At 43.7% G+C, this 72,089-nt stretch overlaps 3 protein-coding genes and 1 pseudogene across 8 annotated transcripts; all 4 read right to left on the bottom strand.

Annotated features, from left to right (window-relative positions):
• Positions 1 to 7,083: 7,083 nt before the first annotated feature.
• On the bottom strand, positions 7,084 to 8,250 carry LOC147641592 (uncharacterized). The gene is made up of 2 exons (XM_086814665.1): positions 7,953 to 8,250; positions 7,084 to 7,847 (listed from the first exon to the last, which is right to left on the bottom strand). The coding sequence occupies exons 1-2, from the start codon at positions 7,995 to 7,997 to the stop codon at positions 7,425 to 7,427; spliced, it is 468 nt and encodes a 155-aa protein (XP_086670791.1). The 5' UTR covers positions 7,998 to 8,250; the 3' UTR covers positions 7,084 to 7,424.
• Positions 8,251 to 8,267: 17 nt separating this feature from the next.
• LOC147641593 (uncharacterized) lies at positions 8,268 to 10,316 on the bottom strand. Its single transcript, XM_086814555.1, has 2 exons — positions 8,676 to 10,316; positions 8,268 to 8,565 (listed from the first exon to the last, which is right to left on the bottom strand). Exons 1-2 carry the CDS (start codon positions 10,172 to 10,174, stop codon positions 8,283 to 8,285), a joined length of 1,782 nt encoding a protein of 593 aa, XP_086670681.1. The 5' UTR covers positions 10,175 to 10,316; the 3' UTR covers positions 8,268 to 8,282.
• Positions 10,317 to 13,737: 3,421 nt separating this feature from the next.
• On the bottom strand, positions 13,738 to 15,497 carry LOC147641594 (uncharacterized; annotated as a pseudogene). Its single transcript, XR_015264998.1, has 2 exons — positions 15,204 to 15,497; positions 13,738 to 15,104 (listed from the first exon to the last, which is right to left on the bottom strand). The product of XR_015264998.1 is annotated as an uncharacterized LOC147641594 (transcript).
• Positions 15,498 to 15,738: 241 nt separating this feature from the next.
• Positions 15,739 to 55,371, bottom strand: LOC147641595 (putative UDP-3-O-acylglucosamine N-acyltransferase 2, mitochondrial). Of its 5 annotated transcripts, none has more exons than XM_086792466.1 (10): positions 55,089 to 55,371; positions 29,916 to 30,108; positions 25,623 to 25,699; positions 22,810 to 22,859; positions 22,654 to 22,718; positions 22,387 to 22,438; positions 22,228 to 22,298; positions 22,074 to 22,140; positions 21,838 to 21,909; positions 15,739 to 15,871 (listed from the first exon to the last, which is right to left on the bottom strand). In XM_086792466.1, the coding sequence occupies exons 1-10, from the start codon at positions 55,273 to 55,275 to the stop codon at positions 15,848 to 15,850; spliced, it is 858 nt and encodes a 285-aa protein (XP_086648592.1). In that variant the 5' UTR covers positions 55,276 to 55,371; the 3' UTR covers positions 15,739 to 15,847. The 5 variants fall into 5 exon arrangements, with proteins under 5 accessions (XP_086648592.1, XP_086648519.1, XP_086648443.1 ...); XM_086792393.1 differs by lacking the exon at positions 15,739 to 15,871 and adding an exon at positions 21,260 to 21,738; XM_086792317.1 differs by lacking the exon at positions 15,739 to 15,871 and adding an exon at positions 21,260 to 21,728 and having other exon boundaries at positions 55,089 to 55,368.
• Between the last annotated feature and the right edge of the window lie 16,718 nt (positions 55,372 to 72,089).

A 72,089-nucleotide genomic window follows, 5' to 3' on the forward strand; every position in this document is an offset into this window, starting at 1 on the left:
CATTATTTCATATGTATTTATCATTATAATCTATCTAGTCACATAAAAATCTCCTTTCAAGTTCCTAAAGATAAATTCCTTGATTAGTTGTGGCCATTGACTCTATTAGTTTGACAAGATCTATCCAAATCAATTACCCTTTTCTTTTGGGATTTTTGATTAGTTAATCTTTTCTACGAGGGAAAGGAGCTATTTCTTAAGATTGGGTTTTTTAGGGGATAAACAGTTATCTATACATTTTTCAAAAGGACTACTTGAGCAGGGTTGGTGGACAAAGGTAGACCAAGGATTCTTCTATAGTTTATTTGTAGCACCTACTTTTATTGGATAAAGAAATAATTACAAAATTATATCAAAGAGCCAACTTGATCTTAGAGTAGTGGGATGGTAGGGGTTAGGGCACCTTCAACTCATTGATTGGGCTTGAGAGTGTAGATTCAACCTTTTCCTACTCAAGGATTCTCATTAAAGATTCCATCAACACATGGAGTGCAATAAATTCATACCTTTGGAAAGCTTGGACTCAATTATGCAAGATTTCCTAGGAGTGTTAATCATTACTTAAGGTTTATCCACTCTTAAGGACAAATCTATAGGACTTCATAAACATCCAAGGACAACTACAAGCAATTCTAACAATACTTCCATGAATAATAAAACACCTCCTATACTTATGAAAGAATCCCAAACACTTGAGAACCCCCATCCCTCAATGGGAAAAACCTTGGGTGATATTTGTCAGAGCCAAGCACTTATGCAAATTTAAACACACTTATTAAGAAGCATTAAGACTCATATGGAAGTAAAACAAGAATCTCTTTACTTGGAAAATAGAATCAATCTCCTTATTTTAATGACTTCTAATCATTTCTTATGCATTGAGTTTACTTATACAAATTTAAACACACTTATTAAGAAGCATTAAGACTCATATGGAAGTAAAACAAGAATCTCTTTACTTGGAAAATAGAATCAATCTCCTTATTTTAATGACTTCTAATCATTTATTATGCATTGAGTTTACTTAAAGAGAATTAATGCTATTATACGTTATGGGAAACATGATCCATATTTTTATTTAAACATTGCATTAGTTTAATTAATCTTACGTCGCATAACTCAAAAACCCTATTCAAATCATAAAGCTTCAAAAAATGCATTCTTCTATGAATGAGGGAAGCAATCTTCCAACCTAGGTCAGAACACTTATTGAACTTACCATCTTTGTTGTATGGGGAGAAAGTAAGCTTCCAAGGATGAAAGGAGTCAACCCCTAATCTTTCAATCATTACTTTATGGGGAGAAACTAAGGTTCCAAGGATAAAAGGAGTCAACACAAGTTGCACAAGGTTAGAGATCTTGACAAGCATTGACCCAAGGAATGAGTACTCATTTTTCAACATATATACTTCCATATATGAAACCTAATGAACAAGCTGCTCTTGAAAAGGAAAGAGATCTAATCATGCTAACTTCTTAAGCATGGTCAATGTACATTCACTCTATCAACACATTAGCAGTCAACTAAAAAACATGCCAGCACACTAATGTGGCTCTTGAATAACACCATCTTCATGAGGTAAATCTCATCTTTGTTGAAGATTTCATACCACAAAAGGGAGGAATCCAACCACTTTAAATGAGAAAGAACATAATATACTATGCTTCTCACATGAAAAAAAAAAGAGTGCTGAGGTTCTTGGTCCCACTCTTGCTCCTTCACTAGAGATGCACCTAAAAAAAGGTAGTTGAATGCCTTCTTAATAAAATTAAGGACGTTGTTGATAGGCCAATTGGTGAGTCCGAATCTTCAAGAACCATGTGATGGTGGCTCCTATTTCCAAGATTTCTATTGTTCCTTCACTCACATCTACATTTTATTGGTTCATTTCTTTCCAAAGGCTCACAGGCAAAAAAGAGCAGTCAACTCCTAGAAACTGTCCATTTGTGACATGAAAATCGAGGGGATCTGTAGAAGACATGGGTATGTTATCTGCCATTGTGAAAACAACCTCTAGATCCATGCTGTCACACACATTTCGCCAGTCTTTGAGAGCGATCTACTATCGTTTCATTGCTTCCATTGAAAGTGGCCTAGCCAGAAGGAAAGCATGCTCGCTAGGGTTTGTAGTGTCTTCATATCCCAACAAAAGTAGAGATTTGTGATTAAACTCTCTCTCTCAGTCTAATGAAATGCATTAGTAAAAGCTCTCTTACCTTGTCCGTGCACAGAAAGCCACCTCGTTGTGCTATTTTAGCACAGGCATCCATGTCTACAAGCTTGCCCTTGGGTATCTCTCTTAGATTCCAATGCTTCTTGTCTCGTCTGTCTTGTGAGCAACAGATCTCTCCATCCTTCTTGATAATGTACGCCATGACGACGCACATGAGCGCGCTGCCACTGAGCTTGGAGATTTGGTCTATGGGACCCTCCATGGGCATGGTAAGGTTGTGGACAAAAACACTGCCGACATGGAGAGGGTGCCCGCATTGAGGCTCAATAGCCTCCCCTCGTACGAGAACCACAGCACTTGTCTCTGGGCAACTCTGAAGATATGTTGAGCCAGTAGCACCAAGCATAGACTATCACATGCACTCTGCACTACTGTAGTGCATGGTGACAAGATGGCTCATCATCATCAATGCAACTTTGTATACTATTAGTACCCTTTAGGATGATAATTGTTGTACGCCATGACCCCATTGTAATCCTCAGTCCAGGATATGTCAGAAATGAGCTACGTAGGTCATTCCTCAGCCATAGTGAGTCCATCAATTAGTCAAGTCCCTTAACCCACTTGAAGAGATTCATTCATGCATGTAGAGTCAGTAGAACCTTAGGGTTTGCATTCGAAAGCACTCTGCATATTGCATATCATTCATCCATTGCATATAGACCATTGCAAAAGCCTTGAAATAACATCTAGTGTTTTTAGGATATTTATTAGCATTTATCTGGCACTTTTTCCATAATTTCCAGCATTTAATACCATTAATTATCATGGACAAGTCGTGTAGCAAATTAGCTACAACCGACCAACCCTAGCACTCATATAAATAGGCTTTGCTTTTGCATCATTCATTCAATCATATCATAATTCAGCAGTCAAGCATCAAGCGTTGGAGCCTTCATCCTAAGGAGCATCAACAATTGAACATTCAGCATCTAGAGCACTTTAGCCCTCAACGTTTCATCCTTCAGCAAATCAGCTACAACCGACCAGCCCTAGCACTCATATAAGCATCATTCATTCAATCATATCATAATTCAGCAGTCAAGCATCAAGCGTTGGAGCCTTCAGCCTAAGGAGCATCAACGATTGAACATTCAGCATCTAGAGCACTTCAGCCCTCAGCATTTTCAGCCAGCGTTTCATCCTTCGGCAGCTAGGAGCATCAACGCATGTGCATTCAGCCTTCATCAACAAAACGCATCAGCATACAGCATTCAGCCCATCAGGAGACCTAGCGTTTTCTGCATAGGAATAATTTTCAGCATACATATCATCATCGTTTTGCTATAGCACTTTGGTGAAGGTAACCCACATTCATTCATTCATTTTCAGCATTCATACATAGCTTAGAACAGTCCCAAACAGCTCATACCTCAGCCTCATTTGCAGCCTTCCCTCATTCCATTGGGGAGTGCATAGACTCGAGATTGGTCGTCATTAGTGCTTCTACAGCCGTGTACAATTCAGCCCGACTCTTGGTCCTCCGAGATCTTGCATTTAGCTTATCGTCAATCCAAACTTAGTCTCCTCAAAGTAATAAAGCAAATACTATTCCGGCAACGGGATAGGGGGCCCTTCAGTGGGTAATTCAAGACCCCTTACTGTGTACAGTTTCTCTAAATCTCTTAAAGTTTGAAGTCATAAAATTGGATTGCTAAACTCGCGAAACTCGGGATACAGAAGGTGGTGTGAGACTTGTGTGACAAGATCCTTAATTACGAATACTTCCGCAGCAGGTTACATTGGTATCAGATTCAACTTGTCCACACAGACAGCATCCTAGCGTGAGGGCATCCTTGGGGATGGTCAAATTGCGTTCCGGCACGACCACCGACTTCAGCATCATGTCTACAAAGGAGAGTACACATCAACCGAAAGACGTCTCCCGCGAAGGAGACCTTGCTCTTCTGACTACCGCAGATACCATAGCTCCACTCAGAGCTCAGAACCAACTTCTTATGGAGCGTCTCCAACTCTTGGAGGCAACACCCGCTTGACCTCCTCCTCCCAACAACCCCCGACTACATCTCCCTCTTCTTCCAAATGGAACAGCAAAGAAGAGAAGACGAGGTTTGACGGAGAGAAGAAAAAGCTGAAGCTGAAGCAAGAAAGCAACAAGAAAAAGCAGATAGATGGGACTATGAGGAAACCCAACGCAAGATCGAAGAAGATGTCGCGGCGTCAGGCTGAATTCGCCACTCGGGAGCACCAACGAAAGCTTGATCGAGAACGTATGTTACTTGAGCACCAAAGGAAAAAGGAGGCCATGCATCTAAGATATCAGCACCTCTCTTCAGTTTCCCAGCCATAGGTGCCACCAGCCAGCAACCTACGACATCGACTACCATCATAGGATCCTAGTTCCATGTGCTCCCATGACAAAAGAAGACAACTCACAAAAAAGAAGAAGAGAGAACACGGCAACTCGATAACTCAACATCATTCAACAGGAGCCAAGATACCCATTAGAGTGTCTTGATAAAGATGCTATAGCTTCATGAACATCGCCATCGACATACAGCTTCTCGAAGAACAAACACTTTCCATGCACATTGCCTTCATGTCCCTCTGGGATTCCCCCCTTGCCACTTACTAACACCATTGTTTTACTAACCCCTCCTGAATAATATCACCTACCACTTGGATACTGGTCATTAAGTAGTCCATGGTAGTCTTCTCATTCATGTATTGTGTTTCCTTTAGCTAGGATTATAGATCCTCAAGATAGATAGAGTCCACGTAGCAGCTCCTCACCTTATGGGTGAGGAAGTCACTTGGTGGCAGCATTGGTTTAGTCTTCATACAGACTAGACCATAGGTGTCACAGCTTTTAGTTGGGATACATTTGTCCATGACCTAAAGACCAGATTTCTCCCTGACCAACCTGGCAGATGAGTTCTATGAACTCAGACAGAACGGGTCACCTCTGCTTCAGTTTTCCGGAAAGGTGATAACTTTAGCACAACAGTTAGGATTATCTGAGCAGGCCGAGATGGATCAATTCATTCGTGGATTAGATCCTAATATCCGATTCACAGTTCGTAACTTTGAACCCAGCACTTGTGACCGGGCTTTGACTTTGGCTCCAAATGAAGAAATGAAGATGAACGGAGACAAGCCTGAGCAGTCGTCGCAGTCTAGTACCAAACCCTAGCAGCAAAAATCTGCTGGGCAGCCAGGGAAAGGTAATGCATCTTCTAAAGATGCTAAGAAGGACGACAGTAATAGCTCTAGTTCAAGGAGTAAGAAGGATAAGGAATCCAAGCCTAAGAAAATCCCTGAGGAAAAGGCTAAAGCAAGCATCACTAGAGGTTATCTTTCTCCGGAGGAGCAAAAGAAATACCAATCAGAAACCATATGCTTTTTCTATCATACCATCAGGCCTGGTAAGAAGGATTGCTGTGAAGCAAGCCTCCAAAGCCCCTTCTACCACAATTGCCATAGCATCTCCAGCTCCTCCAGCCCCGCCTACTACCACAAATGCAGTTCAGCTTTTACCTTCTATGCATCCTATGTCATCCGTGGTATTTGATGCTAAGCAAGAGGGTGAGAGCGATGCTGCACAGAAAAGCCTCATCCGAGCTTATGGCTCTGCCAAGGCCAACAGTTCGTAGTCCTATTCGACATGGGTAGTTCTGAGGACGCCATCTCTCCCCAATTGGCTAACAAGATGAGCTGCACATTAGTGCCATATCCTTTGAATGTGGACAGGTTCACATCTGGTCTCCGCACCCACATATCTCAGAAGGCACAACAATTTGCCTTTGAAGTTCAAAAGGCCTCATTCCGACGAGATTTCATTGTCTCGCCTCTTCTAGGGTGTGACATGATCTTGGGAATCCACTGGTTTCATCAATATGAGCCTATTTCTCGATTGGGAGCAGGACACTTTTACTATCTATAAAGGTTTTCCTTAGCCCATCATGATTCGTGGGGATAGAAGCATTCTTGGCATCCCATTGTTTTCGCACCTCTAGGCTCGACGAGCTATCCGCAAGGGAGCGGAAGGGGAACTACTTTATATTCGTGCTCAGACAGCCTCTACCTCATCGGTAGCAGCTATCTCATCTTCAATCCCACAATTAGCAGACCTCCTATCTAGACATCAGGATATTATGCTTAGAGACGATCTCCCGCCCAGTCTCCCACCATCACATCTTGAGGACCATCATATCGATTTGGTCCCTGGATCAAAACCTCCTAGTAGGTTCCCCTATCGTCTTTCCAAGACTTCAGAGGGCGAGCTAGAAAGACAGTCTGAGCTCCTCCAAGCCAGATTCGTACAGCCTTCTTCCTCACCATTTGCTGCACCCATCCTATTTGTCCAAAAGAAGGACAAGTCCGTATACTTTTGTGTAGACTACAAGGCATTGAATAAACTCACCATTAAGAATAAGTTTCCTATGCCAAGGATTGAGTACATTTTGAAGCGTTTAGATAGTACAAATTTTTTGCTAAGATAGACCTCAAGAGTGGTTACCATCAGGTTTGCATTTTCGAAGCTGACATTCCAAAAAACAGCTTTCCGAACAGAGCGTGGTCACTACGAGTTCGTAGTCATGCCTTTTGGACAACCCGCAACCTTCAATAAAATGATGTCCAGGATTTTCGCAGTCCTCATTGGTAAGTGTTTCTTCCTCTTTCTTGACGACATACTTGTATTCTCAACCACTACAGAGTGCATGAGAAAGATGTGGAGAAAGTCTTGCAACTTTTGCGAGATAATGGACTCTACATAAACGCCAAAAAGTATATCTTCGGCATTAAAGAGGTTCAATACTTGGGCTATATCAAGGTGGTAAGATACGTAGTGTACGGTACGCTATCAGTACGTACGGAACATACTTCTGTACGGAACAAATTTTAAGGTACGTAAACAGTACGTACCATTTGTAAACAATCCTAGAAACCTGAATATTTTGTAGACATAGCAACCAAAATACTTAAAATAAAGAGACTGAACCTCATTACTTAAAGTTTAAATCAATTATCAGTTACCAAGCCCATTACACAATACCTCATGTTAACAGTCATAGTGATATAAGCAAGAACCATGAAAGTCATAGATAATAAAAGAGAGTACAAATATCATGTCTACAGCTGCGAGCACATGTCCTGGTCCACAAGTGCAAAAAGCAAAACAATGAAACACTACAGTTGTCTAGACTCTAGAGTCTAGACGCAAGAGTCTCAAATCTCATCATCGAATGAAGATGATGAGTCTTCTGAAGAGAGCATGCCTCCATCATTGATACCATTGCCCTCTTCATCAAACTCTGGCTCAGCAGCAACAAGCTCCAGTGCATCCTCATCATGTGCCTCGGGAATCTGAGTGTGAATGAGTTCGACAGCCTCATTTGCACGCCTCTGCTGGGTGCGACGAACTGGAAGCTTTCCCCTGCGAATGCTCTCTCGTCTCGCAGAGCCTGGATCTAGAGCTGCCGGGCGTAGAGGAATGCTGAGAGATCGTGCACGTGAGCGGGTCACACAACGATCCACGCTCTCAAGCTCTCTATGTAAAGCTCTCAAAATCTCCTCTTGCTCATCTCTAATCTGCCGATCCACAAGCTCCAGGCTAGGTTCATCTACCATTTTGAGTAGTGTTGGATCAACCTGTTTAAACATGCCACAAATTGCATATTGGACAATGGACATCCATTGAACTACAAAAAAATTTCTACTTCTAAGTTCTTCTTGAGTCCAAATTTCAATGTATACCTGCTTCGGTGACCCCAAAGCATGGTAGCTTCGCACGAGCCTCATGTTAGCTTTGCAATACACCAACTTCTCTAATTGAGAAGTACTAAGGCGATTCCGAATCTTAGTGTGTATAAGGGAGTATGAGCTCCAGTTCCGCAAACATGCTCCAGCTGAGCAATCCTGTGCAAAAATGAGTGCAATGCGAGCAAATTTGTAAATCTTTCAATGCTAAAACATCAATCTTCATTTCCGAAGAGTATACTTTAGAGATTAATTACAAGTTACCTGAGATAGAACACGAAGAGCAACTCGTGAAAGGTTTGGAAGACCAACTCTTCCATAAGAGTGCTACCATGTCAAAGGGAATTTCATGGCTTCCTTCCTCAATGACACAGGTCTCACAAATGAAGCACCAATACCACTCATGTAAGTGGTGAACTCTCTATCAATCTGAAGTTGCTCCTCCTCTGAGAACATCCTTCCCACATACTCTGACTGCTTCATGCTCAAAGCAGTATTATTCCATAGCTCTGGCGACCTGTAGAGAGGATGGAGCATGGCAGCCATCGCATGGATGGGACGGCTCATGAATGTCCACCGTTTGTCTACAATGTCCAAGATCTCACCTCGGCTGAAATGAGAGATTGAACATACACGTCTTAGGTTATAGTGCTAAGAGAATCGAGAATCGAGAAGTCATAAAAATCAAATAAAGAGGAAGAAATTAGAACTATTGCTTACCGTTGAGCAGTCATCATGGAGCACTGAGCAACATGGTCTTTCATTTGCATAAACAAATGAAAGACCAGCCCCAAAGTTGAGCCCTCCATGTCTGTAAGTCGGAGAAGGACATACACGGGCTTAAGTGCAACTGAAAGGCTATGAACTTGCTGCCAAAAATCATCATCCAGGATCCGCCTCTGCAAGTATTTTGTACGCTCATCCTCTGAATTATGCATCTGTCGCCACCTTGGATCCACAACTGTTGATGATAGTGAATCTCTTATCTTGTAGAGCCTATCCAAGACCAAGAACATGTAGGCAAACCTGGTCTTGGATGGTCTCACCATATCCAAAGGGCTATGGCTCCGAAAGATGGCAAGAGCCTGATGCTTCTTGCGGAAGAAGGTGGTGATCTTTACAGCATCTGCAACAATGGGCTGCACCCAAACAAGCTTCCCAATGTCTTCCATAAGTAAATCAAGACAATGGGCAGCACATGGAGTCCACACTATATGTGGAAACTCTGCCTCGACCATTTGACCCATTGCCTTGCGGTTAGAGGCGTTGTCGGTCACCACCTGCACAACATTGTCCTCCCCAACCTCAAGGATAGCCTGTCGAATGTGGCCATAAATGAACTCCCCTGTGATCCTGTCGCCTGCTCTCCCTGCATCCACGGCACGCAAGAAATAGGTGCCCAAGCAAGATGACACAAGGATATTGATTATGTGCCTCTTGCGAATGTCTGCCCACCCATCTGAAATAATAGTGCATCCAAACTCCTGCCAACCTGCTTTCACAGGTGTGAGCGCCTTGTCTATCAAGGCCTTCTGCTCATCCAACATGGATGTACGCATCTTCGTATACTGAAGACCTGTCCATGTCTCAGTAGGCCCTACCTGCGCAATTGCTTTCACCATTCTTTTCCATTGGTCTGTCCTTAACACATTGAAGGATATATTACACTCAATAAGAGTGCGACAAATCTCCATTTCTGCCACCCTTTGCCGCTCCTTTACCCAAGCTTGTGATGAGATACAAGAACGCAGAGTGGATTGCTTTGATGCCTCCCCTGTACCTCTCGCATCTTGTGGCAGGAGGTCCTCATCATCAGCAATACGTGCCCTCTTCCTGCCTGTGGTGGATTGGGCTGAAGCCGAAAGACTTTCACCCTCATCTACTGTACCTGAACCTGTAACATCTCCAATAAAAGCATCATGGAGAGCATCTTGCGTACTTTCACCACCTCTAACACTGCTTGCACCACCCATTGCAGGACAATTCTCCGCAATCAATTGGTCCCTCACAGCTTGTGGTATTTTATCACATGGACCACATTGATTGGTGCACCCGATACCTGTCATGTGCTTGATGACGCAAGTTATGGTGCTAGTGTACTGCTCCCCGCAATACTTGCATGCCCATAGCCGAGTACCTGACCCTTGCTGAGAAGGGGTGTTAACAACCCTCAGGACATTGGTGTGGATTGCCCAGTTCGGGTTAGTCTTGCGCGGCATGATGAAGCCTGGGCGTGAGAGAGAGCGAAGAAGAGCGAAGAAGTTACTCTGCAGAGTTTTGCAGGTACACACGATTGTGCAAGTATTCACAAATGCCCAAAATTTGGTCGCTTATCCACAAGCGCATGGTCGCCACACGCGTTTCGCCATCTTGCCATTTATTATTTTTTTAAAAAAATCCGTACGGATCCGTACAGTACGGTACTATACCGTACCGTACGACTGTACCGTACTGTACGGATCCGTACGTACGTACGAAATCAACCTTGGGCTATATCATCGGTTCCGATGGGATTCGATTGGACCCCTCAAAGGTTCAAGAGATCTTGGATTGGAACATCCCTTAGACCGCCCAAGAGATCCGTTCTTTCGTAGATCTTTGTCAAGCCTACAGCACCCATGTTCACCAATTTTCCAACCTTGCAGCACCTCTCAACGACTTGCTCAAAGGGGCGAAGACTCGTAGACAAAAAGTCTCATTCACAAGCAAGGCACTTGATGCATTTCGTGCACTCCAAAAAGCTGCCTCAGAAGCGCATATTTTGAAGTTATCATCTTGAGATGAACCTTTTGAGGTCATTACCGATGCAAGCAATGTAGTCATAGGTACAGTTCTCCAACAGGACAATAGACCCGTGGCCTACTACAGTCGAAAGTTGGATGTTGCTGAAAAGAATTATTCGGTTTATGACAAAGAGCTTTTGGGTGTGATCACAGTGATCAAACATTGAAAGCCTTTCCTTTATGGACAGGTTTTCACAGTCAAAACAAACCACCAAGCACTTAAGTGGCTTCAAACCATGCCAAGTGCCCAGTGGAGTGATCGTCGGCAAGCCAAATGGAGTCAGCTCTTCCAACAATTTGGAGGAATGATCGAGTACACATCCCTGGTAAGCATAACCCAGTCGCAGATACTCTTAGTCGAAAGGCCAGCATCCAAGCAGTGCAAGAGTCTACCATTCTTGAAATCACGGGGAAAGACTTAGATAGTATGAAAGACCAATATGTTGACTCCCTTGAGTTTGGTACTCAATACAATTTGGCCCTCACTTTTGAGCCTGGCCATTATTCAGTGTAGAATGGTTGATTGTTCTTCAAGAACCGCCTGTGTCATTCGGAAAAAGAAAGCAGCTCTTCTCCATGATGCTCATGACTCCTTAGTTGGAGGACATGTTCAAGCCTGTAAGATTTGTCAAAAAGTTAAGGTTCCACATACAAAGAAGACTGGGTTACTTCAACCTTTGCCTATCCCCGACAGACCTTTCATCGACATCTCTATGGACTTTGTAGGGCCTCTACCAGTATCCATCGAATCTTGTAACACTCAGTGTTTTACCATTGTGGATCGCTTCAACAAGTTCTGCATGCCCATCCCATGCAAGCATACGGCCACAGCTAAGGACGTAGCCCGTCTTTTTCTTAAACATTGGTACCCCATTTGTGGTTTGCCTAGCACCATTACATTAGACAGGGATTCCAAGATCACCTCGCATTTTTGGAGGGCATTATTTGAAAACTTTGGAACCAAGTTACAGTTGTTTAGAGCATTTTATCCACAAACAGACAACCAGACAAAAATCTATAACCAATAGGCCTTTGATGTTCTCAAGTCATATTGTCATGACCGACAATCCACATGGGAATATCTTCCATTGGTCCAAGCCATCTTGAATGATACTCATTCATCCAATGTGGGACGGACTCCGTATGAAGCAGCCTTTGGTCACCGTTTCTCTTTTCTTTTGACGAAATTGGTGTCTCCATCTCTTGAGGCTAACAAAACAACGAAAGTATTTTCCGAAATCATTGAGTCAGTTAAGGACCACTTGACCAAAGCACAGGAAGCTTATAGCAGACATGCAAATAAGTCTAGACGAGATGTCCACTTCAAGGAAGGGGATTGGGTCTACTTGCGTATCATGAAGCAGAAATTGAAACAAGTGGGCAAACGTTGTCCCAAGCTTTCTTTCAGTAGTTTTGGACCTTTTCCAATACTTAAAAAGATAAGTGATGTCTCCATGAAATTGAAGTTACCTAACAGTTGGACAATGCATGATGTTTTTCATGTTTCTTGGCTAAAACCATATGTTGGACCAGAAGTGTTTGATGTTTCAGACGAACAACAGCCAGACATGGTAGACGAAGCAGAAGTCATTGAGCCTGAGCAGATCCTTCTTCATCGTTAGAATCATGGTTTCGGTCGAGTAATACGTCAGTTCTATACGAAGTCCAAGATCGAGGTGCCCACGATGTCGTTTGACTAGACGAGGAGTTCTTTCAAGAGTACCACCAATTATTGGCGGACTACCTAGAAGCCATAAACCTGCCGCCAAGCTAAGCAGGAGGGAATGTCACATGCACTCCGCACGGTAGTGCATGGTGACAAGATGGCTCATCATCATCAGTGCAACACTGTACAGTATTAGTACCCTTTAGGATGATAATTGTCGTATGTCATGACCCCATTGTAATCCTCAGTCCAGGATATGTCAGGCACGAGCTACCTAAGTCATTCCTCAGCCATAGTGAGTCAGTCAGTCTAACCCACTTGAAGAGATTCATTCATGCATGTAGAGTCAGTAGAAACCTTAAGGTTTGCATTAGAAAGCACTCTGCATATTGCATATCATTCATCCATTGCATATGGACCATTGTAGAAGCCTTGAAATAGCATCTAGTATTTTTAGGATATTTATTAGCATTTATCTAGCGTTTTCCCATAATTTCTAGCATTTAATACCATTTACTATCATGGACAAGTCGTGTAGCAAATTAGCTACAACCGACCAATCCTAGCACTCATATAAATGGGCTTGCTTTTGCATCATTCATTCAATCATATCATAATTCAGCAGTCAAGTATCAAGCGTTGGAGCCTTCAGCCTAAGGAGCATCAACGATTGAACATTCAGCATCTAGAGCACTTCAACCCTCAGCGTTTTCAACCAGCGTTTCATCCTTCGGCAGCTAGGAGCATCAACGCATGTGCATTCAGCCTCCATCAACAAAACGCATCAGCACACAGCATTCAGCCCATCAGGAGACCTAGCATTTTCTGCATAGGAGCAATTTTCAGCATACATATCATCATCGTTTTGCTACAGCACTTCGGTGAAGGTAACCCGCATTCATTCATTCATTTTCAACATTCATACATAACTTAGAACAGTCCCAAACAGCCCATACCTTAGCCTCATATTTGCAGCCTTCCCTTATTCCATTGGGCAAAGTGCATAGGCTCGAGATTGGTCATCATTGGTGCTTCTACAACCGTGTACAGTTCAGCCCGACTCTTGGTCCTCGGAGAGCTTGCGTTTGGCTTATCGTCAGTCCAAAGTCAATCTCTTCAAAGTAATAAAGCAAAAACTATTCCGGTAACGGGATAGGGGGCCCTTTAGTGGGTAATTCGGGACCCCATGCGGTGTACAGTTTATCTCTCTCTATAAATCTCTTAAAGTTTGAAGTCATAAAATTGGATTGCTATACTCACGAAACTCAAGATACAGAAGGCAGTGTAAGACTTGTGTGACAGGATCCTTAATTACAAATACTTTCGTTGCATGTTACATAGATGCTAAAAAGTGTGCTACCCAACGCTGTTGTAAATCATCTTCCAACCAGCCAGTGGTTGAGATCGGCCTGTATATTGCCCGGGCCCACATTGGCCTACCTTGCTTCATCCAATGCACAGGTTGGACGCAGTCAGAAACACTCAAACGTCCAGTTGGCTTGAAAAGAGCCATATTTGGGAGGAGGTAGGTTGGATGAGGCATTTTGAAACCCATCTTTATGGCCCTATCACTGTCCTCATTGTGCTTGTTGGGTGAAAGATTGGTCGCTTTTGCACATGTGTCTAGCATAATCACAAAGAAGATCTGATGGGCAAAACAATTCTTGAGTGCCCTCCTGATTTCATAGAATTATCGAGTTTGATTGTGGATCCGGTATATGCAGCCCTCTTGCTTAATCAAAGGCAAAGATCACACTGCAAGGGGTACACACCTTCTCCTTCTCCAAATCATCAGGCGAGCAGTGGGTGCACTTCTTCTGTAAGGCATTTTCAACAGACCCGATTCCTTCATCACTACAAGTTTGCAGGTTATAACTATCAGGATCAACTCCTTTGTATGGTTCATGTGTGTCAGATTGAGCTTGGAGCTTCCCCCACTCGTCCAATACCCTCTTCGCAAGGTCACCTTTGGGATAACCATCCTCATCAGGAAGCCGCTGTTCCTTCGAAACCTCGGGTGACATCCCTGTGGTGTTAATGTCGGCAGTCAGCACATGGAGCCATGCCTTCAAGTAAAGCACCATGTCATGTTCTCTGAATGTGCTAACAAGTTTATCTGTGAGACCAACTGTCCTCGGTGGAGATGCTGTTGACGAGCTACTCACCAGGCTGCAATAGTAAATGTAAACACCCACCTTACTCAATTCCATCAATGCTCTCGACTCGCCCACACCTGAAGATTGTACAAGGGCGCAATAGGGACCGTAGTGAGTTTCCTCTCACTGTGAGACGATGATGAGCAAGCTGTATGTGCAGTTTCCTGTCTGCAATTCCTTCAAACGGAACCCTGAAGCACTTGTGGGTGAGAGCCATTTCCATCATGTCACACACTTCATCGTCATGGCGAGGTCTTTTTGCAGTATGACCCGTAGCAAATTTGGTGGTATCTTCCAGCTTCATCTTAAACTCTGAAACCAACTGGGCAGCAGTGTACTGGAACAGATCTGATAGCGACTTGTCAGAGCCACACAGGTCCGGCAAGTCGAAGAACTCCAGGCAGGAGGGCATTCGGAAGCTAGCAGATCCGTGGATCGGCAGGGAATACTTTGAGAAATTTGAGACTGGTGCGACGGTAGTGGGGGTGAGCGACAGCGGGTGTGTAAACGTGGAGAGCCAGGTGGTGTGAGGCGAGCTAATCGGCTACGAGAACAACATGAAGGACGATCAGCAGGGGAATGCGCCGAAGTGGATTAAGAAGGAGATGAGGAGAGAGATGGCGTCGAGGGTGGAAGGAAATACCTTGACGACGTCGAGGGGATTGCATGGAGAGGAAGGTGGCTCTCCTACGGCCGAGACAGCCCTATCGATGAAGTCTAGGTTGGTGCCTTTGTCCTTCTCTACGGCATTGCTCGGGATAAAGAACCGCGATCGGGCGGGGGAGCTTTCCTTGCTAGTAGAGGTGGCCGTGGTGGCAGAGGGATAGAAAAGGACTCTGTAGAAGGGGACAGAGGGCGAGGGCGAGGACGAGGAGAAGCTCCTGCTGCTACTATCGGCGGTGGGGTAAGGAGGTCTGGGCTGGTCCTGGCCGATCATGGCCTCCAACGACAAACCAACCTTTTTCTTTGTGGTAAGGACATGTTCGTGCTAGAGATGAAAATTCCACGCAATCATGCAGGCCGATTCGTCAGCTTCAAGGCTCCTATCGACCGTCTACCAACGGCTGTGACACCTCCACAGATAGGCCTGAAGCCAACACCTGACAAGAGGCTAGTTTAGTGAGCGCTTATCACAACGCCATGTGATGTGCAATTTCTTCGTACTGCCAGGGTCTTAACGAGCACATTAGAAGGCCAGCAGCAAAACCCCCGCCCATCTTTAGAGTCGTCCAAGTTAATTGGTGCTCTCCCTTTTACCGTCACAGTCTGCAGTGCCCCCCAAGAAAATTACAGAATTCGGATCTCCTGCACCTGGCTGTCACCATCAAATTTAACTTTTGCAGCCTGCTGATTGTTAGAAATAATGACTCACTCTTGTGTGCACATTGGTGCACAAATGAACATTAATAATATGCGGACATGAATGAGTGTACCATTCCTAAGGTACAATGATTAGTAAGTGATGATGTACATGTGGGCATTTAATAATAATAAAAATACAGGAAAGTTGGTTCGTGGGTCTCTCCACGCCTCCTTCATTCTCTCTCTCTCACGTGTGATCCTCATGCACAAATCTGCACTTGTTCTTTGCACAATTTCATGGTATCGGAGCAAATCGTCAAGAGGAGAAGAAGGCGATTCTAGGGAGATCATTTTTTGTGGAGATTGGAGAGGCATGAAATAGGCGATGCAATTTTTCTGTCCATGTAATTTCTGCATTGTAGAAGATGATTGGGGACTCTCATTCAAGGCCATATGAACCCCTAATATGAGGCGATGCAATTCGATTTGCATCATAGAAAAAAAGCGACCTGTTTTTGAAGGAAATCCATGAAGAAATCAGCCCAAAACAGAGGCGATTTCATGAAGGGAGATTAGGAGATGATTCAGCCCTCAAAGCCATTCAAATCAGCCCCAAAACAGAGGCGATTTGATCAAAGGAAGGTATTAAATTTTCGAAATTAGGGTTTCAGCCCTGTTTTTGTTCTAAAATCTGAGGGAAAACTTGCCCAACTTGAAGGCAAATGAACATTCATTGATGGCCCTACTTATGGGTTTCCAAAACATGAAGAATGTTGAGGCAAAAGTTGCCCAAGTTGTTGTCCAAGAGGAGATGTATGCTCCAGCCATGCTTGTGATGTCAAAGGGGTCAAATACTTGCTGATTTTTCAAGGCAAGTTGAAGCACTTCAAGTTGGAAGTGTCCATTGAATGGATTCTTGAAGTTTGGGCCTGATTATGTGTCAAAGATGGAAGCAATGTGTTGCTGTCCCACTACCCATGTGCTTGTGCAAGCCAAGGGACTTGAAGACTTAAAGATTATTTGCATGCAAAGGAATGCCCAAGAAGAGGGCAAATGGCAAAATGATGTGTGACCAGCAAGGGAGAAAGTCAAATATCAACCATGAAGATGATGGAGAGCTGCAACATAATGGTAATGTATGTAGCATTTGAATTATGACAAATTAAAGGTCATTTTGTGAAAGAGTGGTGCTGTCCATTGTGTGGTTGTTGAGCCACATTATCTCCATTGTGTTGAGAATCTTTCCTCTCTAAGTGTTTGCTCTCAAAAAAAAAAAAAAAAAAAAACCAAGATGGCAGAGTCCAAGCTTGATATGCTGATCCTACCGGAGAGTGAGAAATTGGATGGGAAGAATTATCCCATTTGGAAGTTCAAGTTAAAGAATATCCTCAAGATGAAGAATTTGTGGGACATCACGGAAGGCAAGGAAGAAAGCCCAACCGTGAGAAGATCATGATCAAAGAAGGCATGGAAGAGGACCAAAGACAGCATGAAGAGGAAAGGTATGATAGAGAACTCCTTCAAAGGGAGAAATATGATAGAAGAGCTCAAATCACTCTTGTTTACATCAACATGAATGTGAAGGATAGCATCATCCCACAAATTAGTAGTGCTACAAGCCCAAATGAAGCATGGAGTATACTTCAAAGCCTTTTTGAATCGGTAAATACAACAAGGTTGCTGTTTTTAAAGCAAAAGTTGCATGCATTTAAGAAGGAATCTAATGAGTCAATCACATCTTATTTGACTCGTCTTAAAGACATTACTGATCAGCTTTTGTCAGTGGAAGAGATGGTGAGTGATGTAGATATGGTGAGCATTGCAATGAATGGGCTCACAATGAATGAGTCCAACTCCCCATGGCAACAACTTGTTACTTCTCTCATGGTGAGAAAAACTACTCCATTTGAAGAGCTGGGTGCTCTCCTCCAAGAAGAGCTAAGAAGACAAGGGAGTGGCACAAGAAGTGTCAAAGCAAAGGATGAAGCATTCAATGTAAAAGGCAAACCATGGCATGGCCGTGGTAGAGGAGGATTTTGGAAAAGCATTGAAAGACAAAATCAGGCCAGCAATGAAGAAGGGGGAGATTCAAGCTCTTCCCATGATGATAGAAGAGGAAACACCTCTCGTGGAAGAGGTAGTTATAGAGGCAATTCAAGAGGCAACTTTAGAGGCGGCTCAAGAGGAGGCTTCAACAACTCAAGAGGTAAAGGCCCTTGCTATTATTGTGGTAAAGATGGTCATATTGAAAGTGAATGCAGAATCAAACAACATGCACAAAGCATGAGAGGTAGGGGGAGAGGCTCCTCCACCTACTCAAGAAGACAAAACAGCAATTATGTGGAAGAAGATAGGCCAAATGATGAAAGGCAAAGCAAGGATGAGTTTCTATTGATGGCTGATTCAACTCAGTCACATTACAAAGGTGAATGGTATGTTGATTCAGGAGCTACAGCCCATATGACGGGTAATGGTGATTGGTTCTCCACATTTGTTGATGAAGGGAACCAAAGCAAGGTTGTTTTGGGTGATGATAGCACTCAAAACATTCAAGGACATGGTGATATTCCAATCAAGCTCAAAGATGGTGACACAAGTATACTTAAGGATGTGTTATGGATTCCTAACCTTGCAAGAAACTTGCTTTCCGTTGGCTGTATTACAGACCAGCATATGTCTGTGGAGTTTTTTAAGGATTATTTTATCATAAAAGACCTCAAAAAGCATGGTGAAGAGGTAGCTTGTGGCATACGAAGCAATGACAAGTTGTATAAGCTGATTACATTGGGTGGACAGCAAGTTCTCATGACTCAAAAAGCTGAATTATCTCATTTGTGGCATAGGAGGTATGGTCATTTGCATATTGAAGCTTTGAAATATCTCCATGACAAAGGTTTGGTGACAGGATTACCAAAGATTGATACCGGGAGTATGTGAGCCTTGTGTTCTTATGCAAGGACTCCATTTCCAAAAGCAAGCTCATTTAGAGCAAGGAGGGCACTTGAATTGATTCATAGTGATTTATGGGGACCAGCCCAAGGACAATCATTGGGTGGTTCACGTATTTCCTCTCTCTTATTGATGATTATTCAAGGAAGTGTTGGCATTTGAGAGTTTTTGGTTGTGAAGCATATGCTCATGTTCCTAAAGAAAGAAGGCAAAAGCTTGATGACAAATCTCAAAAGTGTATCTTCATTGGATATGCTACTAACTCAAAAGCATATAAGTTGTATGATCCAGTGGAAAGGAAGACAATAATCAGCCGTGATGTGATATTTAATGAAGGTACCTTTGCTGTCCATAATGATGAAATACATGAAGCTGATGGTCAACTAATATTTTATGAGATTGATGAAGGCACAGGTGATCAAGTAATTGAAGAAAATCAGCAAAAGGAAAAGAGACCAGCCCATAATGATGGTATGAGACCACTCCACAACACTCATGATGCTGTCCCCTACAGTCCAAGGCGGTTATCACATGATGGGGGAGGTGAGACAGCACCTACCCAAGTTAAAAAGCTTCCAAAATGGTACATAAAGACCATAGAAGATGGTCAAATTAAGGAGCAGCCAGAATCAAGCAATGATGGTGAGGGACGGAGTCAAAGATTGAAGAGCAAGAATTCAGCCAATGTGAATTTAGCACTCATGGCACGAGTGTTAAGTGAAGAAGAGCCGGACTCCTTTGAAGAAGCCAACAAGAGCAAAGAGTGGAGAACAGCAATGGAAGAAGAATATAACTCAATAATGAAGAACCATACATGGAGCCTTGTTGATCTTCCACATGGGAAGAAAGCCATAGGTACAAAATGGGTGTACAAGATCAAATACAAAGCTGATGGTACACTTGAGAAGTACAAAGCGAGGCTGGTTGCAAAAGGCTATGTGCAACAAGAAGGTATAGATTATGAAGAAACCTTTGCTCCCGTGCCAAGGATGAATACCATAAGGATTGTTTTGGCTGTAGCAACTCACCATGATTGGGAGATTGCTCAAATGGATGTCAAGAGTGCCTTCCTCAACGGCATTCTTGAAGAGGAGATATATGTGACGCAGCCGAAAGGATTTGAAGTTAAAGGCAAAGAAAAGCAGGTATGCAAGCTCAAGAAAGCATTGTATGGTTTAAAGCAAGCTCCACGTGCATGGTACTCAAGGATTGATGAGTATTTGCTGTCCAATGGTTTCATGAGTAAAAGTGACTCCAACTTATACATATTTCAGCATAATGAAGATCTTTTGCTACTAATAGTGTATGTTGATGATCTAGTTATCACAGGGAGTAATAGCTCTCTCATTGATAAAATAAAGAGGAGCTTATCCATGGAATATGACATGAAAGATTTGGGCCAGCTTCATTATTGTCTTGGTATTGAAGTATGGCGTCAAGAGAATAGTATGTTTCTCACACAATCAAAGTATATCAAAGATCTACTTGAAAAGTTTGATATGGCTGATTCAAAGGCTCTTCCTACTCCAATGGAGGTCAATGAAAAGCTCACATCAAGTGGAGATCAAAGAAAAGTGGATGCTACCGCTTATAGGCAGCTTGTGGGCAGCCTTATATATGCTACCATTACTCGGCCAGATTTATCATATGCAGTTAGCATGCTCAGCCAATATATGGCTGATCCAAGAGAGCCTCATTTAAAATCAGCAAAGCGGGTGTTGAGATATCTTAAAGGTACATTCAACTATGGTATTGAATTTAATTCAGCATGTGCTCTCATCTTGGCTGGCTACTGTGACTCAGATTGGGCCAGCAGTGTTGAAGATCGAAGATCCACTTCAGGCTATTGTTTTTCTCTTGGATTGGAGCAATATCATGGAAAAGCAAGAAGCAACCCACCGTTGCTTTATCATCTACCGAAGCTGAATATATTTCAGCAAAGAGTGCAACATGTGAAGCCATATGGCTGAGGAGAATCATGGATGAAATCAAAGTGAAGCAAGCTGATCCAACATTGATATATTGTGACAATCAAAGCTGCATTCAAATAGCCAAGAATCCCGTGTTTCATGCGCGTACAAAGCACATTGAAATACAATATCATTTAAGCTCTCTCAAAGGATAAGTTTGAAAAATTCAGAAATATGTTGGGTGTAAAAGAAAATAGATTGATCATTAAGGGGGAGTGTTAGAAATAATGACTCAATCTTGTGTGCACATTGGTGCACAAATGAACATTAATAATATGCGGACATGAATGAGTGTACCATTCCTAAGGTACAATGATTAGTAAGTGATGATGTATATGTGGACATTTAATAATAATAAAAATACAGGAAGGTTGGTTCGTGGGTCTCTCCACGCCTCCTTCATTCTCTCTCTCACGTGTGATCCTCATGCACAAATCTGCACTTGTTCTTTGCACAATTTCACTGATGTGGGAGGATCTGTTTGGCCTGTTTGTAACATCTACTCAGAATAACTTCAACAACAAATTTCAAGCAATAAAAGTTTTCAATGGGATCTTCCCTGAGTGGTTTAGCTTAACATGGCTTACCCTACTTAAAAGGTCAGGAGTTGTACCACTTGTGATGGATCCCTAGCCAGCGCACCCCCCCCCCCCCAAAAAAAAAAAAGAACTTGTTTGTCAAGAGTCTGCTCCCACAATCCTCTCCAATCAGCTTGCTTTACCCCCACTCACCTCTGGGTCTTGATAATACTTCTCTATAAACCCCCACCTAAGCGACTACCCGTATCTTCAGCTACCCTTATCTTTTACATCCATGTATTGTAGGAGTTTGACTCTCTTCAAAACCTACTCTTCACTGCTGGCTCCCTGGATTGAAGGATCAAACGAAGGTGGCTGACCAAGCTTTCGAAGGCTGACCATGCTCTTGCGCCACTCTTTTGCAGGTACCTAAAGTTTTCTAAATCAATAAAGCTGTAATAGCATGAGAAAAAATTCTACACAGCTAGCTATATAGTAAAGAAAGTCAAAGATTAGATTGTTGTAAACAAACACATACTGCTGGAAACCCTGCATAATCTCCTGGTTCGGTGATGCTGCATGTAACACCACTCTTTGCTGCAATGCGAACCTGTAGGACAAGGTCTAGCCTATTGGAAGCGCTACATTGCAAAAATCCAAAACCCCAAAACACCATGGCATGCCTGCATGCACGCACACCAGCAACCCGTTCCCAAGTGCCCACATGTGCGCACACACACGCACATGAGCACATTGATGTTAAGTTCTCTGTACCTTGGAAGCGATAGACACATGGTCAGCTATGCCTGCTTTTCCGCCCAAAACAACATAATCACCAACTCTGCAGAAACTAGCAATAATGAGTTCAGTTGTTCAAAAGACTCCATGAGGAATGTGTACTCAAGGACAAGGAGCACAAGTTACTGACGTAGAAGAACCTCCAAGACCAACTTGTCCACAAATCATGCAGGAATGCCCAATGACCACATTATGTCCAATCTGAAAGGATCAAATGCTAGACCAGATCAACAAGAACAATTACATATTCTGAACACATCAATTACATAGGTTTAGACAAAAAACACACCTGAACTTGGTTGTCAATTTTGGTATGGTCACCAATCACTGTATTGCGCCAACTGTACAAAAGCAACCAAAGTGAAATCTTAGGACTTTTACACATGCTCCGCAGAGTGCAGACCGAGCCATGGACAGGCTTGATTGCATGCTCATGAGCTCGATTGCGTGCTCGTAAGCTTCCCCCACCCCCCCACCCCTTTCCAGATCATCTGACAGCAGAGATGGGCTGCAATTACTGAATGCCAGCATATGTGCAGTATTTGATCCTGCATACCTTCCCCGATCGATACAGGAATTGGCACCTATCTCCACACTATCTCCGATCTTCACTTGAAGCATCTGCAATCAATAATTGTGTTTCAGTTTCTACAAAGCCAATAATGCATTAGTGGTCTAATTGCTTACAGTGGGCGTATTAATAAAGACCCACCTGGGGCTTTTTGACCATCTTTCCTTGATCATCCACAAAGAAACCAAAACCTGTCGCAACAAAGATTTCTATCAAATCTCTACCGTTCCACTATTCTTCTTTTTTCCCGGAGACTAACTGACACAATTGACAAATGCTCTCTCCTTAGCCTCCACATACACAGCACATGGATTGCACCTTCGGAGCTCCCACCAAAGATGTACTTCTACAGAGATCATTTCCTCAAGCTCCAAAGTACAGCTTCATCCAGCAGCCAGACTACCTGGGTATTCACATGTCACATGCCATGCGAATCGTGGTTGGCTAGCTACAGGTATCCCCACACCGCCTACCTCCCACTGCCTACGGGTGGAGACAGGGCGGGGAGAGCGCATATTCAGAGATGGAGAGCTTATACGGAGACCTTGGAAGGAAAGGATCTGCAGATTATGCCACACAGGGAGCGAGACAGAGAAGCACCATACCTGTCACTGCCCGGTGTACTCTGAGATCCGCGGGAGGTACCATTGTCTCTTCCATGAGGGTTTTGGCCCATTATCCATGATCATGGACTTCCCGGACCAGCGCTGCCTGGGACTCTTCCTACTGCAGCTTTACAAACACAGAGATACACTCCTGAGAGACTGTCGGTCACAGCCACCACCCCATTGGGTCTTGAAGAGACGTTTAATATAACCATCAGATCCGTTCTGGGCCGAGGCGGGTATCATCATTAGCTGATCACAGCATTTCTCACTCTACACAGGATCATCTGTTGATCACATGTACTGTCAGATGTTTTCATTTTACTTTTTTGTTCAGTATATCCATGGTACCATTGTATTACTTTTGGTCTCATAGGCCCTTGGGGAATTCCATAGACATTAATATAATTCTCTCTCTCTCTCTCTCTCTCTCTCTCTCTCTCTCTCTCTCTCTCATAGGAGGACACTCAGACAAACGAGGCCACCACAGTACCGACAAGGGGCCCACCATCTCACCCCTCGACTGGAGTTACCCTGCCTTGTGCCACCGCACTTCGGAGAGCCACCCTCCTGTACCTCGAGCACCCCAGGCTCACCAGCCCCAAATTGATGAGATCCTTGCCTGCCACCGAGCATCTGTAGCTGCTACCTCGTCCCAGCTTCTCCTCAGCCCTGGGCCCTCCTCACCCCCTCGCTGATGCTGGACATCCTTTATGGACCCCTACCACACATCGATGGATAGCTCCCTCTCCACACTCATACCCCCGTATCCTCTACAACCACTTTGAATCCATGATGAGGATGACGATGATGATCCATACATATCTACATTTACCTAGGGATTAGTGTTAGTTCTTTTTGTTATGTTGTCTTTTTTTCCATGATGAGATTCCATGGATACATTCTACACCTTTTGTCTCATAGACCCGTTGGGTCTTTTGCAAGACGTTAATATATCTTCTTCTTTTCTCTCTCTTCGGAGGTGAGCTAGTATGTCTTTTCTATACAGAGAAGCCCAGGTGGAGATTGTCTCCTTTTATGTATACCTTGGAGTGACCTTCACCAGCCCGATTTTGTCCATGAAATCAACTGCCGAGGCCCACCTGGGAAGAGGATATGCATCCTTGGTCCGTTTGGAAAGAGTGTGTTTCCAGGCCCACTTCTAGGAACCCCGCACCAAGGGTTGGCTTTTTGACACCTTGGTGTGTCCTGCAAGCGATGTATGGGGTCCCATATTTAGGAGACGAGGAGCTGAGGGTGTCATCTCACCGTTTACTACAAATTGAGTCTGGCAGGGCAGAGGGTATCCCACAAGAGGCACGGATATGTAGGGTCTGTACGACTGGGGAGTTGGAGACAGAGGAGCATTAACCATTCCGGTGCCCACCCTACTATGAGATCCATGGAAGATTCCACTGTCTTTTCCGAGATGGATTTGGCCCTCTTTTCGAGGTTATCCATTATGAGGATCACAGATGCTTGGGCATGTACTTGCTAGAGCTTTGCCGTACCAGGAGTCGGAGACAGAGAGATGCCTCTGACCTCCATCACATTTTTTTGGTTCACATCCGCTGACTAGAGAGGCTATCACCTAAACTCAGCAGCAGCAGCCAGATCATACAGGTCACCACTTACATACATGCTCCACATCTTCCTCCACCACATATCTGAATATCTCAGAATACCTGGATATCTTCCCATGTCAAATACCCCTTTGTGGGGTATTCTACAACATGCAACTCATGCTGGATGTTTAAACTCCTTTGGCAAACATCTAATACATCCTTTCTAAACTCAGCAACAGATATCTGAAATGGTTAAGTCTAATCATAGAGCCTCGTGTAAGCTCACACAAGTTCCTAGCATCAATGGGCTGCTGGGAGCCAGCTTCCATAGCTTCACCATGTCCCACCCCTCGCATAGAATGAGGGTGGGTGTTGAAAGACTGTCAATAGTAGTCAATGTACTCCTCTACCTTCCTGTATCCATTGGCTAAGAGACAATGGTTTGACATTCACCAAGCAGGGCACCTCCACTTCTCTCATGGGCCGCATCACTATCTCCATCCCTCGAGTGTTCCCCTCCAGTAATCATTTAACCATTCCTCCAGAATGTCTTTGTAACAAAACACAACCTGCCTCATGAAAAGAAAATGTGAACTTTTAGACTCTGAAATAGGGAACCCATGGGCGTGCAGCCCGGTGGTGAGGGATTTCATCTCCCAAGGCTGCAAACCTGGGTTTCAAGTTCCCAGCTACACCATAAAGCGCCTTAATACATATATAACACAATTCTTCAAAAATAAATATAAAGAAAAAATTTTGCAATAGGGCAAAGAAGTAAACTCACCATCTTGACCAATGCAGACACCACTATGAATTATGCAGTGGTCACCGATACAGCAATTTTGCAGTGAGATGTTGTACCTTCCAAACAACATTAGCATAAGCCTTGAAGTCTAAGCGACATGTTGGCAAGAAACTTCAGCAAAACAAACCAACTTTTTTTTTCCAGAAAAGAGACTTGTATTAAGTAATATAAAATCAAACAAAGGGAGATCTCAAACCAAAAGTTAGGGAGATCTCAACCAATCGGGGGCACTATGCTGCTATAAAAGCCCTGTAGGAGAAGAAAACACCACGGTTCCACTTTTACTTCTGCACCACTCAATATCTTGCACTTTTCGTACTTAAAGAGAATTGATGAGATAATCCATTCTTTGTTGCACACTATATCAAAAATTTGATACGGCCTTGATTCCATAAGCATGTCCATAATTCAGGCGGAAAAGAATACAGGATCAAGGCTGATTTATTGATTGAATTAACAAGGTGTCTTGCTGTATAAATTGGCCGTGTGACACTACACCTCCCCAACTCATTTCTTTCAATGATTTATTTGTCTAAAACTTCTCCTTGAAGATAGAACCACACCTCCCCCCCCCCTCCCCCCCCCTCCATCCCACCACACCACCCTCGCCTCTTATGATTTTAAACCGCTCTTTGTTGGCCCCCGCGGAGCCGTGCCCTCACGCCCCCGCCCCCTGGGAACCGTGCCCTCATGCACCCCCCCCTCCAATATATATATATATATATATATATATATATATATATATATATATATATATATATATATATATATATATATATATATATATATTATTATATATATATATATATATATATATATATCCATGAAATTCTATTTTCAAATGAATTTCTTGATTTTTGGCCTTGGAACCAAATATTAAATTTAACTTATCATATGCTTGTTTGGCCATGGTTTTGGAATCAATGTGATAAATAAGATTAGTTCCCAAGTGCAATTAATATGATAGTGCATGTTCATCTTTTTCAGTCTAATCATCAGTTGGATAAGCAGGTCCATTCTCTCCTTCTGCACCGTTTCAAGCATGGCTCAGGCCGAAGACTACGACAGTTCCTCACGAAGTTTCACGACCGAGGAACCCATGAAACGGTATGGCTCGACAAATATATATATATATATATATATATATAACCCCCATGAGCCTGCTTACACTTTAAAAAACTCTCCCACTTCCCACCTATACTTTTTCGTACTTGCCACCTTTAAATAGTGTGTACTCTTGTCAAACATATGGAACCTACCCCATGAGGATACAAACGTGCAGAACAGGTTTCTTACTTAAAGAGAGCATGCGCAACTTATCAATGCCGTCCTTCACAGATTTGCTCATACATTGCACAAGCTTCATCATCAAGTCAAGAGAGATGATTATGGCATGTGTATTGGAAATATCCAACTCAACCATCCGATACACATCTGTAATCAGGTTAAAGGATACACTTCTACTGAGATAGATTTCTCACCTGAACAAAGAATTTGTTCAAGAACCACCAGCCCTCCAGAGAACCTGTGCACATGCCTCTAGATGCATACTTAACCTTACAGTGGTAACTGGAATGGGGCAACTCATGGCTTCTTCAAATCAATAGCATGTGGAAAGAAATGTCAGCTAATAGACAGCATTCAAGCAAACAATACGTTAAAGCAGGCAAACAAACAAGTAATACCTGCATACCTTTGGAGTTGGCTTCTGATGAAGCTTGCCCAACCAGAATTCCCCTAAGAGTCTAAGACCAAATTGTGCCAACCAACGCTCAAACTCTAACAGCCAACCAAGCACACTAATAACACGCTTTCTCTTTCTAGGAGTATCCATGTCCTTAGGTATCTTCACAAGTGCATGTTCTTCAGTCCTTTGGCATGCACCCAAGCAAGCTAAGAAAAGCGCACGCTGGCTGTAGGGAACTAGCCACATCAGCTCTGATCACACCATGCTGGTGGTCCACTCAAAGCTGTTTGTACGCATGATGCAATGAGCTCGCAGCCTGTGATATTCTGAGTGCACCTTACAGTAGCCATGTTTGGACGCAGCATGCATCCGTCTTGCAGGCTGCCTAAGGTGTATACCTTTTTATATACCCTGTCTACTACAAGATGAGTTCGATGTGATAGCCATGATAGCCAGACTTGCAAATTTGAGCATGTACAGTTCTTTTGAAAAGTACTTACAGGAATTTAGAGAGTTAGTCTCGGCCGATGCGCATGGATGCTATCCGTGGGTGTTCCATGCTCGTACAAAGCAAACTAGCTAGCTAACTGGCCAAGAGAATCGACCTGCTAGCTGGTTTTCTGGCTGAGAAAAAATAGTTAGCAGCCTAGTGGTTTAAACATCTAGAAAACCAGCTAGCTGATTGACCAAGAGAATCGGCAAGCTAGTTGGTTTACTGCCCAAAAAAAAATGGCCTGGGAAACCATATGGTTATGCATACCTAAGATTTGTGGGTGAGAACCCTGACATAAAGATTGGACAGAGGAGCTTCAACAATTGCAAGCCCTGGTATGTCCGGAAACTAAAGACAGGAGCTTGGGCTGCTACAAAATGCATACAGACTTTGACCTTACACAACAAGCTCTCAATGACTTAAGATGTGTCATGTTACAGCATTGCTACATGGAGTTAGATGCCCATGTCTCCTAGGTCAGTGCCTTTTTATGTTACAGCATTGCTACATGGAGTTAGATGCCCATGTCTCCTAGGTCAGTGCCTTGTATGTCAGCCATCAAAAGTTGCAAGGGCAAAAAGGATTGGCAGCCTAAGTTCGTTGTGGGAAGGAGTTGTTTGCCTAAAGGGAGGCAGTGAATGGCACCAAATCATGGGGCCTGCAAAGTCTCTGGTGTAAAGAAAGACAACTTGTCTGCCCACATGAACTCAACCCAGAGAACCTATCATGATGAAATGGAAGAGATTTAAACAGGCTAATGTCAAGGGATCAGACGGGATGCGATGGGTATTGTCATGTACGACCACATCACCACATGATCTTTTACATCACCTGCTCAAATCCATTCCAAAATACATGGTTCACAATTTCATAGCTCACTGGCAAGATAAGCAATTCAGGGCATGCCTTGCCAGTTTCCTAAATTACACATTCCAAGAACAAAACGAAATACGAAGTGCAGGATTGAGACCGCATTAAGGGTAGAGGAAGATCTTCCCGGGATACGCTGTCTTTGGGCTGCGGGGCGCAGGGCTCAAACAGACACCCAGATGAACTTGAATGGATGTGGAAGCTGCACCCAAGTCGTAGGTCCTTTTATTACCCTAGTCAAGTGATGTGGTCAGTTGAGTCCAATCAAATTCAACATAAGGTGGCCTACATGGGCCAACCTAGAATACAACCACCTCTGAGTACTTTGTAATGACAGATTCCATAGGTTCCATTATATTCATATTATCAGTGATCTACCTTCACTGCTCTGAGCACCCAGTACATATAGTCCTCCATCTCAATGTCTTTCCACATCCTCATCTAAGCTCCCTCGCAGGAGCAGTTAGGTGGAGGACAATCGCCATCAATTGTAATCTCAGTTTGCAACAGTAGTTTGAATTATTCTCCATCTCTATCTTGCTACTTTCTTGTTCTCCGTGAAGGTCCTCCTATTTGTGTTAACGCACAACTTGTTATTTCTTATAGCCAATGCTCCCAAAAAGGCTGGATAATACGGCTCAAGGAACAGTACGTACATCCCACTCCCAAACCGAGGTTTCCACCACTACCAAGCATAGACACACAACCGATATCTAAACTAGGTTCTACTACTGTGTAACCACCCTCGCCCAAAACAAGGCATCCATCCACTATCAAGAATAGACATGCAGCCGATATCTAACACTCCATCACCTGCCCTCATTGTTAAGCAACTTATGCCAAGACTGATAACCACAGGATACATGAGTATTCGTAGGCAGGACCCTACCTCATGCACATACTTTGGTCTCTAGTGGAACCATAAGTCAAGACTAATAACCAGAGGATACATGGTTGCATGTAGGCAGTACGCTTCCTCGAGCACACTTTTGATCTCTAGTGGTACCATATGCACATAAGTAATCATCTTTTCATGCCCTATCCTTAACAAACTAAATTCAATAGTTTTGCTTTATATCTTTAGCTACTCTGTAGCATGTAGTTGACACCAACTATCATAGCACCCAACATGACGGAAGAAGATTGAAAACATTTATGTTAACAGTCAATATATTTGCAAATAACATCATTTACAGCACAAAGAAAGTTCTTGACAAGAGACCGAAGTGTTGAATGGGAGCCAATGATGACGTGAGCTCCCAAAATTGAGCCTGACCCAATGCGTGAATGAGAACCCACTTGCACATGTTCATGAACCACGGCCCCAATCTCAACAGTGGCTGATGAATCAACCTTTGCAAGCCTGTGAACCCATCCTCCTCCCTTTGCCCAACTCAAATGTTCTGACCTTCCTTCTGCCACACAAGGTTAAACTGTTAATCATAAGAACAAAAGTGAGGTGGAATACAGCATAACATACATAACAATGTGGCATCAGGAATTGTGCCAAATCCTAACTTCTTTGACTAGACCGCTAAACCAAACTTAAGTTCATAATGCATTCTATGTCATGTAAAAACACCATAGTCATAAGTGACAAGAGGTAGGTAATGCCGCAGACTCTTTGGTAACCTACTGAGATGAGCTGAAGCCCTCCCACAGCCCCGCAACTGCGGGACCATGAACACACATCCCCCATCCCCAAAGTAAAAGGTCCTATACGCGTGTTGTCCACCAGCAATGCCCGCCTCCTTTTGCACCCTACTTTGTCCATTTTTTTGCCCGCCTTCACTTGCTCTTGCTGTTCCCCTTGGTCAAGATCCCTCCTCCTACTCTTTTCAGCTCCACCCTAGATATCTGCTTCCTCTCTCCTCTCTAGGGGAACCCTATCCTTCCGCTTTCATAAAGAGTTTAAAACCTTCAAATACATGGAGTTTAGAGAAAGGAGCATTTCGTATATATGTGGATATAGTTCTTAAAGTTCAGAAGGTTCCGTAGTGTGGTACAGAATGGAGGGGTTAGAAACTAGTTTCAAACAACCTTGGGCCTCACCCTCCTCCATATCAAAGACTCTTTGGAAGCTCTTCAAAAATTGATAGGCTGACCTCATCCTCCTCCTCTTGCTATTTGGAGAGATGGCTCTCATGTTGTTCTCGCTCTGACAGCTTCACCTCGAGAAACGATCCCTCTTTGTCGTAAACACCTTTTAAGATTGTGTCTCCTAGGAGCTCCTCCTGTCTTGGAAGCTCTTCCTTGCTTAGACCAACACCCTCGGTCTTGGGCTGCTCCAAATCCCTAGGTGATTCCTTACCCATGGGCGCATTGCCTTCTTCACACTTTCTGTCGACCATTTCTACAATCCTTACCCATGGGCATATTGCCTTCTTCACACTTTCTCTCACCATTTTGATGAACTCTGATGTCCTTTGCTCTTCCCAAAACCTTGCTTCATGTTCTTCTTGTTGCCATGCTTCTTCCTCCCAAATGTGTTCCGCCTCTTGTCGGTGCCATGCTTGTCATGCTTCCTCCCATAGGCAAAGTTGCTCTTCTTCCTAACTCCATTCCACCCTAAGTTCTTCTTGTTGCCATTATATATGGGCTTGTCATGCTTCCTCCCATAGGCAAAGTTCCTCGTCTTCCTAACTCCATTCCGCCCTAAGTTCTTCTTGTTGCCATTATATATGGGCTTCAATCTCTTCAAGTCTCTACCGATGGTGAGCATCTCTCTTCACATTTTGGGTTGTACTCTTCCATCAAGGCTGCATTCCCCTCTGTAAGGCCCCCACCACGGATGGTGTATTTGCTTTATTAGAATGATGCAAATCTGTAGATCTTATGACTCGTGACCTTCCACCTTCACCTTGGCTTTAGAGTCCCCTTTGGCTGTCCTGGCCCTTGGAACACTTCAGCCCCTTGTGAATTGTAAGATGATTGAATGACTTGTTAGGCTATGCTTTTATAGGCTAAGGATATGCTGGCTGATGGTAGCAAACAGGGGTTGGCCTGTTTTTGCATCTCCACGACCTGAATTAAATGCATAAAAGATGTGCTTTTCACACCTTGCTGCTGGCCGTTTTTGCTGTGCTGTCTACTCTGGCCACCTTGCTAGGCTGGCTGCCCATGGGCTAGCCAATAGTCTGGCCAAGCCACAAGACTGGCCGACTGGGCTGCCCAGGCCATAGGTGCTGGCCGACAGGCTGGCCAAGCCTCAAGGGCTGGCCGCCTTGCTGTCCAGGCCCCCTGGCCAACAGCATGCCCAGCCATGCTGGCTGTAGGGCATTGGCCATGGGTCACCCAGACCTAAGGCCTACCCCATGCTAAGTCAAGGGTATCAAACCCTGTTCTAGGGTGGCCTCAAGGCTGCCCCCTTCTCCTACATGCAACTACATGCTTCCTACTCAGATGCCTAGTATTTGGCTAAAAGCCTAACACTTTGAACACCTGTCATCATTCCAGAGGGTGACTCACGGTACGGACTGGCATTGCTTCATGTGCGGGACTTGCACATCTGACCAAGACCATGTACGGGACTTGACACTTAAAGTGGAACCCCAGCTGACTTGTCCCGGACTGGGGCTCACAAGGGACCGATTTCCACTCCAGGTCTTGCACCTGCTATACAGATATGTCCACATGGCATCCAAGTGCGGGATGCACGTGACATCCCCTTCTACTTAGCTTGACGAAAGCTACATAGCCTCCAGATATAAAGCCGGATAGTCGTCGAAAAATTCTTTGTCAAGCCAAATGGCTTTTGTGTCCCTCGGTCTTGAAACTTCGTGAGGAACTCTCTCTCTCTTCGGCTGGAACCGTGCTTAAAGCGGTGCAAAAGGATCTGCTCGGGATCCATCATTTCAGCTTCATCAATAATGTTTGGTTCCGGTTCGTCTTCAATCTCTAAAGGGATTGGACCTACATATGGTTTTAGCCAACCAACATGAAACACATCGTGCATGGTCCAGCTCGGAGGTAACTTCAACTTCATCAACACCTCGTTGATGTTTTTCTCGATAGGAAATGGTCCGAAGCTTCTAAAAGATAACTTTGGGCATCACTTGCCCACCTGTTTCAGCCGTTGCTTCATTATTCGAAGATACACCCAATCTCCTTCCAGGAATTTCATACCCCTTCTATCTTTATTGGCCTATCGAGTGTAGGCCTCCTGCAACTTAGTCAACCTGTCTTTGACTGATTCCAAGATGTCCTAGTAAGACTCTGTCAATCTATTCGCTTCAGAGACTAAAGACAAGGTTTTGGTAAATAGCGACTGGAATGGTTTTTCAAACGCTGCTTCATAAAGAGTCCTACCAATAGCTAAAGAAAACGAATCATTAAAGACTAAAGACAAATAAGATTCCCACTCACCTTACTGATCGTGGACAGAATATTTCAACACGTCAAAGGCCAACTGGTTGTAAATTTCTGTTTGTCCATTCGTATGTGGGTGAAGCGCACTAGAAAATTTCAATTTGGTACCAAAGTTGTCAAACAAGGCCCTCCAAAAATGACTCGTAAACATGGCATCACGGTCTGACACTATGGTCCTAGGAATCCCACCAATGGGTTACCAATGCCAAATGAACAAATGGGCAACATCCTCGGCTATCACATTGGCCCTGCATGGAATAAGCATAACAAATTTGCTAAATCTATCAAGAATAGTCAAACATTGCGTGTTACGCTTATCCGGACTGGGAGGCAAATTTGTCACAAAATCCATAGATATATCTTGGAAAGGTTCCTCAGGAATAGGCAGTGGTTGAAGCAACCCTGCTTTCCCACATGAGACGCTTTCACTTTCTGACAAATCTTGCAGTGTTGCACATGAGTGAACACGTCTCTCCTCATTCTTGGCCTTTCTATCTTCTCCAAAGTCGAGTTCATACCCCTGTGACCACCCGTGATGGCATCATGGGCGTCATGGAGAAGTGCTGCCCTAAACAACTTCATGACACAAAGGTGCCCTTTGTAGAAAAGCCAACCATCCCATATCAAAAAGTGACATGGTCTTGTGGTGCCTAATGTCTGTTCCCACTCTGTACCGAATTCCTTGGAGTCCACATACGTGTGCTTCATATCATCTAGTCCCGTACCAACAAGGTCCAATCTAGTGGTCTGAATCGTAGTCACTGTTCCCTTCCTACTCAAAGCATCGGCATTGGATTGGCCTTTCCTGGAAGGTACTCACTCATGCCATCATGTGGCAATCTATTATCCCACACAGTGGGTTGGGGTCAACTTAATGTTAGCAGTCATCTCCTGTCTGTACACTATACCAAGGCCTCTGTTTTGTGGGTGTGCCCACCAGTTTTAGTGTTTTCCCATTTTTCTTCACTCTCCATGTATTTTTCCCATTTTACGGAGGTGTGTCAAGGTTGTCGGCTGCCCCCAGTTTCTGGCCGACTGCTTGCTCAGGTACCCGACCTACACAGGTGACCTAGCTGACTCCAGGCACCTGGCCAACTAGCTTTTTTTGGTCGGGGGGCTGCCCATAGCTGGTCGTGCTGTTGTCGGCCTGTTTAAGGCTGGCCGACTAGCAGCCTGGGGCCATATAAAATGGCCCCTTGCCCCCACACTTCTCATTTGTAGTCTCCGGGATTTTCTTTGGTGTATATGGCAGAACAAATCCATCCATGGATGAAATATAGCTATTTTTATTTTGAACCTCAATTTCGAACTAGATGCAATAGAACCCATTGTAATTTAAACTCTTAAGAGTCTTAAGAGTTCATTTTGAGTTATTTTTTTTTCAGTTTTATGCCTCTTTGGCATCGATACCCAGAGTGGAATGTAAATGGATGTACCTGATCTGTCCCATAGGTCGGAGTCGGCCTCCCGTGGACGTTAATATAACTTTCTTTCTTTCTTCCTTTCTCTCTCTCTTTCATCTGTGTCTTGCTCTCTACAGCAATTGTCTTCCTTTCCGCTATTCATTCTGACATAGTATCAAAGCCCCAGGTGGCTTGAAGCTTGGAGACAGTGGGACGTCGAGGGTTTGCTGATTTGAGGTGTTGATTGGAGAATGTTTGGGCTGTACGGGACTTTGAGATCGGGTAGAAGGCGGCCATCACCGTTGGACAACCACCTTGCATATTATTTGCAGCCTCTTCTTCTTCTTTTTTTCCCACCCACCCTCCCTTCACAAGACCTTGTGAATCTTTGAGATGGCTGAGAAGCACGTGAAGATCCCAACACTCCCCACGTTCCCAGTGGACCGACAGTTGGACGGGAACAACTACGACATATGGAAGGTAATGATGGAGTCCATTTTGGAGTCTTATGACTTAGCTGATTTCATTGTTGTTGGGGTTCCATGGCCAGAGTTGGAAGAAGTTACCCTCTATACAGAAGGAACGGGAGGCTCAGGCACAATTATGGGATCGTGTCAATGCCCGCGTCTGTTCTTTCATCTTCCTAAATTGCACACCACAGGTGATCAATCACATAAAGCATATGACGCTGGCCACAGGCATTTGGCAACATTTGGCTTCTCTGTACAACAACGTATCACCCATGAAGAGGATCTCCTTGGAAGTTCAGATGCGGGTGATGAATCTTGCAAAGTCATCGACGATGCGGGAGCACATCAACAAGTTGCAAGCTCTTCAGCAGGAGGTTCTCCAGGCCAGGAAAGAGATATCGTCAGAGGATATGGCCATCACGTTGTTGTCCCATTTGCCCTCTTAGTACATTTTACTCCTCCTTGATCACTAGTGGCAAACTCAGCACCATCACGTGGGAGGAGCTTGTGCCACTGGTCTTGGACCAGGAAGAGCGATTTACGAACCCTCCACAGGGCGGAGGTTCTAAGGCCTTGACTAGCCAGCAGTCGAAAGGCCGTAACAACAACAACAAGGGCAAAGGGAAGTCTTCTGAGAGGAAGCCTGATTCAGACCGTGAGAAACTGAAGGCCGAGCGGACCTGTAATGATTGTGGCGAGAAAGACCACTATTGGAGGAAGTGTCTCAAGCGGAATAACGGGAAAAGTGTTGATTATTCAGCTTCAGCTACAAGGACTCCAGCCTTTGTGCACTTGGAGATTTTGGACACCGATGCTTCATCTTTGTCGAGTGAGGAGGCAATTGGCTTCACCGCCAGGAATACTCGGGAGTGGATTCTTGATAGTGGTGCTTCCAGGCACATGACTCCTTCCCATGATTTCTTACAAGATCTTAAACGGCAGTCAAGTCGCATTTTCATTAGTGACAATTCCACCATACCGATTCACAATGAGGGCCGGATGGAGATCAATCCCGGTGGCAGAGGGGGGAAGCATTCCTCTCGTGTTCTTTACGTCCCCGCACTTGGTTTTCATCTATTGTCAGTGCATGAAGTATGCAAGACTAGCTTCTGGGTGGAGTTTGAGGAGCATTCTGTTGCTCTACAGGACCGAGAGACAGGCCACGTTGTTTGGGAAGGCGGAGTGGAGAACGGTATATACAAACTCTCAACACTCTCCTCACTTACAGGCTCTCAGATTGGTGACTTGTGGCACTTTCGGTTTGGCCACTTGAATGTGGATGTGCTGCGGCGAGCTTTCCAGGACCAGATGGTGGTTGGATTGCCAAATGTTGGCAGCAAGCACGGACGTTGTAGTTCTTGCATTCGTGGTAAGCAACACAGAGAATCTTTTCCCAAGCAGATTTCCAGACGGAATTTGAAACCTTTGGAGTTGGTACACACTGACTTGTGTGGACCTATGCAGATGCCATCCTTAGGAGGTTCTTTGTATTTCATGCTGCTCGATGATTGTAGCAGATTCACTTGGGTTTATTTCCTTTCTCAGAAGGACCAAGCTTTTGCTCAGTTCAAGGAGTGGCATGTGATGGCGGAGAAAGAGTCTGGCTTGCAAATAAAGACTCTTAGGACTGACAAAGGAGGAGAGTTTTCTTCCAATGCATTTGTGCGGAACATGGCATCAAGCGGGAGCTAGCCAATACAGGTTCGCCTTCAAAGAATGGAGTAGTTGAGCGTAAGAACAGGACTGTGGTGGAGATGGCGAGGAGGATGTTGGAGCATCGTGATCTTCCTCGTCCACTTTGGGGAGAGACTGTGGCTACGGCTGTCCATATCCTCAACCGTTCTCCAACGACTTCAGTACCGAACATGACTCCCTTTGAGGCGTATTTTGGCAAGAAACCAGATGTCTCCCATTTCCGTGTGTTTGGGAGTGATGCATATGTTCACATTCCAAAGAAGCAAGGGGAAAAGCTTGACTCAAAGTCCCAAAAGCTTGTTTTTGAGGGATATAACTCTCGCTCCAAGGGATACAGGTTGTATGATCCAGAGAGGAACGAGGTCATCGTCAATAGAGATGTGGTTTTTGATGAGCATGATCCAATTTCCACTGTTGATGAGCCGCCACTTCTTGGAGACCCAAATGATTCTGATGATGATTCCCAGTCGATTGTTCCAGCTGGACAACCTTAGTCAGTTGAGGATGTCAAGCCTGCGGCTGGAGATGAGTCCCCACAGCAACTGGAGGCTCCGCGTTTTGTTCAAGTACCCAGGTGGTTGGTAGACACCCTTCGGGAGAGCCAGGTGTTACAGAGCTTCCCTCTGAATGGACCACAGAGGACGGACCTCGAAGATCGCATAGAGTTCGTGACAAAAGTCATTCAGCGGAGCTCTTACAAGTAAACTATGCTTTGATGTCTCGTATCATGCGGGACAAAGAGCCCACTTCCGTCAAGGAAGCCCTTGCCCAAGATGCTTGGAGGAAAGCCATGCAGATGGAACTAGATGCCATAGAGAAGAATAAAACTTGGGAGTTGGTTCCGAGGCCATCGAAACGGTCTATCATTGGGTCAAGTGGGTCTTTAAGACGACCAAGTATACGTCAGATGGGTTGGTGGACAAACACAAAGCCAGACTTGTGGCTAAGGGTTATGCTCGGCGGCCTGGCATCGACTATGAGGATACCTTTGCAACGACAGCGAGGATGAGCACGATTTGGACCATTCTTGCCCTTGCTTCTTCTCAACGGTGACCTGTATTTCAGATTGATGTGAAATTTGCGTTCCTTAATGGTGACGTGCAAGAGGAGGTGTATGTTGAGCAGCCTCCATGCTTTGAGGTTCCAGGATCAAAGGGGATGGTTTACAAGTTGCGGAAGGCCTTGTATGGTCTTAAGCAGGCTCCCAAGGCTTGGAATCAAGAGATTGATTCCTTCTTTCTACGGACTGGATTTCAGAGATCAGTTGCAAATCCTAACTTGTATCTCTTTCGAGAACGCGGCATGGTCACGTTGATCATCCTTTATATGGATGACCTCATTCTCACTGGCGGTCATGTGGAGCACATTATAGTGACAAAGGCTGCCTTGTCAAAGGAGTTTGAGATGACCGATTCAGGCTTACTCCACTTCTTCTTGGGATTGGAGATCTAGCAGACCCAGAGGGGGTTCTTTGTCTCTCACCAGCGGTATGTCCATGAGTTGCTTGAGACCTTTGGGATGGAGAGCTGCAAGCCTATCACGTCACCGATGGACCCGAACACAAAGCTTACAGTTAATGATCCTTGTGAGCCAGTTGATGCCTCTCTGTACCGAAAACTGGTTGGTTCATTGATCTGGCTACTGGACACCAGATTGGACTTGAGCTTTCATGTGGGGCTGTTGAGCTCGTTTATGCAAACGCTGTTGAAGTCTCACTGGGACACAGGATTGCGGATCTTGCGGTATTTGCAAGGTATGAAGGATCTTGGACTCTTCTACGACACTAGAGGTGAAACGAAGAATCGAGTTCAACTCCAAGGTTGGAGTGACTCAAATTGGGGAGGAGATCCAGACACGAGGAGATCTACATCAAGCTACAATTTTACCCTCAGCTCAGGAGCTATTTCATGATGCAGCAAGAGGCAACCGACTATTGCCTTGTTGTCTACAGAGGCAGAGTAGCGGGCTGCTTGTGGTGCTACTTGCGAGGTTGTGTGGCTACGGAGGTTGCTTGGAGAGATTGGGTTTCCACAAAAGGAGCCCACGGTCATCCAGTGCAATAACCAAAGCTGTATCGCTATTGCTCGGAACCCGGTCTTCCATGCCCGGACCAAGCACATAGAGATACAATATCACTTTGTTCGTAAGAAGATCTTGGTTGGTGACATCTTGCTTCTTTATTGTTCGACAGAGGACAATGCAGTAGACCTCTTTACGAAGTCTCTACCTCAGGCTATGCTCTGGCGGCACTCCAGCTCACTAGGGTTGGTTCCACATCCAAGAGCTGAGAGGGGGTGTTAGCACTCATCTCCTGTCTGTACACTATACCAGGGCCTTTGTTGTGGGTGTGCCTGCCCATTTTAGTGTTTTCCCATTTTTCTTCACTCTCCATGTATTTTCCCCGTTTTACGGAGGTGTGGCAGGGCTACCGGCTGCCCCCAGTTTTAGGCCGACTCCTTGCTCAGGTACCCGACCTGTCCACGTGACCTAGCCGACTCCAAGCACCTGACCGAATGGCTTTTTCTAGTCAGGGGACTGCCCATAGTTGGTCGTGTTGCTGTTGGCCTGTTTAAGGCTAGCCGACCAGCAGCCTGGGGCCATATAAAATGGCCCCTTGCCCCCACACTTCTCATTTGTAGTCTCCAAAATTTTCTTTGGTGTACATAGCAGAGTTACACAGCTTCTCTCTCTCTCTCTCTCTTTCATCTGTGTCTTGCTCTCTACAACAATTGTCTTCATTTCCGCTGTGCATTCTGACACTTAACCCCTCTATATAGGGCAAAATGCCCCTTGGATTCTCCTTATCCCCCACCTTTATTGGTCTCATGGGATGTTTGGGTGGAAGGACACGGCCAGTTGATGGTTGTCTTCCACGTGCTGCACCTCTATTTCGCTTGATGCTCCATGCTCCACTTTCTTTCATGGTATTAGAGCAAGGTTGGCTCCTGCTACCCAGCTTCGGGCTTCGCATCAAGGGGGGTGTCGAAATGGATTCTTGCCCTCCGCTTCTCAGGCTGTGGCAGTCTATTATCCCACATAGTGGGCTGGAGTAAACTTAACCCCTCTATATAGGGCAAAATCCCCCTTGCTCTCCCCTTATCCCCCACCTTTAATGGTGGTCTCATGGGATGTTTGGGTGAGGGGACCCAACTGGTTGATGGCCGTCTTCCACGTGCTACGCCTCTATTTCACTTGGTGCTCCCCATTCTTTCAGGTGGAATATGCCTGGCATATGCCCACAAACGATCGAATATCTATAGAGATAAATTTAGATGAATGCAATGCAACTATATTAATGATGCAAATGATTACAACTGAGATGAGATCAACTTCTAATGAATGAACTCGATGATTTACTGAATTATGACTGAATGCTTGTATATGCTAAGGTGTGCTAGTCAGCCTGTTCCCTTGCTGTCGGCCAGTATGCTTTGGACAAAAAATGCTAAAAATATTATTTAATTAATGTTGCGCTGAATTAAATGCTCCCCACTCTTCTAGCCACTATTTAGGAATCGATCGCCTATTGCCTGGGTACAAGAAAGGTTGCCAACTGCTGCTGTAGAGGCTGCCGAAAGTAGCATAGAGGCTACCAACTAGTCACCAAAGCCCTCTATGCTACTTATGTTGAAATGTTGTTGAAGGTGATGCTAATGATGTTGATGAGGCTACTAATGCCTCATGCTGACTTAATCAGAGATTAATGATATTCATGCTAAAGATTAAGCCATGGCACGGGCATGCACGTGACGTTCCCTTCTGGTAAACTTGATGACGGGGTGGACACTCTGTCATCCTTCCTCCTTGGACTGCGACTAACTTTAAACTGCTACTGTTGATGATGATGATACCAGCTTGTCACCGTGCAACCCGAAGGGTGTGCACGTGACATCAAAAAAGACTGGAACGGTCTTCCAAATGCTGCCTCATATGGAGTCCTACCAATAGCTGAAGAAAAAGCGTCATTCAACACAGCTTGAACTAAAGGCAAAAATTATTCCCACTTACCTTGTTGGTCGTGAACATAACACCTAAGCACGTCGAACGCCAATTGATTGTAAATCTCCATCTGGCCATATGTCTCAGTGAGTAGAATGCACTAGAAAAATTCAACTTAGCCCCAAAGTTATAAAATAATGGGCTCTAGAAATGACTAGTACTTGGCATCTCGATCTAACACAATGGTCCAAGGTATGCCACCTATGGGATACCTGTAACACGCGGAAGCTCTGGGAGTCTTCTTTTAGCCCTAAACACCACTGGCAACATGTTGATGCAAAACGCAGACATGAAAAGAGAGAGAGAGAGAGAGAGAGAGAGAGAGAGATGTTGGAAATTCAGTATATTAATATGGTACAAAAAGATACCTAATCTACAACCCTAGGCTGTCTTCATAACAAAAGGTGAACATCACCAAAATCTGGTCCCTACTTGGACCCATTCCCTAAAGGAATGAATGACTAACACAATGAGCTCAGGTACCCTTTTATAGGCCCTTTGGACACAAGGAGAGCTGGCCGACTGCTAGTCGACCAGCCAACCTACTTATTTTATTCATAAAATTCAACGCATGCAGTCGCCCTATCTTCTAGTGCAACCGACAGTTGTTTGTCCCAGCCGACAGCACCCTGGTCCTCCTCCAAGTCCAAACTTGCCTCTTCTGCACCTGCACCTGATGCTCCTAAATTCTGGTTCTAACTGTCTTTTCTGGCTACCTCTTCTGGATACTCTCTGAAAATGTCCATGGCATATTCATGCACATGACAACACCAATGCTAGATAAACAACCTAGCAACATCTTCAACAGTCATATTAGCCCTACAAGGAATAAGCATAACAAATTTGCTAAAACGATCAACAATCGTCAACCACTCCATATTACACTTATCCAAACTGGGAGGCAAGTTCGTCATAAAATCCATCAAGATATCCTGAAATGGTCCTTCGGAAATAGGTAAAGGTTGTAACAACCCTATCTTCTTCCCACGAGGACCTTTCACTTTTTGACAAACTAAACATTGTTACGCATGAATGAACACGTCTTGCCTCATTTTGGGCCAATAAAACTACCACTCTAACTTCTTCAAAGTTGAGTTCGTGCCCTTCATAGTCATAGGGGACAGAGGGGACGGCAACTTGGAACGCCGGGACGGACCAGGGACGGGGACGGATGGACGTCCCCCACGTCACGTTTCTCACAGGGGACGGCAACGGGGACGGCGCAGGGATGGGGACGGTGTTGGGGTAAAGGCGTAATGCCCACCCTTATAGTGTGTACAAGCCCATAAGTTATAGTACATAGTACACTTAGTACTTTTAATGTACTAAGTGCACTATGTGTACTAGTGCAATATACATGTGTGATAGGGGAGTCACACACTCATACCTGATGAGTTGACTTATCCCCACAACTCTCTCTCTCTCTCTCCCTTGTTTCTCTGTGTATGTCTCCCACATAACCTAACCCTAATTCTGCTTCCTTCTCCCATCAACTGGTATCATAGCCCTGGTTGTAGGGTTTTGTTCTCAAGTGCTGCATCGCTGGAATTCAACTGGAATTCATTTGCTGCGTGTGTTGAACTATTCGCAGGCAGGTGGGCGGAAAGAGGAGGAGTCGAGGGCAGCCTTTTCTCCTTCAGCAGAGAGGCGAAGTGACGTGCTGCAACAGACCTTTGTAGTGGCTAAAGGCGAGTGTGGTAGCTCTACACGGCGAAGGCAGCGCTGGCCCTTCAGCGTGGAGCGAAGCAGCGCCAAGCGTTGAGCGAAGGCGAGAAGCGTGGAGCGATGGCATAAAAATACCCAGGCGAAGGCGTAATACAACAAGCTGGCTACGTGAGGGACTCTAATCGTGTAGGCGCTAGGCGAATACGTCAACAAGCGCTAGACGTCAATATAACAGGCGTCGAATTGGGCGAAGGCGTAATTGCGCGCTGGATTGCAGTGACGGGCAGATTCACCCGCGAACTAGTTCTCGTGTGCTGGGCGCAAACTGTGCGCCTAGTGGCCATCGCTACAACACACAACTGGCCATCGCTACAACACACACACCATTAGGCGGAGGCTGTGCTGGCGTTTTTGCTGACTGCAGCACACAAACCAGCGCCGTCTAATCCCTTGTGCTTGACCGTGAAGTGGCAACTCGACCACCTCTCTGCACAGTTGCTGCAAACAGGAGCCCTCCATTGGCTCAGTCTTCTGCAGTTTGCCTGAGGAGTCCTTCACCTGTACAGCAGCAGCAGCTAATTATCCACACGAATCAGCAGTCAACATCAGAATTGCCCCTCAAATCAGAATTGCCCCTCAAATTCAGCCCAAATTAGAGGTATTTTGCTTCAATTTCGGAAATTTTTATGTCCATTATTTGCAATTGAGCAAGTACAATCAACAATTGAGCAGATACAGGTGTCGAATTGCTCAATTTTGAGCAAAATTGGCAAAATTGGGTGACATTGGTCACAATCAGGATCAATTTGCACGACATTGGTCACAATCAGGATCAATTTGCAGGAAATTGGATGTCGAAATTTAGGGCTTTTGATGTAATTGTGCAATTAAGCACTCATACATGCTGTATGATGTGAAAAATCGCACATTTGGGCAAAATTGCAGCAAATTGCAGTGCAAATCAAGGGGCTTTTGTGCCGATTTGGTTGATTTGCATGCAGGCAATCGCATTTGATGCTGTGGATAATGTGTTGATGCCTTACAAGCACTCAATGTGCTTGTAAATCAAGGGGCTTTCATGTATTTGATGTATATGTGGCCAGGGGGAAGCATCGTGAACACTCTGGATGCCTTCATGTGCGTCAATGTACCATGTATGATCAGAAATTGATCTTAAATCAAGGGGCTTTTCAAGTTCGTATGCTTGTTGAGCTTGGCAAAGCAGCAGGCAAGACATTTATGCCTTGAATCCTCAAAAATCAGCTTGCAGTCAAGGGGCTTTTGCCCAATTTCTGTTCGGGACTGTTTTATGCAGTGTTCGGGACTGTAAAAGTCTGATTTTTACTCATTTGGACAGCCAGGAGAGCATTTATTGCTACTGTACCTGCTGGTACAGATTTGGCACAGCTTTGTGCAAGTTTTGGCATGGCTGTACACTGTTTTGAGTGACCAAAAGGTTCAATTTCAGCTGCTGTACTTGCCGGTACAGGTTTGGTACATCATTTGTAAGCACTTGGTACTGTTGTACAGTACTTTGGAAGGGCAAAAGAGCACATTTAAGGTGCTGTCCAAAATCTGCAGCAACCAGATTTTGGTGTTTTCATCACATACAGTGGGAGAAAAGTTGCATTTGTGCTTCCGCAGTGGGAGATAAACTTTGGGAGAAAAACTGTGAGCACTTTGTGTGCTTTTGGTGCAGTGTTTGCACATTTTGCAGGGAGTCAGGCATTGACAGGTTGCATATTGCTATGGCAACCACAGGTGAGAGCTCTTCATTGCTTCACATCAAGAAGCTTGAAGGTTCGCATAATTATGATATTTGGCAAACCCAGTGCTACAATGTGTTGCTTCAGAAAAAGCAGCACAAGCCTATCAAAGAAAGGGGTGTAATGCCCGCTTCTCTTACGGCTGAAGAGTGGGAAGATATGGATGAGCTGGCAAGATCTACTATCATGTTGTCTGTGTCAGACTCATTACTTTTCAGCATTCGTGAAGAGAAGACAGCTTGGGGAATGTGGCAGAGATTGCAGGACTTGTATGCCCAACAAAGTGCCTCAAGCAAAGTGTATTGGTTGAAGAAACTCATAGGTCTTCAGATGAAGGAAGGGGCTTCTATGACAGCCCATCTAAATGAGTTTAATGGTATTGTCAGCCAGGTCATCAATCAAAAGTTGGCAATGGACGATGAGTTCAAAGCCACCTTTTTGTTATGCACTTTGCCAGAGAGTTGGGACACATTCAGGACAGCCACTAGCAATTCGAATGCTATGCTGTCATATGCAGATGTTGAGGGTGCTCTTCTTCAAGAAGAGATGAACAGGAAAAACAATTCTGTTGGAAAGTCCAATGCAATGAATGCACGTGGGAGATCCCAGCAAAGAGGAAAAAGCCAAGAAAGGGGAAGGAGCAAGTCTCGCTCCAAAAAGGATTTGGAATGCCATTATTGTGGCAAGAAGGGACACATTAAAAAGCAATGCTACAAATGGAAAAATGATCAAAAAGAAAAGGGAAAAGGCAAAGACAAAGACAAGGATGAAGCCAAAGATGTAAAGCCAAAGGGCAAAAGTGGAGTCAAGATTGAAGAAATCAATGTGTCACATGCAGGTGGCAGTGAGGATGAGGTCCTATTTACGTCTTCACTTGATGCCCATTCACTTCTTACAGGTGGTCATGGTATGCACTCATGGATCATTGATTCAGGTGCCTCCTTTCATGTCACAGGTTGCACAGACTTGTTTGTCAGGTATACTGCTGGCAATGAAGGAGTGGTTTATTTGGGTGATAACCATGCATGCAAAATTCTTGGCAGAGGTGATGTGAGGCTTGTATTTTCAGATGGCTCACAACTTATGCTCCATGATGTCAGGCATGTGCCTGAGATCAAGAAGAATCTGCTTTCTACTGGACAGCTTGATGATGCTGATTATGTTACCACATTTGGTAGTGGAAAGTGGAAAATTAGTAAGGGCTCACTGGTTGTTGCCAGAGGCTCTCAGGTAGACACTCTTTACTTTATGCATGCAGGTGTTTGTCACCATGCTAATGTAAATGCAACCGAGCTGCCGGAAATCTCTATGTGGCATAGCCGGTTGGGACACATGAGTGTCAAGGGAATGGAGCAATTGTCTCGTTTGGGTTACTTGCCTTCTCTAAAGTTTTCAAGTTTTCAATTTTGTGAGCATTGTATATATGGTAGGCAACTACAGTGCCCCCACAAGAAAGCTCTTGGACAGAAAGATGCTCAGTTAGAGCTTGTGCATACAGATGTATGTGAGATGCCTCAGCTTTCTTTGGGAGGGGCAAAATATTTTGTGTCTTTTATTGATGATGCCACACGCAAGGTGTGGGTTTATCCTCTTCGTTTGAAGAGTGATACATTCTCAGTGTTTGAGAAGTTTGTTGCTCTTGTTGAGAATCAAACTGGCAAAACACTGAAGGCTTTGCGTTCCGACAATGGGGGAGAGTATATGTCCAAACAGTTTCAGGACTTTTGTGATGCTAAAGGCATCAAGAGGGAGCTCTCTACTCCTTATGATCCTCCACAAAACGGGACAGCAGAGAGGATGAACAGAACCATTCAGGAAAAGGTCTGTTCTATGTTGTCACATGTTGCATTACCTCATGGTTTTTGGGCTGAAGCTGTTATGACAGCCGTTCACCTTATAAACAGGTCACCTAACACGAGGCTTGGTGGGAAAGTGCCAGAGGAAGTATGGACAGGGAAGCCTCCGTCATACAAGCACTTGAGAGTGTTTGGTTGCGTTGCGTACGTGCACATACGCAGGGAAATGCGCACCAAACTTGATCCTAAGTCTCACAAATGCATATTCCTAGGATATGGTGACAGAGGTGAAATGGGGTATAGACTTTGGGATCCCATGAATAGAAAGATCATACGCAGCAATGATGTCATTTTTGATGAAACATGCATGTATAAGGAGCCTGCAAGGCAACAGGAGCCTGGCAGAGTCATCTTTGATGATGATGGACATCATGGACAACAACAAAGGGCTATAAATCAGCCATTACAGCAGGAAAACCAGCCCTTAAATGGTGCTGAAAATGGTCCAAATGGACAGCCAAATATGGCAGAAGATATCCCTATGGATATACCACAGTTAGAAGAAATACCGGGCATGATTTTTCAGCCTTATGGCATGGAACAGGAGCCACCAATGGGTGATATGCAGGCTGGACAGCCACCTGCAAATGATGGTCATTGGGTACGGAGGTCCACAAGACCCTCCACAGCCCCTGACAGGTTTGTTCCAGGGGTTGACTACTTGATGCTTACTGACTGTGGGGAGCCCTCATGTTATAAGGAGGCTTTACAGAGGGCAGACAAAGCTCTATGGGAGCGTGCCATGAAGTCAGAGATGGATTCTCTGCATAAAAATGGAACTTGGAAATTGGTGCATTTGCCTGCAGGCAAGAAGGTTTTGCCATGCAAGTGGGTTTACAGGCTCAAAGTTGCACCAGATGCAAAGCCAAGATACAAAGCCAGGTTAGTGGCTAAGGGCTTTAAGCAGGAATATGGTGTGGACTTTGATGAGATCTTCTCTCCAGTGACCACACTTAGAGCTGTGTTAGCTTTGGTTGCGCATGATGATCTGGACTTGATTCAGATGGATGTGAAGACTGCTTTTCTTCACGGTGATCTCCATGAGAAGATATATATGCAGCAGCCAGAGGGTTATGCAGTGAGTGGAAAGGAGAAGCTTGTATGCAAGCTGAAAAAGAGTCTTTATGGGCTCAAACAGGCACCAAGAGAATGGTATCATAAATTTGATACATTCATGAAATCTCAAAAATTCAGGAGAAGTGACATAGATCACTGCTTGTACACCAAGAAAGCTTTGGATGGCAGTCTATTGATCCTCATCTTGTATGTTGATGATATGTTGATTGCCGGGAAATCTCGTAAAGAGATGGATGCATTGAAGAAGAGGCTGCATGAAACCTTTGATATGAAGGATTTGGGTGATGCAAATCACATTTTGGGTATGCGGATACTTCGGGACAGAAATCAGCATGTGTTGTATTTGTCTCAGAAGGAATACATTGGCAAAGTCTTGCAGAGGTTCAATATGGACGGGGGGAAGAAGACTAGTACTCCTTTGCCTCCATATGTGAAACTCAGTGCTATGGACAGCCCACAATCAGATAGTGAGAGGGCTGATATGGCCAAGATTCCGTATGCTTCAGCTTGTGGCAGTCTCATGTATGCCATGGTTGCTACTAGGCCGGACATTGCATTTGCAGTGGGAGTGGTTTCTAGATACATGGCAAACCCTGGCAAGAAGCATTGGGAAGCAGTGAAAGGTGACATGAGATACCTGAAGGGCACACAGGATTTGTGCATTTGCTTTGGCAAACAGGATGCATTAGTGCATGGTTACACGGATTCGGATTATGCCGGTCATCCAGATAACCGGAAGTCTACTACCGGTTATGTATTTACATTCACAGGAGGTGCTGTGTCATGGATATCCAGGATGCAGAAGTGCACAGCCTTATCTACTACAGAGGCCGAGTATATTGCAGCCACAGAGGCTTGCAAGGAGGCATTATGGCTATCTCGATTAGTGGTTGATTTGGGCTATACAGGGGATATTCCATTGTTGCATTGTGATAGTTAGAGTGCCATCCAGTTGGCAAAGAACCCTGTCTTTCATGCAAAGACGAAGCATGTGGATGTGAAGTATCAGAGAGGTGATAGAGAACAAGCAAATTCAGCTTGTTAAGATTCATACAGATGACAACCCGGCTGATCTGTTGACAAAGAGTTTGCCTCCGGAGCGGTTTGCTCATTGCAGACACTTGATGGGCATTGGATGAGGCCAGTTTCAGCCTTGATATGGCCTTGTATATTATCATGTACATGCTGATTTTTTCTTTTCCTTTACTTAAGGGCACTTTGCCTTTAAGTGGGAGGTTGTTGGGGTAAAGGCGTAATGCCCACCCTTATAGTGTGTACAAGCCCATAAGTTATAGTACATAGTACACTTAGTACTTTTAATGTACTAAGTGCACTATGTGTACTAGTGCAATATACATGTGTGATAGGGGAGTCACACACTCATACCTGATGAGTTGACTTATCCCCACAACTCTCTCTCTCTCCCCCCCTTGTTTCTCTGTGTATGTCTCCCACATAACCTAACCCTAATTCTGCTTCCTTCTCCCATCAACCGGTCGGGGACGGCACTGTGCGGGGACGGCAGAGAGTCGTTGCTTGCCGTTTTTTGCCGTTGCGCCTGCCATTTTTGGCCGTTGCGCCTGCCCGTTTCTAGCCGTTTATGGCTGTTGGCTCTTTGAGGCTTGGCCCTCTCTCTCTCTCTTGCCTATCTATATAAGAACAAGCCTCTACAAGGCTACAAGCACACACAAGTTCACAACTCTCAAGGCTCAAGCTTTCAAGGCTCAAGCTTCTTCTCTCTTCCAACTTCCAAGTTCCAAGCTCTAGGCTCTCACACAAGGCCCGCGGGCCACCGCCCTACTATCTAGATTCTAGAATCTAGACTCTCTCTCTCTCACCCCCTTCACTGATGTATACCATTTTATACCCCCAGTATGGTACAGGATGGAGCTAGCTAGGTTGCATATCATGATTGTATACTCCATGCATATAGCTTTGCATTCTCCTAGTAATAGAGCTCCATCCCCTACACACCCAAATTCAGCTTTTTTATTCAGTACTTTTTCATTTTGTTGGGATGACAGAGGATACCCCATACATGTACTCTGATTTGTCTCATAGGCCGAGTTCGGTCTTTTGGAAGACGTTAATAAAATCTTTCTTTCTTTCTTTCTTTCTCTCTCTCTCTCACCTCTCCCTCAAGCCTCTTGAGTCTTGACTCTTCCAACTTCCAAGCCTGTAGGCTCTCTCTCTCTCTCTCTCTCTCTCTCTCTCTCTCTCTCATTCCTCAAGGCTCAAGAGTCAAGCCATCTTCAACCATGGCATCCTCCTCACGTGTCGGGGCTTCTCGTAGAAGGACAACGAGATGGACATGGTGGGAGGAGGTTAACTACACCACATCCGTTCATGGAGGCGGTTCTCGGCCATGGGTATGCAAGCTTTGCCCGTACCGGCGAACGGGTGGCGCCGACAAAGTGCGAGCCCACCTCTTGCATGAAAGTGGGCATGAGGTGAGGTTTTGCACCAATGTCACGCCTGAGAAGAGACGGGAACTTCTTGACAAGCTTAGCGTCTACGAAGCGGTCGAAGCGACAAGAAGGACACCACGTGTGGCCGTGGATCCCGCGACGATAGGGAGAGGAACTCAAGCCTCTATAATGGAGTCATGTGGTGGATCGGGATCATGCACACCATCACCTTCACCATCAAGTCGGAATGTTACTCCATCCACGACACCGGCACCCTCCATCTCCACGGCCTCTCAATCATTACGTGGCCCACGGCGACAGTCTACACTTGGGGAGAATTGGAACCCCAAGTTGAAGGAGGAGGTGGATATGGCGGTGGCCCGCTTCTTCTTCCACGACCACATTGCCTTTCAAGCAGCTAGGTAAGTGCAATCGATCATTGCCAATTCATCATTCATGTTTTCATCATCCTAGTCCCCTTCTCATTAGTAAATTACTTTCTTGAATAGGTCGGAATTCTTCAAGGTCATGGTTAAGAAGATTGGGGAGTATGGCTCAACCTATACGCCCCCCTCATCCAAGAGCTTGCGCACTACATTGCTCGAGAAGGAGAAGCGCATTGTAGAGCAAGCGGCCGACAACATAAAGCGGCAATGGGAGAGGAACGGAGTCTCCCTCATTGTGGATGGATGGAGTGACACCCGCAAGAGGAGTATTCACGGCATGGTTGCATATTCCCGCGGAGAGATGTACTTCATCTCATCTCATGATGCATCCGGCACTGGGAAGAGCGCGGATGTGCTTGCGGCGGAGTACCATGGAGATCGTTGGCCCCGAGCATGTAGTGGGCTTTGTTGCGGATAGGGAGCCTTCCAATAGGGCAGCGGGAGCTATTCTCCAAGGTATGTATGGACATGTCACGGTGTCCTTTTGTATGGCTCATTGCCTAAACAACCTCCTCAAGGACATCGGGGCATTACCATGGATCAGCCCGCTCATTGAGGAGGCCAACACCATGGTCTCCTTTGTCCTCAACCACCAAAGACTTCGGCATGAGTTCAACAAGAGGTCCTGTCTCTCTCTCCTCAAATATTTCGACACCCGGTTTGCCTACAACTTTCTCATGTTGGGCCGGTTGAAGGATTGTAGCAGTGCTTTGAGGGGGCTTTTCCTTAGCGACGAGTTTGTCGCCATGCAAGAGTCCCATACAAACACTGGCCAAGAGTGTAGGCTACGGGCGGATGACGCCTCTTGGTGGGAGCGTGTGAAGACCACAGATGCTATGGTGAGGCCCATAGTCCACCTATTGAGGATTGTAGACGCTATGCAACCATGCATAGGCAAGGTCTACAAGGCCATGGATCGCATGATAGAGAAGTTGAAAGACTTCGTGCCTGACGAAGACAGATACGAGGAGATCCATGCCTTGTGTCTAGGAAGGTGGAATTCCTACTACTCTCCATTGCATGCACCAGCTTATGTGGTGGACCCAGAATTCCAAGGCAACAAGCAGGAGAGCGACCGGGAGGTGAGCGCTGGATGGAGGATCATCTTGGATCATCTTGTGCCTGATGCTCTATGGTGGGAGGACTTTGGTTCAGATGGACCGCAGCTGCAGCAGCTTGCCATCCGCATACTTAGCCAGGCCATCAGCTCCTCTTGCTTGGAGCAACTTTGGAGTACCTACAGCCACATTGCCTCTAGGAAGAGGAACCGACTCGGGGTAGAGCGTGCCAATGACCTTGTCTTCGTCAGCGCGAACTTGCGAATGCTTTGCAAGAGCATGACCAAGAAGGCAGATTCCTTCACCGAGTGGGAGATGAGCCAACAAGAAGAGCAACAAGAGGATGAGGTGCAGGAGCAGCATGCCAGTGAGGATGAGACTGAGGATAAGCTTGATGCTTCTTTGGCACAAGCTACCCATGACCATGAGGCGAGCACTTCACGTGGATGATCATTCATGGATCATGATTCATGGGCCTTACTACTTAGCTCTAGCCTCTAGCCTCTAGTCTTCAGCACTTTTTTGTCACTGACTCATTTGAGTCCGTCCATGTATTCTGCCTCCTTAAGCCTTAGTCCTGACTCCTGAGTCATGACTCATTTTGTATCTACTTAATTATTAATATGACTCAAAAGCTTACCATTTTAGTGTAAATTTGTGCTCATTTTGATGTACTTCCAAAGTAGAATAAGTGTAGAGTTTAAAAAAAAAAAATTTTAAAGGATTTTTTGAGTGCCATTCCCTCCCCCGTCCCCGTTTCCTACTTATGGCCGTCCCCCGTCCCGTCCCCATCCCCGTCCCCCGTCACCGTCCCCCGTCCCTTGTGACTATGGTGCCCTTATGACCACCGGTAACGGCATCATGGACATCATCATGGAGAAGAGTTGCCTAGAATTGTTTCAACACCCAAAGTCGACCTTTGTAGAAAAGCCAACCATCACGTATCAAGAAATGGCATGGTCTTGTGGCGTCCAATGCTTGTTCCCACTCAGTACCGATTTCCACGGAATCCGCATACTTGTGCTTCATTTCATCTAGTCTTGTACTAGCAAATTCCATCCATGTGGATTGAATATGAGACACGGTTGCTTTCTTGCTCAAGGCATTGGCCATTGGGTTGGCTTTGCCCGAAAGATACTCGATCATGCCACCGAACTACCAAAAAATATGACTCCAGCGGTGTTGACGGTCACTCCAATTGGCGCTTGGCATCATTTGAAGCCAATGCAAAGCCTGGTGATTTGTGCGAACCTCAAAGTCGCACCCATAAAGAAAATGTTTCCAATGCTTCAAGGACTATCTCACCGCGAGGAGTTTTCTTCTCTGCAGGGATTAGCTTACAGGACATGTAAGCTATTGGATGCCAATTCTATTGCAAGATTGCCCCGATAACGATGTTACATCAATGATCACTTAAAATGGGTCATCCTAGGAGGCTAATGCTCTCAGATAATTCAGCCTTAAGGTCCTTCAAAGCCTGTAAACCCCAAGGGTTATCATAATCCATTGCCTCCGAGTCTTGATGTCTTTAAGCAGATCAATCAAAGCTATCGAGACGTCGGAAAACTTGTCAATGTGGGTGGAATATGCTTGGCAAATACCCACAAATGACCTAGTGTCATATACTATTATGAAATCTCCCAAATAAGGATTTTTGCCACCTTTGTCGGGTCTAATCGGATGCCTTTGACACTAATTATATATCCGAGGTAGTGAACCTCGTATAAATAAAATTCCAATTTCTTCTGATTAACATAAAGCTCATTGCTTTCCAACAATTTCATCACTTTTTCCATGTCAATGTCATGCTGCTCTTTTGTAGCTGAAAAATCAGTATGTCATCCAAAAAGATGAAGACACACTTTCCTATCAAGTCCATGAAAACCCGCATCATTATGCAATTAAACGTAGTTGGGATGTTTATTAATCCAAGAGGCATGACCACGAGCTCGTAGTGGGCCTGCTCGGACAATTCTTACTAATGGTTTCCACTTTTGAGGTTAATTTTTGAAAACATCTTTGCTCCATTCAGTCTCTCTAAGGTGTAATCAATCCGAGGCATAGGGAACTTGCTCTTTATCATTGTAACACGCGGAAGCTCTAAGGGTCTTCTTTCAGCCCTAAACACCACTTAGAACATGCTGATGCAAAAATGCAGACAGAAGGGAGAGTAGAGAGAGAGATAGCTGGAAATTCAGTATATTCATATGGTACAAAAAGGTACCCCTAATCTACAGCCATAGGCTGCCTTACATAAAAGGTGGAATACACCAAAATCTACTCCTAGTACTTGACCCATTCCATAAGGGAATGAATGAATACAACAATGAGAATATGTGCCCTTTTATAGCCCTTTGGACTCCTTGGAGTGCTGGCCGACCAGCAGTCAGCCAGTCGACTGGTCTTGGCCGACTGGTCATATACTCCATATATGCTGCGCCGTCTAGTCTTCTTGCCATGTAATGATGCGTTTTCAGCCGCCTTGCTCTCTGGTACAGCCGACAACTCCTGTAAGCAGCCGATAGCACCCAAGTCCATCTCCAAGTCCAAACTTGCCACCTCAGCACCTTATGCTCCAACTTCTAGTTCTAATGCTCTTTTTCTGGCTGCCCCTTCTGGACTAGCTCCAGAGAATGTCCATGGCATTTCTTGCACATGACAATCGTCAACTTGGTGAGCGCTCCATAATCTATGCAAAGCTAGGAGGATCACACATGGACAAGTCCAAGAAGTTAGTATAGTGGATAAGTTACAAAAGCTAGTGACACCTCGAATTGAACTTATATAGTGGCTAAAGGGCAAGTTGGCTGATAGGGTTGGCTGGTTGGCCAACTGTGCCAACTATGCATGACTAGATACAATGTATCCAAAAGCTATCCACACGGACTGATCCTTGGGTGATCTATTGTCTAGTATCCAGTTGCCCAAAACTATAGTTCATCCCTGTGATCCTCCCGAGAAGGCGACTGGATTGGTAGGACATGTCCACGGGCATCCCTCAATGGGCATGCACATGAGACACACAAAAGTAGCTGGTTGGGCAACTGCACCACTTTGGATAAAAGGAATCAATATAAACCAGCTGGCCACAACTTGGACAAAGACTTGCACCGCTTTGGATAAAAAGAATCAATATAAAGCAGCTGGCCACAACTTGGACAAAGACTTGCACCGCTTTGGATAAAAAGAATCAATATAAAGCAGCTGGCCACAACTTGGAGAAGACTTTCAAAGAAAATTGCTTGGTCTGCTACAAACAGCACAGGGATCTACTAATGGAAAGATCCGGAAAGCACAGGCCTCTGCCATGAATGCAACAACAGAGTTCATTTATTTTCAGTTTTAGTTGTGTTCACGAACATGATCGTTTTTTAAGCACACAATCAAAAATAAAAGGCTTTATGATGGCTGAGTTGTTGATAAGAAGGATGCCAAGATCGAATTGGGGCTTTTGACCTAATCTATCTAGCTCGAAGCCCGAAGGTGTAATAATTATCCAAGCTATTGGGCAACTTGCCCTCACTCTATAAGTGCACATGGTGCACATTATTGAATAGCCCACAAGTTGTTGTTCATCATGAAGTTACACTCCAACTACACAGCCTCCACCTAATCTTCCATCGGCTTCTCTGCAACGACCTTTGGTTCCTAGATATCCATCATCAGTTACCAAGTTGGCTCAACCTAAGCATGAATCTTCTAGGAACCTCAAGAAACGCCTAGGCCATGGGCCACCTTGGACATCATTTTGCCCTCAATGGTGAAACAGCTTGTGATCTGACTCCACTTATGCAGTTGGTTGCATTGCAGTGGTGGCTGAGTCAAGCCATGAAGCTTGTAAAGACAAGTACTTGATTAGAGGTTGTCCCATCTTAAGCAAGTCCACCATCACGCTCAATTGCTGAGGCAAGCTACAAGACTCTACATACGGCACACAGGGGATAGGAATGATGATAGAGATGATAGAGAGCCCTTAATGGTTCTTATACCGATGCTTTGATGTGGTGATACGAACAGACATGCGACATGTTGGGATAGGCATTCTTTGCATCCAAAACACATGATAGTGCATATATTTGAATTCTGCTGTGCACATGTTGGGTGGGATGCCATGGTGGTGAGTTTGGACTGCAGGCACCACATAGATACATTTAGCATTATTATGGACGTTAGAGAGTGCTTACCGGCTGGGTGGGCTCCCGAGCTCAATCTCGAAACAAAGGAAGGTCGTGCTGTGGCATTGCATTTGTGGAAAGGCTTGCACCTTGCAAAACCCAACATTATAGACGTTGGCGCAAAGAAAGGCATGCAGCTTACCGGTATATGCTTGCAAACAGCTGCCGCAAATTTAAAAAGGAAATCTGGCGGCATTTGTTTGGCTATGATTTAGCCATCGATTCCATCCTCCGCTGTTTTTTTTCCCCAAATGACCTTCCAGATTCGAACTCTCCAAACAAATATATATTTTTCAACCAATCAAAATAATGACAACTATTCCGTTTTTGTTTCCCAAATCTCCACTATATGCAGAAAATATATGAGAAATCGTTCCTTTAAAAAAAAGGGCTACTTCAAAATCTCAAGCCACTTTTTCTTAATTCTAGCCACTACAAATATATTAGAATGCCATTTTTTTTTCCCTAGCACTAGTCCCATGGATTGTAGCCTAGAGCTCTACCATTAGGTTAATGTCCCCACCCCTCACACTTCCATGTTGGAATACAATTCCCTTTAAACTTTACCACAAGCTCGTGCCCCAGGCACAATCACGTGAGCCAAAGTACGTAAATAAAACAAACTTCTAGATTTGAAATTGTAATTCCAAAACTTGATTACAAATAGGTTTTCCAGAATGAAACATGTGGCTTTTCCTACATTTGAACTGCCCCAAGATCAAAACTTGCTTGTGTCAAATTTGTAATATGTTTATGTCTCATTTATTATAATGTCATATGTACTATATGAAGATTAGTTTGTCATTCTACTTAGAGAGATAGGAGTATCCATTGACCTCAATGGAGCATTTGGAGTTCTTTAGCAAAATGTGAATCAGGGAGATAAATTTGTCGCCAGATCCATAAATTTGAAGAATGAAAGTTATGAGCTCCCAATTCATCCTATCATAGGCCTTGTTGAGATCTACTTTCATATAGATCCCTTCCCCTCCATTGAATTATATCTAATTTTCTCCCTCCCATAATTGAATTATGGAGTCAAGCATAGATCTCCCTTTGATAAAACCATTATGTTCTATTCTGATTATGTCCTCCATCCATGATCTCAATCTCAAGGCTAAGGCTTTGAGATAGAGATCATAGCTAAGGCTTTAGCTATAATCATGTAAGATACATTGAGCAAGCCAATTGATCTACAATTGCTAAGGGAAGAGGTGTCTCATCCAATAAGCAAAAACTTAACCACACCAAAATGCTTCTTGAACCATGAGCCACAATGGCCAAGCCCACTAAAACAACTCAATGGTAAATCCATCTAGGCGTAGACTTCCCATCTTCCATAACCCTAAGGGCCTTCAAGCTCCTACAAAGGAGTGGTTTATCCAATTGAATCTTTGAAAGGGGCTAATAACCGTTAAGGGGATGGCTCAGTCGTACCTTTTCCAAATTGGCAGTTTCTCTGAGCAAGGTCAAAGGGTTCTTTTGAAGATAGGTCCAAGTAGAATACTTGTCTTCAGACAAAATCTTATTGCTACCTTTTGAAATTGGAATCCCATGTCTTAAGTTCCAAGATGTCCTCCTTGGATCTCTTTGCCTTAAGACAATTTTAAAAACCCTTCCCTCCACCACTTACCCAATTGTACTTTGGTTTTATGGCCTCCTCTATCTCCCATTTTTCCTCGCACAATCTCATCATCTACTTTCATTGCGCCACTTGCCCAATTGTACTTTGGTTTTTAGGCCTCCTCTATCTCCCATTTTCCCTAGCACAGTCTCATCGTCTACATTCATAGCGCCATGCCCTGCTTTTTGTTATTTCTCTCCCCCAAAAAGGAAAGAATCATTCAAACTTATCAATTTTTTCCCTCCAAATGGCTCTAGCACATTTGGAAACAATTTGGAAATAGTAGGAGTCTCCCACATATGACAGAATTCAACCTTTAGGATATCGATCTTAAGAAGAGATGAATTTAGCTTGAAATGAAATTCTCTACTATGAGTGAGGGTTTCTCGAGGCATTAAGAGGATACTGATCTCGGCTTATGTCAGTACATTTCAAGCCGTACATTTTTCCCTGTATATCTAGAAGGAATAGCAAATTAAAGTAATCCCTATCAAGTCTAGCACATGCACTAAGAGATGGGCTTCTCCTCCAAGTGTGTGTCTTCTTGAATCCTTAATTGTTGGCTAAGCTTGTTCCATGTAGACCTTTCTCTCCCTCTAATAGAAGTGTGAGAGGTACCTTCCCTATCCTGTGGGAAAGGACACATGTTCAAATCACCACAAACGATATTGTAACTGCACGGAACATGACCCACTCTCAATGAGGTCCAAAAAAAGTACATCTCAACAATATCTACATTAAATAAGACCAAAACAAAATTGCCAATCATGGCTTGCAAGCAAACACAAAGACCATGTGTTGCATTGTCCACCACATAAACCATAACAAATCAAGTTGAGTCACACTCTCATCGTCTATAAAAACATAATGAGCGTGACGTTGTTCGGCATGGTCCTTCTCAAAACGTGTGTCTCCAGCCATGGTTCTTGCCACTGCTTTGACATACATTGGCAAAACACTTCGCATGAAAATAAAGAATAAAAATTGTTTAGTTTTTGTAAATTCACATGTTTAAGTATATCTGTGTTTTGAAGATCAAACTTGAATGTTCTATTCTTAAAACATATGCACAAAGGTAACCAAACTCACAAACTTGGATCCTCAAGCATTGACCTATTGTAAAACACCGCTAAATCCATATCAAAATAGAGTGACAATAGTCCCAAGCACATCAAAAAACAAACCCAAATAAGTATTCATCAATGTAGCACTGAATAAGGTCAAGATGCTCACTACTCATATCGATTTTGTTCCACATGCTCATAAATATCATCATCCCAATCATGTGAACTGCTAGCCTCCCGTTGGCCTCCTTGTCTGTATGTATGAAGATAGAAGACCCTTGTCAGAGCCCATCAAAGCGCATAAATGACGTGACCTCAACCATGCCTTAAAGTAGAGGAGCTGTGCCACAGCCCCAACTCAAGGAAAACACCACCAGGACAACAGAACAACTCCAAATACCATGCAATGAAAGTAACACTACACTCTAAAACACCATGGATCTCCACACCCTTGAGATACATCTGGCAAATAATGGTATGCCAGCAAATCCATAGGATGCATATGAAGCGCCTCGAATCCATAGGATGCATATGAAGCGCCTCGAAAAGAGGTGCACTCTCCAAGCAGTAAATCGCAGGACAGCATTTTCCCTTTGCAAAATCTTTTATCAAGAGTAACCTCTTTTTAAAGCTAGCTTCAAAGTAAGAAGAAATCACGTCACAAAGAAAAGTATGCATATGACATATTTGTAGAAATTGTAAATAACTAAACACAACAAGCAATAAAAAACCATGACTTACTGTCTATAGATATGATCTCTGCGCATAAGGCCAAACATATTTTTGGTTGTCTTGTTTGCCTCCAATAAACCCAACCAAAAGATTTTGGACTCTATCGGTACATCACACAATGCTAATAAATTCAGCTTCTCCAGTGTTGCTGCAAAGCTATTCACATCCCACTTTAAGGACCACACTTTCGCCCGCCATGCATCACCATGCTTAGGATCTCAATAATGTTAAGGATCTACACAAATGGAAATCATTCTTAATACACTATGTCCAAAATTAATATTGTCTTGAAACACACTTTATTAATCTCAATAGTCATGCAATTCACCATTGCAAAACACACTACAAATTACCTTCCCTATGTGGTCACCATATCTCATGGGCCAATTCCTATATCTCCTTAGCTTCAATGTTTTTCACCTCATCTTCTCCCATGGTCAAGCACACTTGCTCAAGATTTTTGTTCAAGGCTTGAGTAATTTGAACCTTCACATAACATCGAATCTCATCACATAATAATTTACGTTGGATATGATAATTCAATTATGAAGATTGATCAAAACATACTCAAGGTGGATCAAAGCTTGTACAAAACATCATGAATATGAGGGACAAAAACTGGTATATGTAGAAAATTGCTTTGAGACTAACACAAGAAGACACTAATTATGATTAGGCATGAACCAAACTTACATAATCACTTGATCACGACTTGTACCTTATTTAGAGACTCCTCTACCCTATTTTTAGTTGCATGAGTTGCATGAACCATATGCACCAACCATTTGTAGGCTTTACACCAACCACTAGCCTAACAACCACACATTAAATTGGACTAAGGAGTTGGGATTACATTTATCCAACAATCCCCCCTTAAGACCAACTTCTTACAAGAACATGAACCAAGTCTAACATACCTCCTTGACACAATGAGTAAGAGTCCCCTCTTAACAACAACATAGGGTGGACAACTCGTCAAGTTGGAACAACATAAGTCTTGACTCAACCACATACATGATATAATCTAAAAAGCATACTCATCATCTACATCTTTTATACTAAGACTAGAACAAAGATTTGTTTCTTCCTGTTGGTTGAGTTCTTCAACCACATGTGCCTTTGCTAGCTTTTGGTCTTTTTGGTAGCACTTTGAGGATGGATGATTCGCCTTTCCACAATACTCACAAGGATGTTTGGAGAAACAACCCTTAGTAAGATGATTTGTACGACCACAAATAGTACACTTCTTCTTTGCCGATGTCGAAGTAATAGCATATGCATAAGGATCTATCACATCCTTTGTAATCTTCTTGTCTTCTTCTTGCAAAGAATTTATGATACTTTCCAAGGAAGGGACAGGCTCCTTCTCTTTAAGTACCATCACAATTTGCCTAAAGCTTGAAGGTAAGCTTTTAAGCAATATAGCAATAGCATCCTCTTCAGGAACAGGAGACTTAACATAAACCAATTGTGTCATTAAGCTCTTCAACCTATTAATCACAGCTGTTAAATTTTCATTACTCTCCATGGTTAGATCAAAGAGTTGCATCTTCAAACTGATCTTGGAATGCTTTGCCTTTGCACCAAAAGTACGTTCTAGTAATTCCCAAGCTTCCATATCTGACTCAACATTATCAATATAATAAATAAAATCATGTTCTAAAGCAGTAATGATAATACCAAGTGCTTGCTCATCTTTTGTTTGAAGTGCAGCCGTTGTAGCTCTTGTAACTGCAGCAGAAATACCTACTTCATCTTCAGTAAGTGGCTTGACCGTACTCCACAGATTTTTCTTCATGAGGTAGCCCTTCACCTTGATTTGCCAGGTGTATGAAACCCAGTTCCGTTGAATTTGTCGGGGAATTTGGAGCTCATGATGATACAATATGATGCTTGAAGTTGATAACTTGCTCATATAGATGATTTAAGCCCAAATAATAATAATATCATCAATATAAATCAAAATAATAATCACCATGTTGCCGGAGCAAAAGAAGCAGAAAACCGGCGACTGGAAAATGATGCGTACAGCTGCTCCGGTGAACCAAATACTTCAAGATTTGGTATGCTGAATCCTCACATGATAGCCTTGAAGCACCTAAAAGGAATTAGGCTAATTTGTAGAGACGACATCGAATGAATCGAATTAGCAGAAAATGGGTTGTTGTGATGGCGATGAGAAATTTGCGAAGTAGCAATGAAATTGGGCTGTGAGCTGCATTTTAGGACAAGCGTGGGAGCAAAGCAAGAAGGCTATATCAAAATCTTGGAGTATAATCACCTCAAATGCAAGCATGGAAGCAATCTACAGCATACTGTCCAAACAGAGAAAAACTGGCTATGGTGATTAAGAGATAGATTAGGGTTTTTGCTAATAAACTAAACCTAATTGGGTCATGCTCTGATACCAAATGTTGGATATGATAATTCAATTATGAAGATTGATCAAAACATACTCAAGGTGGATCAAAGCTTGTACTAAACATCATGAATATGAGGGACAAAAACTCGTATATGCAGAAAATTGCTTTGAGACTAACACAAGAAGACACTAATTATGATTAGGCATGAACCAAACTTACATAATCACTTGATCACGACTTGTACCTTATTTAGAGACTCCTCTACCCTATTTTTAGTTGCATGAGTTGCATGAACCATATGCATGAGTTGTATGAACCATATGCACCAACCATTTGTAGGCTTTACACCAACCACTAGCCTAACAACCACACATTAAATTGGACTAAGGAGTTGGGATTACATTTATCCAACAATTTAAAGAGAAAAGCATGAGTATTAAGCAAAGCTTAAGCTAACAAATACTCACATTACCTTTGTATTCTTCTTTCTAATCAAAGTAATTAACTTTCTATCTCTCTCTAGAAAATCTTTCATGTAATCATCATGATTGGTAGCACTAATGTTGGCACAGTTTACAATCTCGTCCCACAAGGTTGTGCTTACCAAAGAATGAGTATTCAAGCTTTAAAAAACGGACACAAAAAATTACAATTTGCTCGAGCAAAACACCACATGATCAAGATCTCAAACATAAATTTATAAGCAACTTACTAATTCATCCTTTGCAGGCTTGCCAACTTACATATAGTACACGATGGTGCTTTGCTCTTGTTTGAGAAAATCTTTCTTTGATAGCTTGTGTCCGAGCCATTGTATGATGGTTGCCCTCCCACACATAAAACATCCTACCCTCAAGGATTTGCAACTCTAGTCTACTTCTAACCTCCTCCTTAAACTCCCTATTAATGTCATGCTAAATAGCATCCCATCCACTAGTAATCTCATCATTTATATAGGTAGTCTCTTTTTCACATGTCTAAAGAGAAACTATAAATGCTCCCTTTTTTGACACATATCCCTCTTTTCCAAATGCAATCTTTAGACCAGAAACATCTTCCCTTAAACCCATAACACATGTATAAGGAATAAGTTTGCACAAAGGGATCATAGGACATTGAAAACAACTAAACAATCTAATTTTTTGCATGATGTCCTCACCTTTGTCAATGTAAATCTTATTCTCATCTTTGTTGTCCTCCAATGGAGGCACCTCCGATCTCATCACATAAGGCAAAATCTGTAAAAAAGCATCTTTGCCCGTCCACTCATCCACAATATTTAGAGAGGTACCTGGTAAAGTGCTACCACCTTTTTGTGAGTGCTGCCTACGGTAATATTATCAACAGCCACATGTGAGCTACCCACCAAAGAGTCAGTCAACTGTTTGACTATCAACCTCCTCTCCAGCATCCTGAACACCCTCAAAATTAGTCTCCACCACTCGACTAATTTGGTCCAAGCTAACTGTTACAAGAGACTCCCCTTCCTTTTCAACTTCTTATACCCTTTCTCTCTTGGTACGCTTTCCCCGCCACTAGTGGTGGATTGTTTGCACATCAAAAAAAATACATGACCATTAATCCTTCCAAACACAACCATTAATCTTTCCAAACATAACCATTCAACTATGCATCACCACCAAACATAACCGTTCGACTATGCATCACCACGAAACATGACCATTCATCCTTGCAAACACATGACCATTCATCCTTAAAAACACTATTTGGGCCTTTTTTTAAAATATGTTGAATCAATCTTGCAAGAAGATGACCATCAATCTTATATATTTAAACCATCAACATGACCACCACTTCATTGACACCTATCAAAATAATAACTCATGTGAAGTTTTGATGCCATGACAAATGGCATATAAAGAGGTTAGTCCTTGATGAGGGAACCTGGCCAAGACATTGTGCCCTTCATTGAGAGGACTTAATTGGAACATGTTGTCATCATGTCATCACTTATATCAGCAATAGAAGCACTATATGCTATTGTGCCCCTTGTTGAGAAGAACATGCCAATGGAGGAAATTGACCACATGGTCCATTTCCTCCATTATTCTTCTCTCTCACTTAACAAACTTGCCCACATGAACTCGTCCATGGTGCTTACAAGTGAGAAAACTTATGCCTTGCCTAGACATTTTTGCATGGAACATCCACTCTATAATTGTATGCTCTCTTACTCGTTAATATTTATTGACTCATCATTGAGATTTCTTAACTTATGTTAGAAGCATGTGTTCCTTGGTGTTTGTAGGTTAAAGACCAATACACAAGCTCACATGAATCTCTCATTTTTTCATCTCTTTGAAGAGATACATCTCTCATGAGACCATCAAGCAAACACATGAATCAAAAAGCTTACGTAGCTCAAACTGACCCAAAAACATTTAAAAAAAAGCCAAGAAACAGGCCTGTTTTTGGGATTTTTAAAAAAAATCTCTTTGAAGAGAGGCATCATCAAGCAAACATATGAATCAAAAGGCTTATGTAGCTCAAATTGACCCAAACATATATATAAAAAAGCCCAGAAACAGGCCGCGATTTCTGGGCATTTTTTTTAACTCCAGCGCGACCAATTTCAAGGCATTTTTTTAAACTCTCTTTGAAGAGAGACAACGTTAAAGACCATCAAGCAAACATATGAATCATTCAACTTTTGTAGCTCAAACCGACCCAAACATATAAAAAAATGCCCAGAAATAGTCCGTGTTGATGGTGCAACCTGTTTCTAGGCATTTTTTTAAATCTCTTTGAAGAGATATATGAATCTCAAAGCTTTTGTAGCTCAAACCGACCCAAACAAATTTAAAAAAATGCCCAAAAATAGGCCGCACCGGCGTGGCCTATTTTTGGGAATTTTTTAAAAATCTCTTTGAAGAAAGACATCATCAAGCAAACATATGAGTCTCAAAGCTTTTGTAGCTCAAACCGACCAAAACATATATATATATATATATATATATATATATATGTTTTTGTAGCTCAAACCGACCCAAACATATATATATATATATATATATATATATATATATATATATATATATATATATATATATATATAAAGCCCAAAAATAGGCCGTGCTGGTGATGCGGCCTGTTTCTAGGCTTTTTTTAAAATATCTTTGAAGAGAGACACTGTTAAAGACCATCAAGCATAAGAACATGGCTTAGACTAAATACCTTCAAGCATCAAACACATGGAAACCCTAAATTGCAACATATAGACTAGAAGCAAGTACCTGGGTATTGGTGGCTTCCTCAAGTGCATATTGGCAGCTTCCTCAAACCTTCGCGCAGTTGGGCATTGGCGGCAACCTTTTGCTCTACTCTTCAAACCCTTGACTACACCTCAGACCTTTGCACATCTTTATCAAAGAAGAGCATCACTTCATTTTTAAGTATACACATTATAAGCTAAAAAATGGGAATTGCGTAAGAAAACAAATCGTTTATTTGAATGGTTATTAATTAAATAAACTATTGAATCCTTAGAATAATTATTTTAAGCTTGTAAATTATAAGGCTAAAAAATAGTATGTTTTAATTATAGTATATTTTCAGAAAAGAAAAGATACCAAACTTTATGAATATACTAAATTAAAAACATACTATAATTACCTAATATACTAAATTAAAAACATACTATAATTACCTACGTCTTGGTGATTATAAATTCAAGGGGAGAAAGGCGATCTTTGATATGCTTGGACACGTTATGAGATAAGTCATGTCTCCTAAGACATGACCCAACTCTTCAACGAGGCCATGAAGAGCAAGACAATGTACAATAACTTAGAAGCTTGTAAAATTTTAAGACAATCTCAAAAAAATATAATTCCTTTTGTTCAAAACATGTGCTATCTTATATATATATATATATATTTAGTGGCCTCTTTGGTTTCTATGTTCAACAAGTTGAGCGATGCACCCTTAAGGAGCTGCCCATCAAGAAGATTGATTGCCATTAGGTCACATGAAAGTTATTAATGAGGTAGTAGCTTTGAGGCTTGGGCTAGAATTTTTAAAGCCTTTGTTTCCTCTTTCATGCATGTAGCTACTACACCCCTTTCGTAACCTATCTTTTTGTAACTGCACAATGCGCTGATTGTATATGAAACATGAGATGACCGAGATTACGGCTTGTGTAATGCCGGTCATGAGAAATAGATGTACATAGAGCTAGTGAAACTAGGAAGACTAGTTTTGGGCCCCCACTTGTAAATGGGCGGCCGAACATTGTAAATATGAGCTCATGTATATAAGAAATTTTATGAAATATGAAAAGAGACAATCCCATTTATCTCACTTGAGTTTGCCTTCTCTCTCTCTCTCTCTCTCTCTCTCTCTCTCTCTCTCATTTGATCTTATGGTTGCATGCTTTCTTGTAGCTTAGATTGTTGGTGTATGTGAGTAGGAATGGTAATGCTCTCCCTCCTCTTCTCCTCTACCCTCTCCTTGCTATCTACCATGTCCCATTTGCATACTAGTGGCATGAGGTAGAAGTTGAGCTCTCCATAGCTCCTTCCCTCTTGATATCTACCTAGCATTGGATCTCTTCTTGGGTGACACAAGGAGAGTGTGAAGTGAGCCCCTAGCATTGGATCTCTTCTTGGGTGACACAAGGAGAGTGTGAAGTGAGCCCCTAGCAGCTTCACATCGAGGCGTTAACCCTCATAGGGTTGGCCAAGTGCTATTCTCCGGATTCAACTCTTGCATGCATCCTTCTCTTCTTCTTTCTCTCTTGTGTGCAAGGTAGTGTGTTATTCCTTAACATCTTTAGCGTCGCTCCCGGCAAGGAAGGCATTTGGCTTAGGGTCCTCTACACCATTCATGTGCTAGAGTCTTTGATTTAGCCTAGTTGGATGTTTAATCTTGTTTTGTTTTGTTTTTTGATGGACATTACCCTGAGCTTTGGTTGTTAATCGAGCATTGGAGCATTGGAGCATTTGAGCCTTCACCAAGAGCAGGAGAAGCAAGTGAGTTCCCTTCTCATTTGAAGCGAACGCCTGTTCTTGCTCTCAATTGCAACTGCCACGCCCGCGCCTTTTTCTCTGACCCTTGAATTCGTAAGCGAACGCTCGTTCCTTCTCATCAGAAGTGAGCATCCGTTCCACTCAGTTTTTTGAACGTCCGTGGCTTCCTTGCCATGCCCATTCCATTCTAGACCAAATTTCAAACACCCGTTCCCTTCTCTTCCGAAGCGAACACCCGTTCCATCCTTTGTCTTAGAAGCACACGCTCGTGCGCTAATCCGGAAGAAGCGAACATCCGTTTCTTCTCCCTTGAGAAGTGAACGCGTGTTCCCTTGACATTCTAAAAGCGTACGTCCATTCACTCCCAAGCGTATGACCGTTCTATTTCAAAAAAGAATAATAAGCATTTTTCTCAGAGGGGTTTGGTACTACAGTTCCATATTTCCATGCTATGATCAGGTAGACTGGTGCGAAATAACCCTGTCTTCGACAAAGCGAAATCTCAAGAAGCTCCTTTGCTGATTGATAAGATCGGACCCATCGGTGAATACCGAGTAGAGTCAAATGGTGCTTGTCTTTGACAGTACCAGTGAAAGCGAAGACCACCTAAGCACGAGACGTGGGACACCACACCTCGAAATCAGAGAGCCATAACTTCAGTGTATGGACAGACCATCTGTGTAAGAGCAAGCTCCTGCCTCTCACACACATTCGCACAGAGAAGCCTTGCTTCGAGGCTACGTGATTTTATCCTGGGAAATACACAATCAGAAGAACCTTAACCCAAGGTGAGAGGCATGGACCAACCCCAAGAGAGCAAGCCTACTCTGTCTCTAGACCCTAGTAGAAGTAGGACAAAGCAAAAGCCAACAGACCCAAGTAGAACTGCCGTCTCGAGAGCCGTGACTGTGCAGACACTGTGGGTGCTGCAAAGAGGTCAACAGTTGCCACTGGGTGTATGTATGCACATTGAAGTCACTGGTTGTGACATTTGAGAGTACTACAGTACCGCTGCAGAAAATACAACAGTGTTGTGCAAGAAAAACCAGAGTGCTGTTTCTAGTAAATTTGTGTATCTGGCAAGATGTCTAGTGACAAGATATTCAGAAATCTTGTCAGACCATGCTCTTGGTGCTTGTTTTAAGCCATACAAGGTTTTCTTCAACCTGCAAACATGCTCGGGGTGACCCACATCCTCATAACCACGTGGCTGTAACATATACACCTCTTCTTGCAAATCCCCATGCAAGAATGCATTCTTTACATCCATCTGATGTAAAGACCATTGCTTTGACGCAGCCACCGCTTATCACAACTCTCACTGTTGCCATCTTGGCAACTGGGTTGAAAGTTTCCTCATAATCAATGCCATATGTCTGCGCATATCCTTTGGCTACCAATCTAGCCTTGTACCTGTTTATGCTTCCATCACTGTTATGTTTTACTTTGTACACCCACTTGCATCCAATAGCTTTCTTGCCTTCAGGCAATTGCACTAAGTCCCAAGTTTCATTTCCATATAGTGCATTCATCTCCTCATCCATAGCTTTCTCCCAACACACATTTCCAATAGCCTCATCAATGTATCTGGGCTCAACAACCTGCACAACCTTTGCCATATATGCGTAGTGATGTGCCACATTACCATCATAGGTAAATCTCTGCACAGGATTTTTCACTCTCCTAGATCTTTGTAGCTTTTCATTAATGGCTTCCATAGCCTTCTTTACACCAAGTGTTCTCATAGCTGGGATCCCAAGCTTCTCATCAAGGCTCATATCTGAGCCACTAGAGTCTCCATCAACATGAGAATGCTCTGCAGAAATGTCAAGCATACCAAGGGGCTCAACCACTTTCTCTTTTCCTTTACGTGATGTACTAATCACATTTGCAGGACTGATATTATGATGCAGCCTGCCACTCCATGGTCTATCAACAGACCCACTAGATGAGGACTCTCCTGGTCCACTCAAAGACTGTGATTGCTGACCTGCATTCTGTGCAACCACACTTCCACTCACATCAGCCCCAAGTGCTTCTTTTTCAGCAGCATACCAGCTACTCATCTCATCAAAGACAACATCCCTGCTTATCCTCAACTCACGTGTAGCAGGGTTATAACATCTGTATCTCTTTTGCTCAAGGAAATATCCAATAAACACACATTTTTCAGCTTTCGGATCCAGCTTAGTTCTCAGCTCATCTGGCACATGCATATATGCAATGCATCCAAAGACTTTCAGATGAGACAAATCTGGTTTTCTGCCAGTAAACCTCTCCTCTGGAGTTACATCATGTATGGCTGCAGTTGGAGTCCTGTTCATGATGTATATTGCTGTAGATACAGCCTCAGCCCAATAGCTATGCGGCATATTCTTCTCTTCCATCAATGCTCGCACAATCTCAGTAATGTGCCTGTTTTTTCGCTCAGCAACTCCATTTTGCTGTGGAGTGTATCTGCATGTAAACTGTCTCCGAATACCATTCTTCTTCAAAAATTCAGAGAACTCATTGGAGAAGTACTCTCCCCCTCCATCTGACCTTAGGCACTTTACATATTTCCATGCTTGCTTTTCAACCAAAACTTTGAAATTCTGAAAGTGAGTGAACACCTCACTCTTCTCCTTCATGAAATATACCCACACTTTCCTTGTGTGGTCTCATCAATGAATGTCACATAATACCTGCAGCCTCCCATAGACATGGTCTTCGTAGGACCCCATACATCTGAATGCACAACATCTAGTGCATTTCTGCTCACATATCTATTACGTGGAAATACATGCTTTGTTTGCTTTCCAAATTGGCATGCTTCACATATTCTCTGCATACCTTCCACTTTAAACTTTGGCAGCCCTGTCACAATTCCTTTAGTCTGCAAAGACTTCATTCGCTGCACATTCACATGTCCAATTCTTTTATGCCAAATGTCTGTGTCTGCAACAATTCCTGAACCATTTGCAAACATCACAGCACTCATTTCAGGCATGTCTACATTCAACATAAACATTCTGCCCACTCTGTTGTCTTTTGCAACCAACTTGCACTTGTCTTTAAAGTCTTCAACATAATAACCATCAGGGTTAAACCAAACCTGCAAACCCTGCTCAATCATCTGGCCAACTGAAACCAGATTCTTTGTTATGTTCGGAACGTGAAGTACATCTGCAAGGTACTTCACTTTGCCATCCTGCATAGACAATGGCACATCTCCAACATGGGCAATTGGATGAGCAGTGTCATCCCCTGTTTCCACAAAACCTGGTCTTTTCGGGTTTTTCATCTCCTTGAACCACTCCCCATGACTTATCGTGTGGTTCGAAGCACCTGAATCCACATACCATACATCATCTTTTTGTGCTGCATTAACATTTTCAGACATGGCATTCACAACATGCTGCATAACAAACAACCTTTCATTATCCTCATTATTTCTGCTTGAGGATGCATAGTTGTTTTTCTGCACTTTCCCATTTTGCATGTCAGCCTGCTTCTTATAACATTCTGCCTGCACATGTCTAGGCTTACCACAATAATAGCATTCACGTGCATCATTATACTGTCTTTGCCAATTTCCACGGCCTCTTTGACTCCCCCTGCCTCTGAATTTGCCTCTTCCACCTACGTGTTGTTGTTGTTGTTGTTGTGTATTCTGGGACTATTGTTGCTGCTTCTGCTGGCCATAATTCTGATTACCTGTTTGGCCACCTCCTTGACCACGTCCACAGCCTCCTCTACCTCATCCTCTTCCTGAACTTGTGTAAAAGGCTTGTTGCTCTGAACTGTTTTTGTTTTGTGAAGGCTATTGGTCTTCACCCAAGCTCTTCTCTTCTATAATCAGCATAGACACCAAATCTATAAAGTTGGGAATGTTTTCCCGTCTGAATAGACGTCTTGAATGCCTTGTATTGTGGCCCGAGACCACGTAGACAGACCTCCACCTTATCATCATCATCTACTAACACACCAATAGATGCAAGGGATTCCACAATACCCTTTATCTTCAATGCATAGTCATTCACAAACACGCTCTTTTTCTCCACAGTATGAAGTTCATTCTTCAACTGTATCTTACGTGCCTTGGTATTTGTTTCATAAAGCTTTACCAAGGTGTCCCACGCCTCCTTGGGGGACTTGGCATCCTGAATGTGCCCAATCATGGTGTCCTGTATACTAATGGAGAGCCAATACATTACTTTCCTGGCTCCTTGGTTCCAGTCTTTAAACTCTTTCACATCTGCCAGCAGTCGGATTTATGTCTGGTATCTCTGGTGCCTCTTCATGCTCACCTTCTATGTAGTCCCAATAGCCCTTTCCCATCAGGAAATTCGTTAACCTGAACCTCCAAGCATGGAAGTTATTCTTATCAAGCTTCTCAGCCACAATCTGGATTATGCCATCATTTTTCTCGCTGTATGTGAGACATGGTGATAGAGGGGTTGTGCTTGTTGTCATCTATGTAGATGACTTGATCATTACGGGGGACCATGATGCAGAGATCTTTAATGTAAAGATCTTGCTTAGACAGAAGTTCGAGATGAAGGATCTGGGGGAGCTCAGATATTTCTTGGGCATTGAGGTGATTAGGTCACCACATGGTATTGGATTACTGCAGAGACAGTATGGCTTGGACATGTTGTCCAAGTATGGTATGACAGGCTGTAAGCCTATTTCCGTGCCATTGGATCAGAATGGCAAGTTGAGTGCAGATTGAGGAGAGATCTTAGAGGATCCTACTATGTATAGGTGCATAGTAGGAAGTTTGATCTACATGACGATCACCAGACCAGATTTGAGCTATGCTGTTGGGTTGGCGAGTCAGTTTATGCAAGTTCCACGGAAATCGCACTTGGATGCAGTGAGATGCATACTGAGGTATGTGAGGTCTACTTTGCATTGTGGACTATTCTATGAGACTGGGACAGAGATATGTGTACATGGGTACACAGATGCTGATTGGGCTGGTAGTATCTCAAATAGAAGATCTACCAGTGGATTCATGTTTTCTTTGGGGAGTGCTGCTGTGACTTGGAGTAGCAAGAAGCAGCCTACGGTTGCTCTATCCAGTACAGAGGGAGGAGCTGCTATGGCAGCATGTGAGGTAGCTTGGTTGAGAAAGCTACTTGCAGATTTGGGTCTATCAGTGGATAGACAAGTTGTCATTTTCTGTGACAACATTAGCAGTATACAGTTGGCCAGGAACCCAGTCTTTCATGCTCGTACAAAGCACATAGAGGTCCACTACCACTTCGTCAGAGAGAAGGTCTGCAGGAGATCTTGACCTTGTTTATGTCAGCACAGAGGATCAGGTAGCTGACATCTTCACCAAAGCATTGGGTACAGAGAAGCTCCGCAAATTCAGGGCTTTGCTTGGTGTACATGAGATAGAGTTGAGCTCGAGGGGGAGTGTTGAGATATCGAGCTCGTCTAGTGAGGCGGTGGACACTGATGACCCACTTGGGAGATAGGCCCCACACTTACACCACTGGCATGGTTGGTGAGATCATGGGTGATATGCGGCTGGTGGGATGACAGGCTGTGTGACAGCCATTCTAGAAACTGGCATAGTTATAGCGCCAGCTCATTTAGTTGGGTTCACACTATAGAGAACCCGTGTATGTATTGGTTGAGTATCTTTCATATTGTGTGTACTCTTATCTTGTATATGGTATGTTGAGTGTTGAGTGAAGAAGAAGAAGATTTTCAGCCTCTCACCTTGTGTGTTCTCTATTAGGGTTTTGTGAGTGTGTGTGTGCTTGCAAGAGCTCAAGCTCTCTTCCCCCCTGCATCTTTTCACTCAACCCAATAGCTATGCAGCATATTCTTCTCTCCCATCAATGCTCGTGTAATCTCAGCAATGTGCCTGTTTTTTTGCTCAGCAACTCCATTTTGCTGCGGAGTGTATCTACATGTAAACTATCTCTGAATACCATTCTTCTGCAAAAATTCAGAGAACTCATTAGAGAAGTGCTCTCCTCCTCCATCTGACCTTAGGCACTTTACATGTTTCCCGGTTTGCTTTTCAACCATAAATCTGAAATTCTGAAAATGAGTGAACACCTCACTCTTCTCCTTCATGAAGTATACCCACACTTTCCTTGTGTGGTCATCAATAAATGTCACATAATACCTGTAGCCTCCCATAGACATGGTCTTCGTAGGACTCCATACATCTGAATGCACAATATCTAGTGCATTTCTGCTCACATTTCTGTCACCTGGAAATACATGCTTTGTTT

Source organism: Cibotium barometz, chromosome 1 (genome assembly GCF_041138505.1).
Source record: "Cibotium barometz isolate CiBa-2024 chromosome 1, ASM4113850v1, whole genome shotgun sequence".
NCBI lineage: Eukaryota > Viridiplantae > Streptophyta > Polypodiopsida > Cyatheales > Cibotiaceae > Cibotium > Cibotium barometz.

Bases quoted from the DNA above. Each gene is read 5' to 3' on its own strand.
- LOC147641595 (XM_086792317.1), bottom strand. From the start codon at position 55,275: ATGCCGCCAGATTTCCTTTTTAAATTTGCGGCAGCTGTTTGCAAGCAT. The intron at 21,910-22,073 runs GTACAGAGAACT...CTTGTCCTACAG, and splicing joins ATGTGTCTATCGCTTCCAAG to GTTCGCATTGCAGCAAAGAG. The intron at 21,729-21,837 runs GTATGTGTTTGT...AGAAAACTTTAG, and splicing joins ATTATGCAGGGTTTCCAGCA to GTACCTGCAAAAGAGTGGCG.
- LOC147641592 (XM_086814665.1), bottom strand. From the start codon at position 7,997: ATGAGGCTCGTGCGAAGCTACCATGCTTTGGGGTCACCGAAGCAG. The intron at 7,848-7,952 runs GTATACATTGAA...ATGTTTAAACAG, and splicing joins CTTTGGGGTCACCGAAGCAG to GTTGATCCAACACTACTCAA.
- LOC147641593 (XM_086814555.1), bottom strand. From the start codon at position 10,174: ATGCCGCGCAAGACTAACCCGAACTGGGCAATCCACACCAATGTCCTG. The intron at 8,566-8,675 runs GTAAGCAATAGT...CTCTCATTTCAG, and splicing joins TCCATGATGACTGCTCAACG to CCGAGGTGAGATCTTGGACA.